Source organism: Mesocricetus auratus, unplaced genomic scaffold (assembly GCF_017639785.1).
Source record: "Mesocricetus auratus isolate SY011 unplaced genomic scaffold, BCM_Maur_2.0 Super-Scaffold_4256, whole genome shotgun sequence".
Lineage (NCBI taxonomy): Eukaryota > Metazoa > Chordata > Mammalia > Rodentia > Cricetidae > Mesocricetus > Mesocricetus auratus.
In genome coordinates, this window is record NW_024429182.1 from 92,333,044 (window position 1) to 92,405,132 (window position 72,089).

The 72,089-nt window shown below is 40.4% G+C and overlaps 1 protein-coding gene across 1 annotated transcript; it reads left to right on the forward strand.

Moving 5' to 3' along the window:
- The first annotated feature begins 8,197 nt into the window (after positions 1-8,197).
- On the forward strand, positions 8,198-42,298 carry LOC110339735 (interferon-induced very large GTPase 1-like). The gene is given in 9 exon segments (XM_040756882.1): positions 8,198-8,299; positions 11,769-11,841; positions 28,803-28,917; positions 34,992-37,402; positions 37,405-38,138; positions 38,140-40,132; positions 40,135-41,469; positions 41,472-41,534; positions 41,537-42,298. Coding segments are annotated over 7 exon segments (7,299 nt in total). The 5' UTR covers positions 8,198-8,299; positions 11,769-11,841; positions 28,803-28,900; the 3' UTR covers positions 42,283-42,298.
- The last annotated feature ends 29,791 nt before the right edge of the window (positions 42,299-72,089 follow it).

Below are 72,089 nucleotides of genomic sequence, written 5' to 3' on the forward strand. Positions count from 1 at the left end.
TTGTAGGCTGGCACTCCCCTGATCCATGTCTAAAATCCATATTTGAGTGAGTACATACCATATTTGTCTTTTTGTGACTGGGTTACCTCACTCAGGATGGTAGCTTCTAGTGCTGTCCATTTGCTGGCAAATTTCAAGATTCCATTTTTTTTCCCACTGAATAGTACTCCATTGTATAAATGTACCATTTTCTCTATCCACTCTTCAGTTGAGGACCATTTTGGTTGCTTCCAGGTTCTGGCTATTACAAATAATGCTTCTGTGAATACAGTTGAACAGACATCCTTGTTGTATGAATGTGTATCTTTTGGGTATATGCCTAAGAATGGAATTATTGGGTCTTGTGGTAGGCTGATTCCCATTTTCCTGAGAAACCTCCATACTGATTTCCAAAGTGGCTGTACGAGTCAGCATTCCCACCAGCAGTGGAGGAGTGTTCCTTTTTCTCCATATCCTCTCCAGCATAAACTGTCCTTGCAGTTTTTGATTTTAGACATTCTGACAGGAATGAGATGGTATCTCAGAGTTGTTTTGATTTGCATTTCCCAGATGACTAGGGATGTTGAGCACTTTCTCAAGTGTCTCTCAGCCATTTTAGTCTCCTCTATTGAGATTTCTCTATTTAGTTCTGTACCCCCTTTTTTGATTGGATCCTTTGGTGTTTTGGAGACTTGCTTCTTGAGTTCTTTGTAGATTTTACTTTTTAATTTAAATTAGAAACAATCTTGTTTTGCATGTCAATACCAGTTCCATCTCCCTCCTGGCCTCCCCTGACACCCATAATCCCCTATCTCATCTCCTTTCTACTCCCCAGGGAGGGGGGGGCCTTCCATGGAGGGGGATCTTCAAAGACTGTCACATCACTTGGAGCAGGACCTAGGGCCTAGGCCCTTCCCTGTGTGTCTAGGCTGAGAGAATATCCCTCTATGTGGAATGGACTCCTGAAGTCCATTTGTATACTAGGGATAAATACTGATCCACAGCCAGAGGCCCCACAGACTACCCAGTCCTCCTAAATGACACCTACGTTCAGAGGGTCTGGGTCAGTCCTATGGTTTTTTTCCCAGCTGGTAAACACCTTCAGCAAAGTGGAAGGATACAAGATTAGCTAAAAAAAATCAGTATCCCTACTATATACAGACAATAACTGAGCTGAGAAAGAAATTAGAGAAGCATCACCCTTTACAATAGCCACAAACAACATAAAATACCTAGTGGTAACACTAACCAAACAAGTAAAAGACCTGTATAGCAAGAACTTTAACTTTGAGTCTTTAAAGAAAGAAATTAAAGAAGATACAAGAATATGGACAGATCTCCCATGATCTTGGATAGGTAGGATCAACAAAGTAAAAATGGCAATCTTGCTAAAGGCAATCTACAGATTCAATGCAATCCCCATCAAAATCCTGGCACAATTCTTCACAGATATCTTGAAAAATAATAATCAACTTTATATAGAAAAACAAAAGACCCAGGGTAGCCAGAACAACAAAGGAACTTCCAGAGGAGACATCGCCTGATGTTGTTTTTTTTTTCTCCTCAGTTTTTTCTTTTTATAATTTCCCCCCTCAGCTTGCTCCTTTTCATTATAAATCTTCATTAGAGTTACAAATAATAATTATACAACAGAGCCTATACTACAATGTTATGAGATTTCTTCTGACAATGGAATTCATCCAACACTTTTCATTTTAGCTTCAGGCAGACTTCTTAGGACAAGGGCAAAAAGTCAGCCACTTCCTTAACCAAAGCAATCTCCAAGCAACATACCAAAAGTCTTCTCCTATGAAACATCTTGGGTGAGCCCCTTACTATTCAAATAACTCTTAGCACCACTGTCTTTCATATTCCTCCTAGTATGACCCATTAAGTAGTACTTGAAGCATTCCTCTGCTTTCTAAACCCAAAGTACCAAAGCCCAAATTCCACCAAACAAACAAACACATGGCCAAGGTTATCACAGCAATACCTTACTCCTGTCGAACTTCTGTCTTAGTTTGGATTTTTATTGATGTGAAGAGACACAATGATCATGGAAACTCTTATCAACAGAGCATTTAATTGGGGTGGCTCATTTACAGTTCACAGATTTAGTCCATTATCATCATGATGGAGAGCATGGCAGCATGCCAGGAAGACATGATGCTGGAGATGAGAGTTCTACATCTTGTAGGTAAAGGGAAGTCAACTGAAACACTGGGAAGTATCCTGAGCATAGGAAACCTCAACATTCACCCTCAGAGTGACACACTTTCTCCACTCCAACAAAGGCACACCTTCTAATAACACCACTCTTTATGAGATTATGGGGGCCAATTACATTCTAACTAATACAGGAGAAAAAATAAATAAACAGCCTTACCAAGCTATGCACCCTATTGACTGTAGTAAAACTAGCTTGGCCAGATATGCTCTCTGGTTCAAAGGTAGCACTAATGATTTGACAATAACCACCCACTCAACAATATAGTACCCATAACCTGGTATTGTTAATTGGGCATAAAATATTTGCTTCACTCAGTAATGGACTATGGCCAGGAATTGTGATTCAAATAAATTGTTTCTTCCCTGTGTTGCTTTTGGTCACTGTTTGATCACAAGCCATAGGGAAGGAATTAATACTATTATTTTGTTTAAAATACACAGTAAAAAATTTAAAAAACATGTTTCCTGTCCTCTTATATTCAGAGTATTATATTATTTGTATATCTCTCAACTGTATATCTCTCAACTGTATATCTCTCAACTCTCAGCAGAGAAGGTTCTGGTTGATGGAGAGTAATTTAGAGACTGAGACCCACTCAACATGCAGTAAATGAAAGAATGAAGAGTGCTCATATCCAAATGGTACATCCATATTATACCTCCTATCCACAAGGCTTAGGAGTCATTGTTGAAAAGGTGGCAGAGATATTGCAAGAGCCACAGAAGTAGTTGTCTGCAGGGACACAGTATTTCTTGATACAACATTGCATTTGCCCACATGAAATTGAAAGGGCAGGAAATACATGTGCCAACCCTTGACAAGATCAAGTCAACCAAACTATCAGCCTGTATGGATGAGGAGCTCATGAAGTCCTATCTCCTTGTGAGAAGCTATTAGCAGTTGATAGCTGCTCTGCCTAGGGGAGTCACTTTTTCTCAGGGATGTGGGGTCTAAGAGGCTACCCATACTCCTACATCAATAATTAATACAAATACCAAACTAAATGGATTCAGTGTGTATTAAAAATTAAGTTAAACTAGGCTTTGGTGGCACATGCCTTTAATCCCAACACTCAGGAAGCAGAGGCAGGTAGATCAAGGCCAGCCTTATCAACAGAGAGAGTTCCAGGACAGGCTCCAAAGCAATACAGAAAAACTCTGTCTCAAAAAACAAAAAAAATAAGTTAATACATGAAGGTTGGAGGAAAAATTAGTAGGGGGTTGAAGAATTGGAGAGGAGAAAATGGTGGAGTAGCGTTAATCAAAACACATTATGTACCTCTATGAATATCAACAATTATGTGATTTTATGATTAATTGGTTTTCTTTCATAGGTGTAAGGTCTATCGATTCAGTTCATTATCTAATCACTTGAAGAGCTGGAGTTTGAGTTATTTTATTTTCAATTTTTTATATAGCCTCAATATGAATCAACTATCTGAGTATAGCAAACAAAGTCTTTTTTCCCATTCTGTGGGTTGTCTTTCATTATTGTGTTTATTTTCTTTGCAAGGTAAAATCTTTTTTAATGTATATTATCTCATTTGTCTGTTTTTCAAATTATTTCCTGAGTTACTCCAAGTATTTTTCAAAAGATTCTTTCTTTGGACATTACCTACACTTATACTTATTTGCATCTATATGTGTATATTTTATAGGCCAGGATCTACATATGAGGAAGATCATATAGTTTTCTCTTTCTGGATTTGTCCTACCTCACTTAATATAATATTTTCCATGTTCATCTACCTCAGACACTGGAATAGGCAGATGAGTTAGTGTGGGAACTTTGTTCAGACAGAAGAGACAGGCAATTCATGATCATGTGCCCTCAGGTGTGACAGATGCAAAGAGGAGTGTTCAGAGAGCCTTAAGGGCTTTCTGAGAAATGATTTGGTTTCTGTTTCTTGGCAAAACCAAGTTTCATAGCAGGGTCTGACCCAGGTGATACATGGGCCATCACGCTTGAATATTGCTATAAGCATTGAGGTTTTGGAGACTGTGTCTTGGAGACCTAATGTCTGTATGTTCTCACCCTAGTGCTAAACCTGGGTGTGAGCCAGATACTAAGCACTCTTGAAGAGATTTGGGGAGCTTCTATATCCTCCATGTTTTAAATTTATTTAAATTAGAAACAAGCTTGTTTTACATGACAATCCCAGGTCCCTCTCCCTTCCCTCTTCACCTAGTCCCTACTAGCCCCCTATCTTATCCTTTTTCTGCTCCCCAGGGAGGGTAAGGCCTTCCATAGGGGATCTTCAAAGTCTGTTGTGTCATTTGGGACAGGACCTAGGCCCTCCACCATGTGTCTAGACTGAGGAAGTATCCCTCTATGTGGAAAGGGCCCTCAAATTCCATTCATGTGCTAGGGATAATGACTGATCTACCACTATAGGCCCCATAGATTTCCAATGCCTCCTCACTGACACCCGCATTCAGAGGGTCTGGATCAATCCTATGCTGGTTTCCAAGCTATTAGTCTGGGGTCCATGAGCTCCCACTTGTTTCTGTGGGTTTCACTAGCCTGGTCTTGACCCCTTTGCTCAACTTTACTCACTCCTCTGTCTCTGCAACTGGATTCCAGGAGTTCAGTTCAGTGTATGGCTGTGGGTGGCTGCTTCTGATGCTTTCAGCTACTGGATGAAGGGTCTAGGATGGCATATAAGGTAATTATCAATCTCATTATCAGAGAAGGACATTTAAAGCAGCATCTCCACTATTGCTTAGATTGTTAGTTGGTTTCATCATTGTAGATCTCTGGACATTTCCCTAATGCCGGATTTCTCATTAAAACTATAATTGCTCCATCTATTGTGGTACCACACATCCTGATCTCCACTATTCTTCCATGACTCAACCTTCTTGCTCCCTCTTGTCCTTCTCTTCTCCCCTTCTCTTTCTCCTGGCTCCCTCTCACATCCCCCATTCTCCCAATTTGCTCAGCAGATCTTTTCCCTTTCCCCTTTTCCGGGAGACCATGTATGTCTCTCTTAGGGTCCTCCTTGTTTCCTAGCTTCTCTGGCAATGTGAATTGTAGGCTGGAAATCCTTTGCTCTGTGTCTAAAATCCATATATGAGTGAGTACATACCATGTTTGTCTTTTTGTGACTGAGTTACCTCACTCAGGATGGTTTCTTCTATGCCATACATTGGCCTTCAAATTTCAAGATTCCATTGTTTTTTTCTGCTAAGTAGTACCCCATTGTGCAAATGTACCACATTTTCTCTATCCATTTTTCAGTTGAGAGACATCTAGGTTGCTTCCAGGTTCTGGCTATTACAAATAATGCTGCTATGAACATAGATGAACAGATGTCCTTATTGTATAAATATGCATCTTTTGGGTATATGCCTAAGAGTGGAATTGCTGGATGTTGTGGTAGACTGATTCCCATTTTCCTGAGGAATCTCCTTACTGATTAACAAAATAGATGTACAAGTTGGCATTCCCACCAACAGTGGAGGAATGTTCGCCTTTCTGCACCTCCTTTCCAGCATAAACTGTCATTGTGTTTTTATTTTAACAATTCTGAAAAGAGTAAGATGTTATTGCAGAGCTGTTTTCATTTGCCTTTCCCTGATGGTTAAGGATATTGAAAACTATTGAAAATTTTCTATTTAGTTCTGTATCCCACTTTTTACTAGGATTATTTCAAGTTTGGAAACTAGCTTCTTGAGTTCTTTGTAAATTTTGGAGGTCAGCCCTCTGTCAGATGTGGGTTAGTGAATATCTTTTCCCATTCTGTGAACTGCCTTTTGTGTTGTTGACTGTGTCCTTTGCCTTACAGAAGCTTCTTAGTTTCAGGAGTTCCTATTTATTAATTGTCTATCTCAGTGTCTGGCTTCTGGTGTCATGTTCCAGAAGTGGTCTCCTGTACCAATTTGTTTGAAAGTACCTCCTACTTTCTCTTCTAGAGTTTCAGTGTGGCTGGATTTATGTTGAGGTCTCTGATCCACTTGGAATTAAATTCGGTGCATGATGATAGATATGGATCTTTCTGCAGTCTTCTACATGCCAGCATCCAGTTATGCCAGCACTATTTGTTGAAGATGCTTTCTTTTTTCCATTGTATAGTTTCAGCTTCTTTGTCAAAAATCAGGTATACATAGGTGTGTGGGTTAATACTAGGGTTGTCAACTTGATTCCATTGGTCTACCTGTCTATTTTTACGCCAATACCAAGTTGTTTTCAGGATTATAGCTTTATAATAGAGCTTGAAGTTAGGGATGGTGATGCTTCTGGAAGTTGCTTTAGTGTAAACACATGTTTTGGCTATCCTGGATCTTTTGTTTTTCCATATAAAGTTGATTTTTGCTCTTTCAAGGTCTGTGGAGAAATGTGCCAGTAGTTTGATGGGGATTTCATTGAATCTGTAGATTTCTTTTGGCAAGATTGCCATTTTTACTATGTTGATCCTACCTATCCCAGAGCATGGGATATCTTTCCATTTTCTGGTATTTTCTTTAATTTCTTTGTTTAAACTATCAAAGTTCTTACTATATAGGTCTTCTACTTGTTTGGTTAGTGTTACCCCAAGGTATTTTATATTGTTTCTGGATATTATAAAGGATGATGTTACTCTGATTTCTTTTTCAACCCATTTATCTTCTGTAAACAGTAGGGATACTGATTGGTTGTTGTTGGTTTTTTTTTTTGAGTTAATCTTGTATCCTGTCACTTTGCTGAAGATGTTTATCATCTGTGGGAGTTCCCTGGTAGAGTTTTTCAGGTCACTTATGTAAACTATCATATCATCTCTAAATGGTGAAAGTTTGACTTCTTCTTTTCCAATTTGTGTCACCTTGATCTCTTGTGTTTTCTTATTGCTCTAGATAGAATTTCAAGTATGGTATTGAAGAGATATGTAGAGTGTAATGTGTGTGTGAGAGAGACTTAATTCCAGGATTAGTTCATGCTGGCCTTTATTTCTAGCCTCCAAAGTACAAAGATTATAGGCCTGAGCCACAACACTCCAAAAAGACAGGTTTTCAGAGCCATTCTGGTAAAAAATGCCTACATTTTTTTCTAAAAAACCATCTCAAAATATAGGCATTTTTATCTTCCTCATTTGTTCTAACATTCCCAAACATAACTGTTACCATTAGAACACACACTTGAGAAAGCCAGACAAGCTCACTTCCTGTCTGACTGTCACAGAATTTTCAAATATCCACAGAGCTCATGTGCATTCTCTGTAACTGTTAGGTGGTCAGTCAGACATTGGCAGGCTGAGATGTCATTTAGGATGGACTCCACTGCTGTGATCAGCTATGTACCCTCCCATGTCCCTGACAGCACTGATGTAAAGAATTAGTATCACACCTGCCCCTCCTTAGAATTGAAATGTGCTAAAGGAGGGAGGAAGCCCCACATACTTGCCTCCCCTTAGCTCTAGAACATCATGACAGAGGGGACAGGTGAGGAGGCAAGGCTTTTCGAAGCCCAAAACAACAGGAAACTTCCTTCTGATAGAGTGTGGCTAGGAAAGCATGGTTTCTTACTGAAGCTGGAGCTAACCAATTCAGGCTAATTTAGCTAGCAACCTTTCTCCCGTCTGTCTCCTGAGTGCTGGTATCAGATACACCCACTGTGCCTACATGACCTTATGTTGGTTCTGGAGGTGTGTACTCTGGTCCTAATCCTTGCATAGTTAGCACTTTATCCACTGAGTCATTCCCCCAGCACCTGCTTAATTTTCTGATGTCCGATTCAAAAAGCATGAATTTCTTTTCTCATTTAGTGCCCTCTTCCTTGCAGCTATTAATAATATCTCTAGCTCGCATGCCCTTGTTGCTTTTTCTCTCAAATCACAATAAAACTGGATTCTTAATCTCTTTTCGCAAGATTACTTACTTATAACCTAGACTCCACATTCCTTTGTGACAAGACTAATGATATAAAGAGGAGTGACATGAAACTCCTCCCAGGAAGAACTTGGAGGCGTGCCCTGCTGAAAGTAAATTCATCCCCTGCCCTCAGATAAGGCACCCTGTCTGTACTGTCAATGACAGACTACGGTCTTGTCTCCTCCAGAAAGGATCACACTCTCCCTGCATGTCTCTGGAGCAGAACCTGACCTCAAGGAGACAAGTAAGTGGAAGAGTGGGTGGAAAGAGGGGTGGAGAGATAAATACAAAATAAAATAAACAGAATAGACGATGCAAAATAGAAATTTATAGAAAACTCAAGAGAGCCATTGGAGACACAATGATTATGACATACTGACAACAGAAACATAAGTTGGCACTGAATCTAAAGTTCTCATTGCCAACTGTTCCAATGAAAATATGAAATGAAGACTACCCTGACAAAAACAGGCTTTACTGCCCCATCTTCAAGAGTTAGTCACATGGAAGACTTTTTATGTAACCCCAGGATAAACAAGAAAACCTCTCACTGAGGAGTATTCCTCTTCAAGCAGACTTTCTTGTTTTCTTACAAGGCTTAGTCAGACCTAAGACCTTTTCCCCTTGAAGTTGTATTTTCTCTTCAGACAAACACATTGCAATTTTGCAAGTGACAAGGCAAGCTGAAGTGAAGGGTGGTGACACACATGCCTCTCTTTATACCTTAACACATCAATAAAAGTTGGGGGAAATAACTTGAGATAGAAGGCAAAGCAATAGTTTCTACTCCTTCTGTCAAGGTTTGATAAAGCAGACACACAGTGAAACCTAGCCATTTGGAGGAGGGGGAAGGGGAGAACTATCCCAATGACTTCTCATTTTCAGAAAGCTTGTAAATATTAATGCGACAATGTTAAGTACAAATTTCTGAACATTCTTAATTTTTTTACACTAGCAATAAATCTAAAATTATGGGAGAATAATAGAAACATATGATAATCCAAAAATAGCTTGATTATTTTTATGAGCAAATAAATCCAAGACTGCAAGTAAAGAGAGAGGCCTTTTTGTAAAATTTATTGCAGACAATATGAATGGAACATTTGCAACAGGAAAACTATTCCATATGTAAGGCCTATAATATAAACATCGCAAAAGCCGTGAAGAAAAGGATAATTTTCTTAAGTTTTTGGTATTTTGTTATTATTGTGTGGGTTTTTGCATGATGGGGAAAGAGCCACAACACACAAGTGAAAGTCAGAGGACCTCTCTGTAGACTATCTTCTCTCCTTTGTCATTCATATGGGTTTCAGGGATTAAATCAGGTTGTCAGGTTTATGGGGCAAATACTCACTAAACCATATGGCTGGCCCAGAACAGAATCTTTCTTATATGGGAGAATGGATGTGACTAGGAAGAGGTCACTATGAGCCATCAGCTACTTAGAGATTGCTTTCCCTGAATTGACCTAGGAGAGGGAAAGAAGAGTTAGATAACCTTTCTTTGTAGAGAGTCATATAGAGTTCAGGAACTATGATGCAAGAAAAACTTAAAGTTTTCATGTACTATATGTCTCTTAACAAATCATCATGAGTAAATTACACTGATATTTTCTGAGGCAATGAACTAGAATTTTAATGGGCTATGTCTGGCCTGACTTCAGTTAAAGAGGGTAGAGCAGACACAGATCTCATCTTACTCTTACATAATTCTTTGTCTAGTATTTTATGTTTTTAATTCACTTAGGAAGGAAGTTCATTCAGTCTAGAGTAAAACTTTACACTAAGAATCTTATAGCTTTTAGGATGAAAGCCATGGATACAATAGTCCCAATTACCTTGGCTTGGTATCCAGTTAAAGAAATGTAAAATGGTAAAAATGATACAGGATATTTATTCTACTCGGCCATACTGGGATGAACACATACAGGGGAACCACTGGTCTCCAAATCTACCATTAGAGTATTGGTATGGGAGATTTAGATTCAAAGAGAGAGAGAAATGTATGCATAATTGAGCAGTCCTGGTCTGGTTGTGGTTCTATACATCTGGACCCAAAATTGTCTCAGTTATTAGAAGGTGGTCACTCCTTCAAGATGGTCCTATAATTGTTAAATTGTTCGTCTAATCACCTGTCACAGAAGGCAGAGCCCAACCCTCATGAAAAAAAATCTCATCTAAGAGATATTTAGTTTATCCCTCTGACTTTTCCTCCTCTGGGTGTCAATGTCCCTCAAGAGGAAATGTTGAGAACAATACCTTGTCTCTTTGTCTTCAGTCCCAATACAGACAGTCAATGAAAGCAGAGATATCAGAATTTCATCCTGCTTCAGAGACTCTGGGCAAAACTAGAGACAATGTTCTCTTAACAAGAACTGTTTTTACATCCACCAGCGCCACCAACTGGGACACAAGTGTTCAACACATGAGCCCATTAAGGACATTTCAGATTCAAGCACACTATAGGCATCATGACTTCCACCATCTTAGTTACTAAATATAAATAGAGCTTCAATGACATCTGTATGCAGATGTTTCTGTGAACATAAGTTTTCAGCTTCTTTGTGAAAATAGCAAGGGATATGGTTGCTTCATTCTATGATAAATGTTTAGTCTTGAAAAATCCAAACAGTCTTCATAAATGGTGTTAGCCTATTTGAATTCACATGACTTGCTCCGCTTCCACTCAACACAAGCATTTAGTATTCTCACAAACACAGATGTTGTTCATTGTAATAATGGCAATGTTTCATAATTGCTTTCACTTGCATTTCCAAAATGACATCACATAAAAGATTTTTTCCTACACCTATACACAATCTGTAATCTTCTTTGTGAATAGCTTGCTAAATTATTTGACCCAGTCTTTAACTGTGTTGTTTAATTTCATGATATTGGTTGTTGAAGGCTGTGTTCTGAATGACACTACTTATTAGATATTTTATATTTTCTCCCCACGACTATGGATCAGCTTCCTGTTGTCTTCATTTCGCCTTTTGCAGAACAGGGATTTTTTTTCATTGAATGATGGCATTAGTCAGTTTTCTGACACTGTGACTAAATATCTGAGAAAATCCACTTAAAGGAGGAAAATTTGATGTTGAAAAATAGTATCTGAGAATCGAGTCTATGAGCCGCTGGCTCCATTGTTATGGGTCTGTGATGTGGCACATCATCACAGTGTTAATGTGGGACAGACAAACGGTAATCACCTCCATGTGAAAAAAAAGACAGGCAGACAATAGACAAACAGAATAAAACAAAAGAAAAAGAACGAGAACTGGAACAACAAGATTAAACAGAACTCACCATTCAGAGGCTTTCTTATTAATGACCACTGTCTTCCACAACCTAAGATTCGCATCATCTCCTAGTAGGAGCACCATTTAGAAGTAAATTGTAACATAAACCAATCTATGCTTTATTCCATTTGTTTTGTATCTAAAATGTTATAGTCATACCAGGATTTCTTCTATTTTACTTTTGAAGAGACTGGGGTTTTATGCTTTATATTTAATCCATTTTCCATTTAAACTTTGGCTTCATTTTGTTTTTATAAATATTTGTTAGATTTTTAGAGAATTTCACATAATATATTTTGATCCTATTTATCTACTTCCAACACTCTTCCTGCCACATCTCCCTACCCTACTGACCAGGCTTTGTGTCTGTCATCTTTTTTTAACTTATTTGTATCTTTTCCAAACCCACCAGGTCCAACCTGTGTTGCCCTTATATTCTTGGAGGTTTATTTAGCTGTTCACTGCAGCCTGAACAACCTGACAAGGTAAACACCTTTTTAAGAAAACTAAATCTCAGTCTCCCAGCAGCTATCAAACACCAATAGCACCTCAGCTAGGAATGGGACTTCGTGCCTACTTCTGTTCTCCACGATGGGATTTTGTAGGAACTGGAGTTGTACAAATTTAGTACACTTGTCACAACTATGTTAATTTACATATTTGCCTTCCATGTTCTGTTGAGAAAACACTATTTCTTTGCAATTATCCAAAATGTCTGGCTCTTACAATCTTTTTGCCAAATGTCTTACAAGAATCTTAGAGCCATGAAAAGTGGAGGTATGAGATAGATGCCTCAATTAGGGCTGAGAATTTCACTGTCTCTTATTTTCTGAGTCTTCACAGTTGTAAGTCTCCTTTTAAATTGCCTCTTACTGAAAAAGGATCATCTCTGATGAGACTTGATGGTGCACTAACCTATGGATTTATGAGAAGCCACCAAGTGCCAGTTCATTACTATGTACATTTAGTAGAATAGTAAGTGTAAGTTCTCCTCTAAAACATTTGAACTGTCTAGCCATAACTTCTAGAAATGGTAAGAGGTGTGGGTATCATCTTGAACAGGCCTTAAATCTAAAAGGAAAGTGATTAACCACTCCTGTTATATTCATGTCATTAACGCACCACAAGATATGACCTGCTAGGATGACAGATAGGCCACTAATGTGAGTTACAAGGTTCTCAGATGGGGAAGATTATTCTTTGTATGTGTGGAACAGACAAAGTACTGACTGAGTGTTGAAGGAACAGATGAAGTCCTGAGTGAATGTGCATTGTTGACATGGCTCTACTGTGTGTCAAGGACCTCAATACCCCACATCCACCAAAGTGTTTGTCTTTACCAGCAGTGGCTCTGAGGGTTATGGCAAAGCCTTCCTCTGGTCTGAGTACAAATGTTGACAGTGCATACAAAAACTATCAACTTGATCATCCTCCTTCTGGATGACTAAAGCATGAGACTGCTCCCATACAAAGTCCTCCTGCCAAAATTAGCTACACCTGCCTCCTCCTTCAGAAGTATATATATACAATGAGTTTCTAGGCTGCACTTGGTGCCTTCCATCAGAGTGAGCATACCCTACCCAATCTCAGCTTTTCTGCATGTGTGTCTGTCCTTTCTTTTTTCTGTGGTCAGTTTATTTGGGTCAGTACTGAAGCCACGCAGAGCACAGAGTCAAGCAGCTTGATTAGCACCTTCCAGCACTGTGAAAGCCAGTAGGGATGAAGCTCCCAAGCAAGTACCAGTATGATCTAGCCATGTTCTCAGACTCCAGTATGCAGTGTCTTCAGCAATAAGGTCTTACTATTAAGTTCTAGATTGAAAACAGGAGAATTGACCATAATTTGTAATGTTTGCTGGTCTTTAAGACCACACTAGCTAACAACTTCAGAAAGGGTAATGCATTTTTTCACTGTTCATTTTTCTATCAGCCTGTGTTGTCTAGTAGGAGAATAATCACCTATTTATAGGGTGACTCAATTTTAACTCTTTTAAATATATATGTATATATACATTCTAGAAAGCATCTACAGTAGTAGGCCTCTTAATGGCATTTTTGAATGGTCTTCAATGTTAGTTATCCCTCCACATATTCCCTTCTCTATCCTGCCCTTTCATCTCCTGTCATACATCACACACACACACACACACAGAGAGAGAGAGAGAGAGAGAGAGAGAGAGACAGACAGACAGACACACACACAAACATTCACTCCATTACTATCTTTGAACCATTTTAAATCAATGTATTGCATGTTTCCTCCATTTAAACATCAGCTATGACCTCTTATTAATTCTCTAAAATTCACACATATACATTGTAAATGATAATTTCATAAAAGAGATTTCAATTCAACTATATCTTTTAATTAAGTAATATTTTGAAAGCCTTCATGCTATGGGCCCAAGGAGTCTGTCCTCTTTATAAAATAGGTATTAGAAAAGTTATTAATGCCATAAGCAGATAAGCAGACAGCAGCATGTCAAGAAGTCTAAAGAAATGTCAGGGCCACAAGGCAAAGCAAAGGTCCCTTCTCATACATTTTAGTGAAAGAGTTAGGTTCCATGCCAATGACTGAATGGCAGTCCATAGTAGATGCTTGCAGTCAAACTAAATCTGATTTCTAGTGTCAGGGAAAGAAGGGAGTCTGTCAGGCTGAGACCTAAATGCAAAATCTGCTGTAAGGGTGGAAAGAGCAAAACTTTAAAGAAACAAGTTCATGAAAAAGCTTTAAAAATAGTGTAGTCATATCAAAATATATTCACTCATCATATCCCTTTGCCACCTCGTCTCCTTTGTTATCCACAAAATTTTGTTAATATGTATTATTTTTAGTTATGTGTATGAATGTTTTGCTGCATGTGTACAGCAGCCTGTACAACTAGTGCTTGTGGATGCCCAAAGTAGGAGGAGGATTGTTCTTCTCCTTCCCTTGGCCCCCAGACTACCCAGCCCATCTATGGTCTTAGGACCCAGGTGAGAACAGAAACTAGGATATCCATGGCTGTGAGTACATAGGAGCAAAGAAAAGCTTGGAAGTCTACATCCAGGGTAGCTTGCTTATTGGTGTGACAGGCTAGTTTATATATAGCTTGAAGATAAGGAAACAGGCAAAATAAACCTGATTTGATTTGCATATATGGGTCAGACTGAAGGCAAGCAGGCATTTCAAATACCAAAGAATCCCTGTGCAGGGGGAAATGTACAGAGGTAGCAGACATCACAGCAGTAAAGATATTACGGCCATTAGTTTATCAGCTGACAGGCTCCAGGAAAATAAAATGTTGGCACCAGCTTTTGCTGAGGTGGGAGCTGGAAAACACCTGTTAGCTTTTAAAATGACATGACCTTTTGTCCATATGAAGTAGATCCTGGTTTTTTAAATCCAAGTGGGGAATGAATACCCGAATCCTACTATAAACCTTGAGAGATTTCCATGTGCAGTCATACTCCATGTACTCAATTCATTCTGGAATTCCACAAAATATCTTGTACAATGGGAATTACAGATGATTGTATGCTGCCATGTGGGTGCTGGGAACTGAATCCACATCTGCTGCAAGAACAGCAAGTGATCTTAATCTCTATGCCCCTCCACACGGTTTTATTTCCACATTGGCATCACGTAAATTATGTATTTATATATAAATGTGAAACAGGAAACAATGCTACCTGAAAAGGAGGTCCAAGATACTTTATTGAATATAGAAATCATTTACTGGGAAGTGCTCTATGGTCTCCACAGCGTCCAGGATCCAAAAGAGTAATTTACTTTCTCTTCCCCTTTTTATCTCTCACCTGTCCCACGTACCTCTGTCCACGCCCCTCTCCCCTACAATTTCCCCTTTAGTCTAAATAAAAGATTTAGACTTGATACAATGCTCAAACATATACAGCATACATACATAAAAGATGATAAGCAAGTTATAATCTAATTATATTCTATACTAAGCATATCTATCCCATTTAAATCCTAAACTTATCTAAAAGAGATGCCCATGTCTGAACCTCTCCTTCCAATCCCAACCCTAAATAATTGAAAACTAACACTAACAGTAGGAAAAGTGGGTGTAGTATTCTCAAGATTACTTCCTGCTGAAATGGGACAATGACAATCTCATGGGATCCTGTAGGAAAAAAATGTTAATGTAAATGTAACAAGAGTCTCATAAGCATTCAGCCTATGAAGGTGGGAGATGCTTGACTGAAGTTCTTGATTGAAGTTCTGATGTTGATTGAAGCCCTTGTCTGAGGCTCTGGCAAGATTGTATAAGGTGCACCATATCAATTCATAGGTACAGAGTTTATAGAATGATGTAGTCCCATGTTTATTTTAACGACATGCTTGGATTTAAAGGAGGAGAGCCAATCCAACTCCAAATTCAGCTTCAGTTAAATGAATTGGGACTAAAAGAGTATTAAGAAGCAAGGAGAAATGGATAAGAACAAGATGGAGAGAGTTAGACATTGATACCACACAGTGGATTATTGTTTGTTTGATGATCCTTTGGGTAGCTCTCCTCTCTTCTTCAGGTATCCATAAGTCCAGTATTTTTCACTGTTTGGAGATGGATGTCCCTGTGAAGACAAAATCAAAACACTTCTCTTCCCTTTTAGGAGGTCTTCTTACTCATAGTAGAATATGACCTTGTGGATGAACTGTCATCTTTCCTCTTCTGGAGATTTCTCCTGTTCAGATAGGATCTTGATTAATTTTGATGGAATCCAAAGCTTCTCTTCTCCTGTGGAAACAAGATGAAACCCCTTCCCCATGTAACACACATCCTGTTTTCCAAACTGAGGTCATAACATCCTTGAAATACACCGGTTGGTTTAGTTCAGAAGTGTTTTCTGTAGTCCAGGGTCTTTCTGCAGCTGTTTGTCCTTTCTCGTTACCATTAAGAAAGTTCAGCTTTAATAAAGCATTATGCAATCTGTGTTTGGGGATCTTTGTTGCCCCTGGCTGTTTATGAAGCATGTCTTTTAGGGTGTGGTTAGATCTCTAAACCACTGCTTGTCCTGTAGGGTTGTAAGGTATATCACTTACATGTTTTATGTTATAATATTTGAAAAACTGATTTATAACCTGCCTTACCTGACTTGTTTGTATCAATGTAGAATATAAGAACTCCAGAGGTTGGCGTTTTTCTTACAATACATGGAAGAATCCAAATTGTTTTCTTTATGAATTTGATTCTCTCTGTTTTGGGATAATTGTTACTAATTGTTCCCAAAAAGTTATTGCAAGCCCTTTGTCAATATTCATTATCCTTCCATAAGGAGAAAATTTCCTCATTTCTTAAAGGTACAATAATCTCTGCAGGGTCCTTTCCAGTTAGTTGACAAAGCCTTAACTTACCTTTTAATATCAAATCAAAGATCTATTCTACATATGTCTTCAGTTTTTTATTCTGTTTATGTGGTAGAAACACCCATTCTAGAATGATTTCTTCACTCTGCATTAATATTCAAGAGGAGTATTCTCTAGATGGTAAAATAACCAGAATGCAGTTCAGTTTTGGATCCATATGGTCCACATGTACTTCTAAAATTCTTTCTACCCATTCTTATTGTTTTTCAGCCTCAGCTGATAATATTCATGGATTATTTAAGTCCTAATCTCCTTTTAGGGCCATTTTCAGGTGTTTTAAATCATGCACTTCAACTCTAATAATTGTAGTTGAGAGAAATTTCTTCAAGTAGTTTTTGAAGATCATTAAGAGTCTGGTAACAATCTCTTCTGATTTGTACATTTTGTGGTCCAGTTTTCTGTAGGATTATTTTATAGCCTAAATAATTAATAGAATCTCCTCTTTGAATTCTTTCTGGGACAATCTGTAATCCCTAGCAAGGTAAAGTTTCCTTTACTGCCTCAAACATCTTTTACAACGTGCCTTTTTTTGAATCAGTCAACAGTATATCATCCATATAATAGCAGATTATGCATTGTGGAAATCGTTTAGGAATTATTTCCAAGGGTTTTTACACAAGATACTGGCACAAAGTCAGACTATTTAGCATTCCTTGTAGTTACACCTTCCATTGAATTTCTGTACTGGTTGAGAATTGTCATAGGTAGGCACTGTGAAGGCAAATTTTTCCCTATCTTTTTCTTGTAAAGGTATAATGAAGAAGCAATCATATAGATCTATAACTATAATTGGCAATCCTTTAGGTATAGAGAAGGTAATGGCATCCCAGGCTGTAGAGAGCCCATAGGCTGAATAACTTTTTTTGATGGTTCTCAGATCAGTAAGCATCCTCCATTTACCAGACTTCTTTTTGATCACAGACATAGGGGAATTCCATATACTAGTTGATTCTTCAACATGACCAGCATTCAGCTGTTCCTGAACTAGCTTTTCTAAAGCTTCTAGCTTCTCAGAGGTCATAGATCATTGCCCTACACAGATAGGTTCATCTGTAAGCCATTTTAAGGGTAGTGCTTTTGGTTCCTCTGTAGGTGTGTCACTAGCATCCTGTATGTTCAGCATCTGCTTACTGTAGTAATTTACAATATTCTTTCTACCACTAACAGCTTGTTTATGATTCATATCTGACACAGGAGGATTGTTAATCTGGGTATTCCATTGTTGTAATAAATCAGGACCCCAGATATTTATAGCAATATCTACACCCTATGGCCTCAGTCTTCTTCTCTGTCCTTCTGGCCCTATTCACTCAACCCATCTTGTACTTTATTTTACTTGAGCTAGGGTTCCAGTACCTAACAACTGAAAATTTACTGCTTGTAGGGGCCATCTGGATGGCCAATTTTCTTGAGTAATAATAGTGATGTCATCCCTGTATCCACCAAGTCTTCCAAAATAATGTTATTTGTCTTCACTTTTAATTTTGGTCTCTTATCATTTATAGAAGTCTGCCAAAATGCACATTTTTTGTTTCCTCCATTATTGACTGATTCATGCTCAATAACTAATCTACCATCCACAGTACTATTAGTCTTTACAATAGGCATTGGATCTTCTAAATGTCCTGAGAGAAACCATCCTCCACAGTGACTGTCAATGACCAGGCCACTTTCAATATAGGGGCCTTGCAGAGACTCCTTGAGGAGTTTCCCCATTGTAAAGGGCTACCTTGTTTATCTGTAGTCGACCTACATTCATTGGTCCATTGTTGGCCTTTGCCACATCTATTATATAATCCTGAAGGCTGAGACCTTCTGTTTGAATCATTGCTAGGAGGAGTGTTATTTCTAGGAATGCTTTGCCTACAGTTCCTACTCAGGTGTCCTGTTCTATCACAGTTAAGCATCTGGTGTTATGATGTCTTTTTAAACTTCAGAAGATTGCTTCTCCCACCCAAGATTGTATCTCCTCATGGTTATGACATTTGTCATCTTAGTGCCTCTTTAGACCTTTAGAAATTGCGTCTAGCCTACCAAGGTTCCTGTATCTTGAACATTATACTCAATATTAGCTGTATACAAGACCCATTCGTCCAATGGTGCTGATCTGATTTTTAATGGCCAAAGTACCTGTTTGCATTGTGGATTTGCATTCTCATAAGCTAGAGATTCTATAAGGAGCCACCTAGAATCTGAATCAGTTACCCATAATTCTACTGCTCTGGATAAATTTTGTTAATCCATAACCTGTAATTTGTTTGGGCTGAAAAGAGGAATGTTACCTGAGTTAGCATCCTTGGCCAGCAGATGGCACAGGTGTACCGCCAAACACAACTCCTCAGTGGAAGATCAATGTTCTCCAAAAGGAATCTGAAAATTTCTAACAGCAGCTTGTAGAGAAATTAGCGAACAAGGGCAGGTCTAGCAATGTGCAAGGTTTTGTACTAGCAAGGGAGGCAGCCAGGGTGTGCACTCAGGCTCGCAATCTGGGGGGGCAGGCGAATCCGGAGGGAAAGGGGCACGGGAAACAGCTGAGGCCTGTGGCAGAAGCACCATACAGGTACAGGGCACAGAGCCCAGGGGAGCTGCTTGTCCTGGGGCCATTTGCAGGACAGAGGCAGTTAGGCAGCAGGCTGTGATGTGATCCTGGGGGGCAGATGAGTCGGGGAGGGGCTGGCACAGCAGAAGGGGAGCAGGCTGTAGAGGGTAAGCAGGGCAGCTTTTGAGAAGCCCACAGCAAGACTCACGGTAGACCCTCCGAGCCAGGTGCCTATTTCTGGGTCATGGCTCTCTGGCGTGGTAAGCGCTGTCCTGCTTCTGCAGATGGGGCAGCTTTAGGGATGTTGCTGCCTTTTGGGACACTGAACATGGGGGGGGGCTGGGATCCCCAGGTGCCCTGTGAGCACTTACCTCGGGGGCTGGGTGAACTTAAATTCCACAATACACTGACACCAGCTGAAACGGAAAACAATGCTACCTGAAAAGGAGGTCTAAGATATTTATTAAATATAGAAATCACTTACTGAGAAGCACTCTATGGTCCCTGTAGGGGCCAGGATCTCTTCCCTCTTTTATCTCTCGCCTGTCCCAGGTATTGTGGGCTCTCCCCTACATAACTTATCTCCTTTATCTATGTAAAATCTTGACCCCAATAAAGAAAGAAAAAATATGTTTTTTCTTTGATTGGCTCATTGTGTTGAATATGATGATTTCCTTCTTTATTCATTTTCCAAAAAACAATATTATTTTTCTTTATAACTGAATAAAACCCTATTGTGTGTATGTCATATTTTCATTATCCATTCATTTTTTTCTGAATAAGATGTTTTTTCTTGATTTCATTCTCCTCAAGTTCATTATTAGTATTAGTTTTTAATGTTCATATAGGGCCTAATATGCTGCTGAAAGTATTCGTCAATTCTAAAAGTTTCTGGGTGGAGGCTTTAGAGTTTATGGAGTACAGGATCATATCATCAGCAGGTAATGGAACATGAATTTCTTCCTTTCTTTTTATGCACTTTATTACTTTCTCTTGCCTTATTATTCTAATATTCCAAAGACTACATCCATAAAGGTGTAGAAAAATGGACACACTTGTCTCAATCCTGATTTTAAAGCATTGGGCTTGCATTTCTAAAATTAGTTCCTTCCATTTTAAAGATTATCCATATGACTTTAGTTTAAGTATTTACAATATTCAAGAATGACTAGGTTGTAGAGTTACATTATTATTTCTCTCCACTGTAAAAGAGGTGTAGCCCAATAACTCAAACATCAGTCTATGTGTTCAAGTCAACATGCATGATATACAGTAAACCATGAGAGTAATATACTAGTGGCATAAACAACCACAGTGGATATGTAGGACCAGTAAGGAAATTTCAAGTTAAAAAAATTCACCCCTTCAATTCCAATAATTTCTGGAGAATAAAGAAATAAGATTGCACTGTACTTGAATGTTTAATAAATAAATGTACATAAATATGGTTGTTAAAAATGATAATTTACCATTCTGCCCCATAACAGTAATTCTACCTGAAGAGATGAGGAGAGGCAAGTATTAAGAGAAATAAAGCAGTGAGTTTTTCAACCATAGAACAGCAGGCACAGAAGTTACACAAAAAAAATACCTTGGGAGTAGCCTCTAGACTGAGATTCATTTTTTTGTCATAGGTTGAATAAAGGTCATTTATTCCACCCGACACAAAAAGAAGATATATCTGGGAAGCTTAAAATTAAGAGATATTGTATGTTTGTGGTTGTGACATTAATCAACATTTTTGTGCAACTGGAATGGGACTACCTTGATATTTGTGCATACTATCTCACTAAAAGTTTTCACTTTTCATTGACAAATAATGCTAACTAACAGACTCAAAGATCACTTTTACCCATCACTTTACTGAAGTTAAAATTTCTGTGAATGATTTAAAGAGAAGAAATTAGACAGCACTGTATGCTCAAATATTCAGATACTAGTTGTGAAGTATATGAGCAGAAAAGAGTAGCAGTTAGTATTGGATCAATGCTGGAGGAAAACACCAAGGAAGGAAAAGTAAATGGAAATAAAGTGAAAGAGTAGGAATAATGCAGGTTTCAGCGAAGTTAAGAATGGAAAGAAAAGGTGGTAAGGAAATGCAACTGACAAACCAAAAATTAAGGCGTGGTAATTTCAAACCTACATGAACACTTGTGTTATAGAAGAGCCTATTACCAAAAAGTGGGGTACGGGTGATAGACAGAGGAAAGTTAAAGGGCAGGACAGAGCTAATCCAAAAAATATTAAAACTAGCTACTAAATAAGGGAAATATAAAAGTTGGAGACATTGAGTATATGTGCAGAGATTGATACTGTGCAGTCATTTATCTGGACATAAATGTACAAGATATCTTCAGAAGGTCACTTGCCTAAACAGTAAGTGTAGAGTCTGTCTCATTACCATTACTTATGTGTGCATGGGTACGGAGTCTGTCTGTAATCTGTCTTGCTTTTCTTTCTTTGGCTCTTTGATTTCCTGCTTAGTTAATTTGTATTGCAGTAACAAAACACAAAGGCCAAGGAAACGTGTCCCTCCCTCCTCTACTCTTTATCTGACACTGAAAGTGCAATGAAAACTTTGTGTGGACTCTGTCTTTTTTCATTACTATAAATGTTAAAATTACCATGCAAAGTAATGGGCTTTACTGTTTCTCATATAGTGTCAGTATGCTGTGTTCTGATCCTCACCTTCACCCTTGCTTCCAACCCTCTACACATGCACTACTCTGTACTTGAGAGTGGAAAATTCCCTGCTTGAGGCTGAATCTTCGGACACTGGACTCTCTCCTTCAAATGAATTCTAAAGTGTTTCCATTCTGTCCTCTGCTACTGAAATCAGTGTTTCCTTTCCTCAGTCATATCATAGGATAACTGCTCTCCAGCTTTCCATAGTGTGTTTCTGCAGATTCTAGCATTACATGACTCACTGTTTTTTGCTATCAGGCCAAAATTATGTGACATTTTAGGTTAAAAATTTAAAGACAGGGGTCTATGTTATTTTTTTTACTGTATGTGGCTTTATATGTGTATTTCCACTACCAATAATGAAAAAGATGTTCTATTATTTCTCGATAGCATTTGCCTTTTATCTTTTGTCAATGATTCCCAGATTCTATTTCTGTGATTATCTTTCTGGACCTTAGTGTTTGCCATTCATCCTTTAAAATTCTATGAATACTAAATATCATTGATTGCTATTTCCTTTTATTAAGTATTAAAGTATTAGTTCTGTTTTTCTTTCAGTGTTGTATTGGTATTTGTGTGTATTTCTTCTTTCATGTGAACATCAAAGTCAATTTGTAGATATTTTAAAAAATGACTTGAGGGGGTTTGTTGAAATTTTTTGATTCTATATGAATCAAACTGTGGATACTTTGTGTGATAGCTATTCTTTTTTAATTAAGCTATAAATAAGCTTGTTTTACATGTCAATCCCAGTTTCCTTTCCCTCCCCTCCTCCTCTGCCCCCCACCGAACCCCAATCCCATCCCCTTTGTACTCCACAGGGAGGATGAGGCCTTCCATTGGGAATCTTCAAAGTCTTTGATATCATTTGGAGCAGGGCCTAGACCCTTCCCCCCCACCCTTGTGTCTATACTGAGAGAGTATTCCTCTATGTGGAGTGGGCTCCCAAAGTCCATTTGTGTACTAGAGATAAGTACTAATCTATTACCACAGGCCCCATAGATTGCTCAGACCTCCAAACTGACATCCACATTCAGGGGGTCTGGATCAGTCCTACGCTGGTTTCCCAGCTATCAGTTTTGGATGTGATAGTTAATTCTAATCTGTCAATTCAACTGAATCAAATGATTCCTACCTTAGTGGTAGTCTGTGAAACTGTTTCAGACAGGACTGACATGCTGAACAGTGACTGCAAAGAGACAACCCTGAATAGGGCTGGGCTTCTCAGTGTGGTAAACTTGACAAGTGAGGAGATGAAATAGAATGAAGGTAGCAGATAAGTTGGCAAGTCCGTATCTCTTATGAGTGACTACTTTCATTACTGCCTGTAGACAACAGATTCCAGTATATTCAGACTTTCAGAATGTACTCAATGCCAGAAACAGCCCAGAGGACTTGCAGGCTTTCAGCACTGATTTGGCTTCCATACTCCTAGATCAGACACTAGGGTCTCTGTCTCTCTAATAAGCAGATGACCAAGGTTGAACTACCCAGCTACTGTCACATAAGCCAGTCTAACAACTCCTTCTTATAATATGCATATACATGCACTGTTGGAGTCTGAGAACCAGGATGCAGCCATATCTGAGTGGGATGTGCTGCTCTTCGATGACATGCAATATCTGTGTCTGAGTTGCAGCTGAGGGTCATGTCAAGGTCTGTGGCCCCAATGCATCCAGGGTCTGTACTGCAGAGATAAATGGCACACTTAATGAGGGTATAGGCAACTATTTATTGTGGCAAGTACTTACAAGAGAAAACTGGCAGCCAAGGTGAATCAACAGCTTTCCACTACAGGACCGGAAGCCTGAAAGAGAGCATGCATCTCTCCTGCACTGCCTTTTATTACCACATCCGTATGCGCCTCTAGCCACACCCAAAGTGGGCCTGGTTAGTGGCATAGTCACCTAATATGTCTTCCTACAATTCCCCTTTTAGTCTAAAGAAGATATTTAAGCTTAAAACAAAACTAACTTGTGTCAATGAACAAAATATCTCAAACATATATAAAGCATAAATACATAGACAAGAAACAAATTATAATCTACCCATATCTTATCCTAAGCATGTCTATCCCATCTAAACCTAAGCTTATCTGAAAGAGATACCCAGGTCTGAACACCTCCTTCCAATCCCAACCCTAAAAGAATAGAAAATTAACACTAACAGGTGTAAACTATGCTGCAATATCAACAGTAGGTAAAGGGGGCATGGAATTCTCAAAACTATTTCCTGCTGAACTGGGACAATGACAATCTCATGGGGACATGTGGGACGAAAAATGGTAGTGTAACAAGAATCTTGAGTAGGTTAAACAGTCTCTGTTTGTCAGGAGATGCTTTATTGAAGTTCTTGACTGGAGTTCTAGTGTTGATTGAAGCTCTTGTCTGAAGCTCTGGCCAGATTGTAAAAGGTGCACAATTTCAGTCCCTTGGTCTGGAGTTGTGTTGAGTGATGTAGTTCCAAGCTGGTTTCAGAATTGTACTTCTCAGGTGGAGTTGATGATGTGGGGCAGTTCAGATGTATCAAGTCCAATCAGGTGGAGTCAATGAAGTGGTGCCCCATTTTCTTTCCGAAGCGGTTGAAGATGGCTGTTAAGAAACTCCTTGTTCTCTGGAAAACGCAAACTTTAATGTTAACCAAGAAATTTTCAACTTTTATATGTATGCAAACTGGAGAAGGCAACAATAAGGAAGATAGTAAACATGAAGGAGATTAGACTCTCAGAAAAGGAACCGAGTATCCACATGACAGTCCCTAATTTTGTTTTCTTCTGTCTTATATCAATGGCTCTTTGATATAATACAGAAATTCTGAATTTTATTTTAACAATACGCTTGGATTTAGAGTAGAAGAGTCAATCCAACTTCAAATCCAGCTTCAGTTAAATGAATGGGGACTAAAGCATGACAAAGAGAAATGGGTATTATAAAAAACAAGATAGAGAGGTTTCGACTTTGATACCACACAGTGCACTATTATTTGTTTGATGGTCCCCAGGATAGCTATCCATTCTTCTTCAGGTATCCATACAACCAGTATTTTTTCACTGTTTGGAGCTGAGTTTTCCTGTGAAGACAAAACACAAAACACTTCTCTTTCCTTTTCTGAGGTCTCCTTACACATAGTAGAATATGACCTTGTAGATGAGCTGTCATCTTTCCTCCTCTTGAGGTCTCTTTTATTTAGATCGAATCTTGACTAATTTTGATGGAATCCAAAGTGTTTCTTCTCCTGTGGAAACAAAGGCAAAACCCCTTCCCCAATGTAGCACATATCCTGGATTCCAGACTGAGGTCATAACATCCTTGAAATACCCCGCTTGGTTCAGTTCAGAAGTTTTCTCTGTAGTCCAGTGTCTTTCTGCAGTAGTTTGTCCTTTTTCATCAGCATTAAGAAAGTTCAATCTTAGTAAGGCATTATGTTATCTGTGCGTGGGGGGGGGTCTTTTCCCCCCTGGCGGTTTATGAAGCATTTCCTTTAAGATTTGGTTAGATCTCTCAACCACTGCTTCTCCCTTGGCATTGTAAGGTATACCAGTTACCATGTTTTATATTATAATATTTGAAAAACTGTTCTAATTTGCTTGAGACATATGCTGAAGCATTGTCAGTTTTTATTTGTACAGGTATACCCATAACCGCCATCACCTCTAAGAGGTGTGTGATAACAGAATCAGCCTTTTCAGAGCTGAGGGCAGTAGCCCATTGGAAGCCTGAGAACGTGTCTGTTATGGTGTACATATTTCAAACTGCCAAATTCTGGAAAGTGAAAAACGTCTATCTGTCAAATTTCATTTCTGCAAATACCTTCGGGATTATTGCCTGCTGGTCATGGAGTTTGATTGTAGAATGAACAGGTGGGACAGTTTCTTACTATTTCCTTGGCTTGTTGCCAAGTGATAGAAAAATCCTTCTTTAAACCTTTGCAGGTAACAGGAAGTTTCTTATGAAATTCTGAAGCTTCCAACATGCTTCCTATTAATAAGTGATCAATCTCATCATTGCTCTGTGCTAGAGGACCTGGCAGACCTGTATGGGATCTGATGTGATATATATATATGATGAGTTCTATCTGATGGTTTCCTGTAATTGTAAAAGTCTTTAAGTACCATGACAATGGTGTACAACTCTGCCTTTTGTACAGAGTTGTAAGGGCTTTGAACTACTTTACTTATATTTCCTGATTTATAACCTGCCTTACCTGATTCGTTTGCATCAGTGTAGAATGTAAGAATTCCAGAAATAGGCGTTTTTCTCACAATACACGGAAGAATCCAAATTGTTTTCTTTATGAATTTTATTCTCTCTGTTTGGGATAATTGCTACTAATCATTCCCAAAAAGTTACTGCAAGCCATTTGCCAATATTCATTATCCTACCATAAGGAGGAAATTTCCTCATTAGTTAAAGGTACAATAATTTCTGCTGGGTCTCTTCCAGTCAGTTGACAAAGCCTTAACTTACCTTTTAATATCAAACCAGAGATCTTTTCTATATACGTTTTCAGTTTTTTTTATTCTGTTTATGTGGCAGAAATACCCATCCTAGTATTATATCTTCCCTCTGCATTAACATTCCTGAGGGGAATTCTAGATGGTGCAGTCCAGTTTGGGATCCACATGGTCCACACGCACTTCTAATATTCTCTTTTCTACCAATTCTAATTCTTTTTCAGCCTCAGCCTCAGCTGATAGTATTTGTGGACTATTTAGGTCTTTGTCTCCTTTTAGGGCCATTTTCAGGTCCTGCATTGCCACCAATGGCCACATAGAGGACCAGGGTTGGGGCTGCAACCCGAGGCCTTGACAGTTCCTGGAGGTCACAGGACTGCCAAAAAATTCCCAACTGAGTGTCCATTCCGTCCACCCTGAGACAGGATGTAATCTGGACCCAGACTGCTGCTGAAGACCATGTCTGGATCCATGGTTCAGTCACAGCTAGGGTCTATGTTGGTGTCTGTTGTGAGTATTACCTCAGGAGGCTTTTGGAACCATGTAAGATTAAATCAGAGGGCAGTGCTGAGCCAGCCACACCCTTCACTACCCTGGGAAAGCTGACCTTGCCTGCTGCTGGTTCTGCCCTTCACCACAGACAAGGATGAACCTACCCTGAGGATATGCATATAGGGAAGGTGACTCTACACCACATCCAAGGTGGGTGTCTCCAGTGGCTCAATCTGACCTGCCTAGCTAACACCCACTAACACCCAGGCCCACAAGTAGGCCTTAGTTTAAGCCAACCTGACATCTTTGCCCTTCTGATGGGTATAAGATGGAATCTCAAAGTAGTTTTGATTTGCCTTTCACTGATGGGTAAGAATGCTGAACATTTCATTAATTGTTTCTCAGTTGGTGAGATTCTTATGTTCAGATTTGCTGTTTAGAACTTTATCCAAGTTTTAATTTGATTTTTATATCAAGTTTCTTGAATTCTTTATATACTTTGGATACTAGCTCTCTGTCAGATATGGAGCTGGTGAAAATCTTTTCCCATTCTTTTGGCTGTTCTTTTATCCTAGTGACTGTGTCCTTGGCCTTACAGAAAATTTCAGTTTCATCAGGTCTCATTTATTGATTGTTTATCTTAGTGCTTGTGCTATCAGTATTCTGTTCTCAAAGTTGAATCCTGTGCCAATGAGTTCAAGGATATTCCCCACTTTCTCTTCTGTCAGGTTCAGTGTATCTGGTTTTATTATGTTGAATCTTTGATCCACTTTAACTTGCGATCTTGCAGGGTAATAGATGTGGATCTCTTTGCAGTCTTCTACATGCAGACATTCAGTTAGACCAGCACCATTTGTGGAAGATGCATTCTTTTTTACATTGTGTATTTATGGTTTCATTATCAAAATTCAGGTATCCTTAGGTATGCAGTTTTATGGCTGTATCTTCAATTTAATTACATTAGTCAATGTGTCTGGTTTTATGTGAATACCATGTAGTTTTTATTACTATAGCTCTGTAATAGAGCTGGAAATCAGGAATGGTGATGCCTCCAGAAGTTCTTTTATTGTCCAGGATTGCTTTTGCTGCCCTGGATTTATTTTTCCATGAGGTTGAGTATTGTGGTTTCAAGGTGTGTAATGAATTGCATTAGAATTTCAATGGGAAGTAAATTGAATCTGTAGATTGCTTTCGGTAAGATGGCTGTTTTTACTATGGTAATCTTACCAATCTATGAGCATGGGAGATCTTTCCATCTTCTGATATCTTTCTCAATTTCTTTCTTCAAAGACTTTAAGCTTTATCATCAAGTTTTTTACTTGGTTGTTTACAGTTACCTCAAGATATTTTATATAGTTTGTGGCATTTGAAAAGGGTGTTGTTTTCCTAATTTCTTTCTCTATGACCTGTCCTGTTTGATTGGTCAACTCGTTGCTATGGTATATAGGCCCTCCCAGGGCAGTTGTCATGCTCTGCATTCCAATGTTACCATTTAGCACATCCAGAGCCTGCCAGCTAACTTCTGATTGGTTCCTTGTCACATGGAGGGTAACTGGCTTCCTAGTGACTAGAGGACTGGGCAAGAGTGGGAACTCAACACATGTTCCTGAGTCAGAGGCCATGGTCTTACTGGGTCTTCTCTGAAGCCTGTCATGGCTGCCAAAGCAGGGGACTGGGTGAGGGTCTGGTCCCTTCAAGATGACAGGGTTTTTTAATTTCTGAATTGCTCTGAGTTTCTCTGCATTTAATTTGATGTTGGCTACCTGCTTGCTGCATGTTGCCTTTATTATGTTTATTTATGTCTCTTGTATTCCTGATGTTTCCAAGACTTTTGCCATGAAGAGGTGTTGGATTTTGTCAAAGGCTTTTCAGCACATATTAAGACAATCATGTGTTTTTTCTTTCAGTTTGTTAAGATCGTGCATTCCTTTGGCTGATTTTCATATGGTTTCACCAACCATCCATGCATCTCTGGGATGAAGCGACTTGATATGTATGATCTTTGATGTCATCTTGGGTTAGGTTTGTGAATATTTTATTGAGTATTTTTACATTTATATTAATAAAGTAAACTGTTTTATAATTTTCTTTCTCTGCTGAATCTTTGCGTGGTTTGTATGGTTTGTGTGTCAGGATGACTGGTCTCAGAAAATGAATTTGGACATGTTCCTTCTGTTTCTACTTATGGAATAATTTCAGGAGTATTTGTGTTAGCTCTTCTTTGAAGGCCTAGTAGAATTCTGCACTAAAGCCATCTGGCCCTGGGCTTTTTTGGGGGGGATTAATTACTGTTTCTATTTCCTTAGGAATTAAAGATCTATTTAAATTGTTAATCTCTCCTTAATTTAACTATGGTAATTGGTATCAATTGAAAAAGTTTTCCATTTCTTTTAGATTTTCTGATTTTTTTGAGTATAGGTTTTTAAAGTACAACTTAAGGAGTCTTTGGATTTCCTCCATGTCTGTTCCTATTTGTCCCTTTTCATTTCTGATTTTGATAATTGGATATTCTCTCTTTTAGTGAGTTTTGACAAGGATTATTATATCTTGTTGATTTTCTCAATGAACCAACTCTGTTTTATTAATTTGGGAGGGGGTATTGATCACTTTGTTTCTATTTTATTGATTTTAGCCCTCAGTTTGATTATTTTATTGCATCTACTTCTCTTGAATGCACTTGCTTCATTTTTTACCTAAGCTTTCAGTTGTGCTGCTATGTTGGAGCAGATCTCTCCAATCTCTTTCATTGTGTCTCAGAAGTTTGTGTACATTATGCATTCATTTTCATTTAATTCTAGGAAGTCTTTAATTTCTTTATTTCTGCATTTACCCAACTGCATTACCAGTTATTCAGTAGAAAGTTGTTGAGTTCCCATGAGTTTATAGACTTCCTATTGTTTCTGTTGTTGTTGAAATTGAGCTTTAATCTGTGCAGGTCTAATAGGATGTAGGAGGAGGGTGTCACAATTCTCTTGTGTCTGTTAAAACTTACTTTGTGACTGAGTATGACTCAATTTTGGAGAAAATTGCTGGAAAGTTGTTTAGGTGAAATGTTCTATACATATCTGGTAGATCCATTTGGTTCATCATTTCTGTTAGAACCAGTAATTCTTGGTCTAGTTTTTTTCTGGATGATCTGTACATTGATAAGAGTCGGGTACTGAAGTCTCCAAATATATATTACCTCTCATGAGCAAAATATTTAAACTCAAATCCAACAGCATATGAAAAATTATATGACATGGTCAACTGAGATTTATTCTGTGTATGACAGTATGGCTTAATTAAGGAGTTTCAGAGTGCAATAATATAACAACTTGTCTTTAGAAAATTATTGTGAGATATTAGAATAAAATGTGACTGTGGAATGAAATATGGCTATTATTCTAAGAATCTGCCTGAGGAAAAAATGGAAAAGTATTGTAATAATTTCCTTGACAAGGGAAAGTTCAAGATGGGTTAATATTGTAAAGTTCCTAGTAATAGCTTTGTGAAAGTCTACAATGAAAAAGAGCAAGGTGGTGAAAAACCAATATAAAATGTGCATCTTGATATTTATATCAAGAAATTTAACATTGATCCTAGGCTTCTGCTAACAGAGATAAGAAATTTAAAGAACACTCTATCTGAAATAGAATAAAGAGGTGGGTAATCTCAGGGCAAGACAACCATCACCTGAGCTTCCAGCTTGTGGGAAGAAAGGGCCTTAGGAAATATTCTGCTCATAAAAAGCAGTAACAATTCAAAGCTTTCACAAATGTAATTCAAGGGTGCCAATATTTCTTCCAAGTTGGTAGTCAAATATGGCAATATTACCCACATACTTCAGGCTTTCCAGTCATGAGGATACGAGAGTAAAGGGATTGTAGATTAATTCTCCATGAATCAGGAGAACCAGGGAAGCTAAGCATTGAAGCAGGGGAGTCCCTGAACAAGAGACCCTGAAAGGCCATCTTTCAAATCTGTGAAAGAGAATCCTAGATGCTGAAGGAGATCTCAAGATATGGGAAATGCAAGGGCTATAAGATATCGGCCCAAAAAAAATCCATACAGGGAATAACCAGGCAAAGGAAGAGAAGTGTGTTGTAGTCAACAAAACTGGAATAATAGAGCCATTTACAGCCTTTGACATAAGACAGAGAGTCATTATGGGATTTGGAGTTTGTGCTGTTTTATTATAGTGTTGCTCCTGTGTATGTCCTCTGAAATGGTAATTTATATTCTCTGCAATTGTATATTGAAAATATGTAATTTTCATTATTGATTTTATGGGGAATTACAATTCAGAAATTGTCCTCAGTCTCAGAAGAGACTGGATTTTAAACTGTGTTGAGACTGAAAGAATATGAGGACTTTTCAAATTGGACTATATACACTTTGCATTATTCAATAGCCATGGATTTTTTGGGAGTATTAGGTGGTGGCTTGAATGAGAATAGTCATAGTCTCATTTATATGAATTCTTAGTACCCAGTTGGTGGAACTCCTTTTGAAGGATTAGGAGGTGTGCCCATGTTGAAGGAGGTATGTCACCAGAGGCTGGCTTTGAGGTTTCAAAAGATTCAAGACATTCCCAATATCTATCTATCTATCTATCTATCTATCTATCTATCTATCTATCTATCTTTCTGTCTGTCTGTCTTGCTAATCTCTCCTTACATTTCCCTCCCTTCTCTCCCTGTCTGTCTTTCTCTGTGTCTCCATGTCTGATTGTGTCTCTGTCTGTCTGTGACTCTCTCTGTCTCTGACTTCCTCTTGCTCTCTCTCTCTCTCTCTCTCTCTCTCTCTCTCTCTCTGTCTCTCTTTCTCTCTCTCTCTCTCTCTCTCTCTCTCACACACACACACACACACACACACCTACACACAGAGAGATACACACAAACTCAATTTCTGTCTGTATTGAACTTGTGTTTCAAACTGTGAGCTCTCATTTACTGCTCCGGTAACATTCCTGCCTGGCCCCTGCCATCCCCCCGACACTATGGTCATAGATTCTAACTATTTGACATCATAAGACTGAAATTAAACTGATTCTTTTATAAGTTCCCTTAGTCATAATGTATGATCACAATATAAAGGACTCTATGATAGCATCCTGGTAAAAAAATTAAAAAATAGACATGAGTGACATACATAAACAAATCAATACTACATTATTTAAGATGTATTCAAGGAATTTTCACTGGAAACAGTTTTCATTGAAAAAATACAGAAAAGTTAAGCATTTGGAAATCACTCTTACTTTAAGATAAAAAATTGGGTGCCACCTAACTATGTATTCAAATTTAACCATGAATTTAATGGTTATTTTTTTATATATTTTTTTCCATTTTAAATTTAGATAAGAAACAAGGTTGCTTCACAAGTCAGTTCCAAGTCCCTCTCCCTTTCCCGCCCCTCCTCCCGTGCCCTCCCCCATCCCCCCTTATACCCTCATTCACCCAGGGAGGGTGAGGCCCTCCATGGGGGTGTCCATAGTCTGTCATTTCATATAGGGCAGGGCCTAGACCCTTCCCCAAGAGTTCAGGGTGAGAGTGCACCTCACATTGTTCTATGGGAGTCCAGAGTCCGTGTGTATACTTGGGATGGGTACTGATCTGCTGCCCAAGGCTCAATAGATTACCTAGGCCTCTTCACTGACACCCAGATTCAGGGGTCTTGATCAGTCCCATGCTGGATTCCCAGGCTGATGCCTGGCATTCAAGAGTTAACCTTTGTCTGGTCAGCTGTTTCTGGGGGTTAAACCAGCCCAGTCTTAATCCCTTTGATCATCAGTCCTCCCTCTCTGTTACTGGCTTTCTTGAGTTCAGCTCAGTACTTAACCAGCCACTAAATGAAGTTTCTGTTTCCCAGACTCTCTGGCCATAGGATTGTAGGCTGGCACTCCCCAGATCTATGTCTAAAATCCATATATGAGAGAGTACATGCCATGTTTCTCTTTTTGTGACTGGGTTACCTCACTCAGGATGGTTTCTTCTAGTGTCATCCATTTGCCTGTGAATCTCAGGATTCCATTATTTTTTTCTGCTGAATAGTACTCCATTATGTAGATGTACCACATTTTCTCTATCCACTCTTCGGGTGAGGGACATCTAGGTTGCTTCCAAGTTCTGGCTATTACAAATAAAGCTGCTACGAACATAGTGGAACAGACATCTTTGTTGTATGAATGGGCATCTTTTGGATATATGCCTAAGAGTGGAGTTGCTGGGTCTTGTGGTAGGTTTATTCCCATTTTTCTGAGGAATCTCCATACTGATTTCCAAAGTGGCTGAACCAGTTGGCACTCCCACCAGCAATGGAGGAGTGTCCCCCTTTCACCACATCCTCTCCAGCATAAATTGTCATTGGTGTTTTTGATTTTAGCCATTCTGACAGGAGTGAGATGGTATCTCAGAGTTGTTTTGATTTGCATTTCCCGGATGGCTAAGGATGTTGAGCACTTTCTCAAGAGCCTCTCAGACATTTTAGACTCCTCTATTGAAAACTCTCTATTTAGTTCTGCAGCCCACTTTTTAATTGGGTCCTTTGCTGTTTTGGAGACTTGCTTCTTGAGTTCTTTGTAAATTTTGGAGATCAACCCTCTGTAAGATGTGGGATTAGTGAATATTTTTTCCCATTCTGTGGGCTGCCTTTTTGTTTGCTGACTGTGTCCTTTGCCTTACAGAAGCTTCTCAGTTTCAGTAGGTCCCATTTATTAATTGTTGATCTCACTGTCTGTGCTAGTGGTGTTATGTTCAGGAAGCTGTTTCCTGTACCAATTCGTTCAAGGGTACCACCCACTTTCTCTTCTAAGAGGTTCAGTGTGGCTGGATTTATGTTGAGGTCTTTGATCCATTTGGACTTAAGTTTTGTGCATGGCGATAAACATGGATCGATCCGCATTCTTCTACATGCCAGTCTCTAATTATGCCAGCACCATTTGTTGAAGATGCTTTCTTTATTCCATTGTATATTTTTAGCTTCTTTGTCAAAGATCAGATGTTCGTACGTGTGTGGGTTAATACCCAGATTTTCAATTCGATTCCATTGGTCTACCTGTCTATTTTTGTGCCAATACCAAGCTGTTTTCAGGACTATAACTCTGTAATAGAGCTTGAGGTCAGGGATGGTGATGCCTCCGGACGTTGCCTTGTTGAACAGGGTTGTTTTGGCTATCCTGGGCCTTTTGTTTTTCCATACAAAATTGATTATTGTTCTTTCAAGGTCTGTGAAGAATTGTGCTGGGATTTTAATGGGGGATTGCATTGAATCTGTAGATTGCTTTTGGCAGGATTGCCATTTTTACTACATTGATCCTACCTATCCAAGAGCATGGGAGATCTTTCCATTTTCTGAGGGCTTCTTTAATTTCTTTCTTTAAAGATTCAAAGTTCTTAAGATACAGGTCTTTCACTTGTTTGGTTAGGGTTACCCCAAGGCATTTTATGTTGTTTGTGGCAATTGTAAAGGGTGATGCTTCTCTGATTTAATGGTTCTTATGTTCAGTCAATGTAGGAGGAAATGCTTAAAATTAATTTATTACATTGAAGCTCTTAATCATTGCTAGACACATAAATTATATGCAGCAAATAGAATAGGATATAACAAAGATTTTAAACAACTGTAAATAATATAATTAGATGAAAGCATGTAACTTGTTGTCTTCCTTGCAGGCCGCCTGGGCCCTGCCACAGTTGCAGTCCCCAAATAACACACAAGACACTATATTAATTATGAAGCTGTTGGCCATTTGCTTGTTTTTTACTGGCTAGCTCTGACTTATGTATTTAACCCATAATTGTTAGTCTGAGTATTTCTCTTACCATAGAAAAGGGTCCAGACCTCTTACTACTCTGGCAGAGCCAACATTGTGTCTGCCTGTGTCCCTCTTTCCCAGAATCCTCCTCGACTCCTAGTCCCACCTATCTTGCTTCCATATTGGCCAACAGTGCTTTATTCAAACCAATCAGACACATTTTTACAGAATGACATCTCCCAATAAAGGCATGGAAAACTTTGCAGACTAGCTTCCTAAGAACCCTCACACATTAAATAATGTGGAAAAGAATTCTTACAGCTGATACACAGACTAAATATAAATCTGATCTTCACAGAGCTATGGCAACAACAAAGAACATCCCTGATGAGTCTCAATACAGAAGCAGAAGACAGCAAGATCTCCAGGAGGTGCTGACAGAAGTGGGGCTGTCTGTTGACTACTGGCTGCCTAAGCTTCAAGAAGACCTGGGTGTGACCTGTGCCCAGGCTTTACAACACTTAGACGAAAAAGACCTCCAGAAGCTGAAGTCCCAGACACAACACACATGGGAGAAAAAGGCCCTAGAGAAGCTGCTGGACCTCTCACAGCCAAATAGTGTTGCAGAGTTCCAGGAGACTCCAGGACAGATGTTAAAGAACAGGCAGAGGCAGGCAGGACAGGCACTGCAGGAACTTAGGGCCTTGCAGTCACAAGGGAAACACAGACAGGAAGAGGCAGTGAGGAGGAAAGAAGCAGAGCTGAGACAAGCAATGGAGATCCCTGAAGAGTGCTGGCCTGGACCCGAAGTGCCCCTAAAAGACGTCACTGAAACAATGGAGAGACATCTCAGTCACATAGAACAGACACTGGCAAACAGTGAAAACTTCTCAGATAGAGACCTGGTAAGATGGGCATCTGGAGGGCTGGCTCTGCAGGGAATTTATAAGACCTGTCACCAAAAGGACCTGGTAGCAAGGAGAGAAGAACTACTCAGGGTCCCTCAGGAAATCTTTCGCTTTGGATCTGAACAAGGTAAACGGATGGAAACAAAAGAGTTTGCATCTTCCAAAGAAGAATCCCTGTTCACTGAAACTGTGGAGAAACTCGGTTTCAGGTTAATGCTGTCAGCCAAGGGTGGAGGCTGGGGATTTAGTACTGAAGGTGGGATGGACAGTGTCAAACATTCGGAATCCAAAGATACCCACCAATCAGCTTCTAAGCACTCTTATTTCTGTTCATCAATATTTAGCTACAACCCACTAGCCTCCTTCCACTTTCAAATTGATCAGCTCCAGCTCTCCACTGCTGCTCTCAAGGAACTGAAAATCATTGAAGAGCAGCTGGAACACACTGATGGACCAGACAGATTCCTTGTAGTGAGGAACAGGACTGAAAACTTCTTCAGCAGATTTGGTTCTCATGCTAATGAAGGCCCTCTGCACCTTGGGGGAATCTACAGCTGGAAGGCCGTTTCAGAGGGTTTCAAAAGTGACCATCTGGATCATGTAAAGCAACAAACAGCAGAAGCTTTGAATGCTTACATAAGGGGTAGCTACAGTGGTTTTGGGATTGAAGTTGGGGGAGAGATGACAATATCAGACTCACATTCAGTAAGATCCTACACAAAGGCAGCTGATCAACAGCTCCAAATCAAAGTCCAATTATCTGTGGCCCAGTTAGGTGGACCGCCAGAAGCTAATGGAATTGCTCAGTGGACAACTGGCCTTATTGCAAGCAACAAAACCTGGTCTGTCATTGACTGAGAACTTCAGCTGGTGCCCATTTGGGACATCATCTTATCTAACCACCTAAATGATTTTAAGAACCCCTTTCTGGTGGCTAGCTGCCTGGCACACAACTACTCTGCTCTGACAGGCCTTGTTGCCAACATCCAGGATACAGAGAAGTTGCTGAGTTCCATAAAGGAAGCAAGAAGTTTCCTGGGTGGTATGAAATCCTGGGAAGTCTCTAACCCTGAAGAACAACTTAATAATCTGATGGATTTCATGCAAGTACTGGCTGACAAAACAAAAGGGTATGATATTTGGATTAATACATGCCTCACAAATTTGAATCTACAGAATTTTCTCATAAGAACTGTCAACTTTTGCAAAAACACTTCCATTATGAATACTCATTTTATTAAACTTCAGTTACGCTGCCTTCTAGAACCTCATGTTTACAAAGTGAAAAACTTTCCTCAGGTGAAGTCAATCATGCAGTGGATCTCCCAGACAGAGTCAGAAGAAGAACAAATCTTAATCACTGAATCTTCTGAATTCCTTAAAAATTTAAAAGAATTCCAAAAATCTCTCACAGAAGCAAACAAATCTGAGTCCCCAGAAACACTGGAAGAGGCTCAGAGAAAGGCTACACAGAATATCACCACAGCTCTGAACTCCTTATTGAATTACCTTAGAAAAGCAGAGCAGCCAGACATGCAGCTGCTACTACTCTCCATCGCAGCTGGTGCAGGTTATCAGCTGGAAAGCAGGATTTTCCAGCCTCTCCTTGGGTGTGCTGAGTTAACCTACCTTCTGGATGAAATACAAACTGTCCAACACAGATATCAGGAACTCAAAACTATCTGCACTGACAGGGCACAGGCATTCCTGGTGCTCAAAGCTCTGACACCCACAGTTGGGGGCTCAGCCATTTCTCCAGAAGAAAAAGCACAATGCTTGGCATTAACAAGGCAGCACATGGAGCATTTACTGTCTACTAAAGTTGCACATGTCCTCACAAAATTTACAACAGATAATGATTGGGGAGTCTAGAGAATAACTTGAGATTACTCATTGATGAGAAATATGTAGACACTGTATATTCTTTACAGATGGATGAAGTGAAAAAACAATTGCAAAGTTTCCTGAATAAAAAGAAAGAAACTTATGAAAAACACGATGATGATAACAATGAAAAAGAGGTGATAGTAAAAGGACCTTTCCTAGACTTACTCCAGCGTCTAGGACTACAGCATCATTACCCAAAAAGGATGGGCAGAGATGACTTCCATTTTATCTACAAGACTTCTGTGTACAACACACAGCCAATATCTGAACAGGAACTTCCCTTCTATTTCCTACAAAAGCTTCTTGTACTAGATTGTGGGTTCAGACATCTGGTCTTCAAAAAAGCTGGAAATGCAAAAACCCAAGACTTTGTAGATCCCTCCAACCAAGAAAATGATGTTATTGATCCATATGAAGAGTTTTTTGATGACAGAGTGGAAGTCAGTAATTCCTCAGCCACTGAGTACCAGGATCACATTCACCCAATGGACATCCAGATGGCCATTTTTCATTGTGCAGATGATCTTGCCAGGCAATATATTTTGTCCAAACTTTCCATTTGTCAATTTGCACTGCCCCTTGTGGTACCAAATCCCAATACTTCTCAGATGGAATTCTCTCTCTGGTCTCTCAGACAAGTTAGGAAAAGTTGGCAAGACTCAAGTAAATCACCACAGGACAAAAGCTACAGTCACAAGAAACAGCAGATGTGCGTGCTGTGTCTCTAGTTCCATTGTGTCCTTCATTAGAGTTGGAAATAGCCTTTCTGCTTCCAAATCTCAGATCATGAACTCTCTTCTCAGCAGACATAAACATGATGTGTTTTTTCACAGACACTGCAGAGGAAGCAGCAAACACTGTCTCCTGATGGAGGGAGTGGTGGAGATCTGCTGGTTCTGTCCTGGAGGCCAAAGTGAGGACATGTTTGACAAGTGTGTGGCCTTCACCAGTCTTCATGGAGATGCCAAAGAACATAGGCAACAACTCAGCTTCCTGCAGGATGTCTCTTCTCTCATCGTGATCCTCATGTCAGCTTCTGATAAAAATAAAGAAAACCAGAATCTTGTCAGACACCTGTGGCAGTCATCGAAATGTCTGATCTGTTTAATTGATGACAAAGAAAAAATTGTGAGTAATAACTCTGGCAAAAGGGTGAGAATTGGCATTAGGAATAGAAATGAAGCAGAATTAACAGAAGAAATCATGACTACCATCAAGCATTTGCTCGAGATCTCTGGCACTGCTCTCAGTATAGAAGACTGTTCACAGGTGGCTCGAAAACAAGGAATAATGATTGATGAAGATCAAATAAAATTTATGGAAGCCAAAGAAAAAGCCCAGACAAACATGGAACTCCTGAATCAATCTAAGTTATCTCAGTTAAAAGAAAAGTTGTTGCCTCTTCAGGGACAACTGTGGCACCTTTGGTGTAAGAAGGACAAAGAACTCTATCATCTGCAAGAAAAAGGGCATAGGAGCATAGAACAACACAAGAGTGACATTGAGACAGAAAAACAAAAAATACGATGGCAGCAATTTGAAAAGACCTCTCCTATCAATGATTTAATGCAGTCAGTCCTACAGAGCCTTATAGAAGACTCAGAAAATGATCTCAAACTGTACTTCTTATACTGGTTAAGTGTGGGTTTGGAAAACCTAACCTCAGGAGACTTAGAAAAACTACATGTGAAAAAACAATTTTTGTGGTCAGTGGTTCAGGAAGAAAAGCAAAAGGCAGAGAAGAGCAGCTCCCTGACACTCTGGCAGAAACAGATAGAAGCCATATCTACTGAGATTCTTGACTGCACTTTAGGAATTGAGCACCTTCTCCGAGAAGTTGGCCAGATCTATGAAGCTCTGGAAGAAATTTCCTCCTCTAGGGACAGCCTTTTCCTCTGCCTCCCCCAAATAGCTGCAGATCTGTTGGTAGCTGGTGTTCCCATTGAGCTCATGGATGGGGATGCTTCATATGTGCCTGTAAAGTGGATGGCAGCTGTTTTTGACAAGGTCTCAGAGAAACTTGGAGATAAAAGGCTGTTTGTTCTCTCTATCCTTGGCCTGCAAAGCTCAGGGAAGTCTACCCTACTGAATGCCCTGTTTGGGTTAGAGTTCACAGTTAGTGCAGGCAGATGTACCAAGGGGGCCTACATGCAGTTCCTAAAGGTGGATGATAAATTCACAGAAGAACTTGGCTTTGAATTTATGCTTGCTGTTGACACAGAAGGACTTCGAGCTCCAGAACTCAACAATAAATCCCAGAATTGGGACAATGAGTTGGCAACATTTGTCATTGGCCTAGGAAACCTGACTCTGATCAATATTTTTGGGGAGAATCCATCAGAGATGCAAGATATCCTACAAATAGTTGTCCAGGCCTTTTTGAGAATGAAACAAGTGAAAATCTCCCCCAGTTGCATCTTTGTCCATCAGAATGTAGGCGAAGTAACAGCAAAAGACCAAACTATGGAAGGACGAAGGAGACTAGAACAGAGACTGGATGAAATGACAGCATTAGCTGCTGAACAGGAAGAGTGCACAAACATAACCCGATTCAGTGATGTCATTAAATTTGATGCCAATAGTCATGTCTACTACTTTGCCCACCTCTGGGATGGCAATCCACCAATGGCTCCTCCCAATCCTTGCTATAGTCATAATGTCCAGGAGTTGAAGACTGGGATTCTTAGGAATGCCCAGCAGGAATCAAGGGAAAAATCATGAAGATCTCAGATATAAAATTGCGAATTCAAGATTTGTGGAAAGCCCTGGTCAGTGAGAACTTCATTTTCAGTTTCAGGAACACCCAAGAGGTCATAGCCATGAGTAAACTGGAAACCATGTATAACCACTGGACTTGGGAGCTGAGGAGTCATGTGCTGGAATTACAGAATCAGCTGAACAATCAGATTCAGAATGGGAAAATCCTTACACTCACAACTAATGCCCTGGAAGGTCCACTTAACAGAAAATATGAAACCATCAAGCAAGAATTTGACAAGTATTTTGAACAAGACCCAGATAGTGAAACATTGATTCAATGGAAAGCAAATTTTGAACATAAGCTACTGATTCTTAAAGATGCACTTATTTCAGACACCAGAAGTAAAGGCAATGAACTCATTAGTCTTAAACAAAGCCAAGAAAGACTAGAAAAACAAAAGTCACAATATGAAAATGAGTTGTTAGAGAGGAGCCGAAAGTTGGCTTTAAGTGTGAAAGGTAAAGAGTTAAGTGATGAAGAGTTGCGTGAGAAATTCAATCAAGTTTGGACAAATTGGATCTACAATGTGTCTTCTACTGCACCTCCTGTCACAGAACCTAACATAGATGGGGATGCTGAAAGCATTTTTCTAAATCATTTCGCAAAGGACAAAAATATTGCAGAAAGACTAAAAATAAAGAATGGAGAAACATTTTGCATCAATTATGACAAGCATGTTCAAATGAAAAAAAGATATCATATAATTCCAAGGAGTTTAGAACCTTGTCATAAAGAGTCCATTGATGAAACTGTTAATACCACTCTTTTAATATTTGATGAAACAATAAAAAACATTTGGAAGCAAAAGCGTGATTACAGTCAGAGTGACTTTCATACAATCCTGAGGATAATAGAAAATGAACTGAAATCTGTTCCCCCTGAGAAAGACTACACGTTTACCAGAGACTACACCATTGACTTATCATTATACTTATTCCAAAGAGCATCCAAGAGATTCAAGGAAATGCACAAGGCTTTCAAGAGAGCAAATGATCCTGTGAACTATCTGGAGAGCAAGAAAGATGATTTCTTCTTGAGTTTTAAGATCTCCTGCCAAGGTGCCACCTCCATCACATCCTTTGTTGACTTCCTGTGGCTCAAGCTCACTCCTGCTATCTATGACACCGTATGGGACAAAATGGGTCCTAAAGTAGCTGGGGACATGCGAGCTACCTGCCCTGCATTCAATGGAAACAGGGCTAACTTGGAGAGATGTATTCTCATTTCTCTGGCAGAAAAAGAAAACTTTGATAACTATTGGCAATATATTCATCAGCCACAATCCTTTTCAGGGATTACATTAGTGAACAGATTAGAACATACTGTTCAGAAAATGAAGGTGAAAAAAGAAAAACTTTTTAAAAATAATTTTAGGTGACATCAAGAATGCCATCCTCACTGCCATCTATAAGACCACAGAAGTAGCTAACAGTGAAAGCAGCACTGCTTCTGGATGGTTGGATTTGTTCTGTGATCACCTAGGGAGCAACCTGATCTTTCCAAGAAGAGACCTGATAAGCATCGAGCACCAGGAGATTAAGGATAGTGATTTTCTCAAAGAAGCCATGAGTGCAGCTTTGGATCCTGCAATGAGGAAAGTAGAAGAGGACTGCTCAGAGAGTCCCATAGATGAAATGGTTCCTGACATTGAGAAAATTCTCTCTGAGCATTTCTGTGGCTGCTGGAAACAGTGTCCTTTTTGTAAAGCAATTTGTACAAACACCATTCCCCAGCATGAAAGAGACCACAGTGTGCCTTTCCACCGCCCTCAGGCTGTCAATGGTTGGCATTATCATAAAACAGACTACTTTATCACTAATATCTGTACTACTTCTGTAGCAAGTGATCGTTCATTTATTTTAAGTGATAACCGTACATTCCCATACAAGAAATATCGAGAAGCAGGAGGTGATTATGCCACATGGAGCATCACTCCAGACTTATCTACCCAGCCGTATTGGAAATGGTTTATCTGTCACTTCAGATCGAAGCTTGAAGAGAAATATGGAAGAAAATTTACAAATTTAGGTGCTATTCCAGATTCTTGGAACAAAATCACAATGCAAGAGTTACTTGATGATTTGAAAAAATAATGACTGACAAAATATAGCACTAGCACTGCCACACAAATTTCACATTAACATAGGAAACATAATATCAATTTAGATAGCACCTTCAAGACTCTACCTTATAACCCAGCCGTAAAACTGGGCACCCAGCATTGGACCAAACCAAGCCCTCTGAATGTGGGTGCCAGCTAGGAGGCCTGGGCGGTCTGTAGGGCCTCTAAAAGTGGAGCCAGTGTTTATCCCTAGTGCACAAATGTGTCCGCGCTACCGTCTCGCCAGCAAGAACGACACAGGACACTCGGATCCTTCTGCAGTAATGCTTTAATACATCTTGAGAGATAGATGATCAGCTTCTGAAAGGGAGACCCCAAACTAAGAAACCCAGCCCCTTATATAAGCCTAGGAGCTCCGAGTGAGACGTGTAGAGCCGAGATTGGTGGTTTGCTCATCACCCCAGATGACGGGTGAGGCACAGCTTAAACGGTAAACTCCAACTGACAGCGGATGTCAGCGCCATCTTCTAATGGCGATAGCGATAGTGAGGGTGGCTCCTCACATCTCCCCCTATTCATTTATTTTTGAAGCCATAGGACACCCACAACTTTGGAGTGGAGATAGAGGTCAAATCCCCATGTGCAAATTTGGAACATGTACAAAGCTCCTCTCCAGGGTCTTATCCCCAGAGGGAGCCCTGACCAGTCCCAATGTTGTTTTTCTGGGGGAAGGAGATCATGACATAGAACCTTCATGCAAGATGACTTATCTCCCAGGAGAAAGTCGTTATACCGCAGACCTCTCCTGTGCAGTGCTTAGCCTTGCAACTCCTTGGGCTGCTGAAGCCTACCCACTCTATCCCGTGCAATGAGACTAGCCTCGTGGGGTGCAAGAGCCGGGAGGCCAGCGACCTATTGCTTTAACATGGTTAACCAAATGTCAGGGGAGGCTCCGTGTTCTAAGGCAGCAAGTGCTTGTGCCACCATCACTTTGTCTCTTTTGTTTGGGCTCTGAGCTTACACACCATCCAAAGCATCAACACTATTCCACAGCAGAGAACTAGGCTAAATGATTCCACCCCCACCCATTCCTTAAAATAAGAAAATGCAGATGAAATCCAGGAGGAGAGGCCTTCCATCAGAGAAAGATCCAGACGCGTCGAATTCACTTGCAGGATCGCCACTCTCAACTCACGGAGTGTCTGCTCAAACTCAAAAGTCCAATTCTGTAATAAATGTTGAGACAGAGCTTTTGACAGGTTAGCTGCTCTTGTAAAATTCTCATATTGTACTGAAGTGAACACAAAGGCCAGGCAACTTTTGTTCACATCCCAATTGGGCCATCTGCCACAATATATCCAATTGTTCCTGAACCAAATTAATCTGTTGGTTTACCAACATCAGGCCTCCTTGTATCTGAGAATTGGCAGTGGCCTGTTTATCTAGGGCCATGGTCACAGTGGCTGATAGTTCATTAATGGTTTGAGTTGTCTGCACAGTGGCGGAAAGTGCAAGGGCCGAGGCGGTAACCGAAGCAGTAACCGCGGCGGCAGCTATCAGGCCCACAATAATAGCAGAGATCCCAAAAATCTCGCTTTTCCCTAAACAAACTCAAACTACTTGGCACCTCAACAGGAAATGGAACAAATCGAGGCATGCGCATTACCAAAGCAAAAGGGTGCTTAATAGCATCCCAGCATAATGCATAAAAACAATTCTAAGCAGAGCAATTTTATTTCTTTCTGATTCTTACCTAAGGTATCATTACTCACAACCCAAATAAAGGGCAGCCAAACACAAATTGGAGCAGCTGAATAATTAGTTCTCTTAAAAGGGGTATACTTAACATTGGAGGAGGACCAATCAGATGATCCAGAGCTCTGTCCCTCACTCAGACTGTTGCCTAATGCCCCTTTCCAATCAAAAGTAATCTGTCCCTTCTCACTATATCCTCCAGCAATCATTGCCATAGGAGAAAGATCAGTACAGCTTCCATTAATTCAAAAGGATTAGCATTAGATCTTTCTGGATCCATATGAATAAAATTATCCTTTAATGAAGAAATCACAGTAAAGCACAAGCTTCCTACCAATGACAAGGTTCTCTCATCCTGAAAACTCTGTATCTGAGGATCTAAAGGCAAAAAGGCAAGCCCCAACTCTCTATTAGTTGTGAAAAATCTAGGGAACTCCTGGGCATTATGCATCACTGGCATCGGTAGGGGAAGGTAGACATGATGGCCCACCGTAACTCTCCCATCATACTAGGAACCATCATCCCGAGTAGGAGAGTCTTCATCACCCACTTGGCCTCCATCCTTCTTATTCTGGAGTTGTGAAGGAGCTCTTCGAGTGAGTCTTTCAGGGATCCACAGGGGGTTTTCTTCCTCCTGTGGAAAAACACACACAGCTCCCCTGGATCTTATAAGAATAGGATCCGGGCCTTTCCAGAGATCAGTCAAGACATCTTTCCATTTTACCATTTCTTTTGGCCTATCAGGCTCTAAACTGTGGCGATCGGCCGCAGTGTGGCCTTGGGCATCAGAGTTCAAGAAATTAAGGGTAAAAAGTGCCATGGACACAGCAACTCTTGGTACCGAGGGTAGAACATCCTCAATACTCCCCTTTTGTTTAATCAGATATGATTTGAGTGTACGATGGGCACGTTCCACAATGCCCTGTCCTTGAGGGTTATAAGGTAGGCCAGTTAGATGGGTAACATCCATTTGCCGACAAAACTGTCGGAATTTTTGAGAGGTATATGCTGGTCCATTGTCTGTTTTTAAAATTCTGGGTTTTCCCCAAGCACTCCAGGCCTCAAGGCAATGTTGAATCACATATGAGGCCTTTTCCCCTGTTAGGGGTGTGGCAAACATTACGCCAGAACAGGTGTCAACAGAAACATGAACATATTGAAGCCTTCCAAAAGAGGGAATATGAGTAACATCCATCTGCCACATCTGCAATGGTCTAATGCCACGTGGGTTTATTCCCACGTGGGGAGCAGGTAAGAATTCGCAGCAATTCTGGCATTGAGTAACAATTTCCCTAGCCTCTTTCCTGGATAGAGCAAAACGACGGCGCAAGGTCTCAGCCGTCACATGAAAGCGCTGATGGAATTCTTTTGCTGCTTGTGCGTGGGTAGACAAGGCAGCGGCCACCAGCTTTGTAGCCTTGTCCGCTAAGTCATTCCCTAAGGACATGGGACCTGGGAGTCCAGAATGTGCTCGGACATGGGTAATGAAAACAGGAAATCTCCTATTTAACAAGGCAGCTTGTATCTTCTGAAAGATGTTAGCAACTCTGCTGGAGGATCTTATTATTCCAGCTATCTCAAGGAGATTAACTGCATTAACCACATAAGAGGAATCTGATACAATATTGAGGGGTCCTGGAAAAGCCTCAAGAACCTCCAGTACTATCAGACATTCTACAACTTGAGGTGAAGTTTCATTATATTGTTTAGATATAACCCTATCCTTGACCACATAAGCTCCCATACCAGTTTTTGATCCATCAGTGTACACCACAGTCCCATCTGGGAGTGGGTCTTTAGCTGTCACTTGTGGAAACACTATAGCCTGGTTTAGGGCAAACTGTAAAATTGGATGCTTTGGAAAATGATTATCAATTTGTCCTGAAAAGGAAGTAACTAAAACTGCCCAATCACTAGATGTGGCTGCCAAGGTCTGAACTTGTGCAGCAGTATAAGGCACAATCAAGGAATCAGGATCCCTGCCAAAATGCGTAACAGCTGCTTTTATTCCGCGAAGCGCAGAGCTGTGCAACAGCATCAGGGTACCAGTCAATAATCTTAGCAGGGGAAGCATTTGGATGAATCCAAAGTAATGGTCCATGTTGCCACAGGACTGCAGTTGGCAATTGAGCTGTCTTAAAAACACACAGATTAAAAGGTAGTGACTCCTCAATACGTTGTAATTGTGCTTCCTGTAAGGCCTCTTCCACCATCTGTAAGGCTCGGTGGGCGGCAGGGGTAAATTTTCTGGGTGAGGAGATATGAGGCTCACCCTCCAGGAGATCGAAGAGGGGTTTTAGATCAGCAGATGGAATTTTTAAAAAGGGCCTCAACCAATTTATATCTCCCAGAAGTTTCTGAAAATCATTTAATGTTTGTAAGTGGTCTTTGCGAATTTCTATTTTCTGAGGAACTATATTTTTGGGAGTAATCATTGAGCCCAAAAAGAGGCCTGTATCTGCAATTTGAACCTTTTCTGAGGCAATCTCTAATCCCCACTGTTTTAATTCAGCCACCAGCATGGGAAAAGCCTTTTGTAAAACATCTAACTCTTTGTGACAAATAAGAATATCGTCCATATAATGGATCATGATTAAAGATGTAAATTGCTTCCTAATTGGCTCCAAAGCCTCCTGCACATACAGCTGACATATTGTTGGGCTATTGGCCATGCCTTGCGGCAGTACCTTCCACTGAAATCTCTTGTCTGGTTCCATATGATTAAGAGAAGGGATAGTGAAGGCAAACCTTGGTCTATCCCGTGGGTAAAGTGGAATAGAGAAGAAACAATCCTTAATATCTATAATAATAAGCTTCCAATCTTGAGGAAGTGCAGAAAGCAAAGGAAGTCCTCTTTGAACAGGGCCAAAAAGATGCATCTGATTGTTAATGGCCCGCAGGTCATGGAGTAATCTCCACTTCCCAGATTTCTTCTTAATAACAAAAATTGGTGTATTCCATGGGGAGGTAGAAGGCTCTAGATGCCCCAGCCGTTCCTGTTCTTGCACTAATCTTGTGACAGCCTCTAATTTTTCAGAGGATAGAGGCCATTGAGAGACCCATAACGGCTCCTCTGTTTTCCACGGTATGGGTCGTGAAGCCTCAACGGCCCCTAAATAAAACCCAGTCCTTTTCTACCCCGATTTCCATGTTGCGTAATGGGTTTTATTCTGCCTTGTTCTTGCCTACCCAAGCCTCTACCCTTTGTATACCCCATCTTTGCCATAATGGCTGATGCCTGGGGGAGTATTCATTAGTTAGGGTCATGCCCATGGCTTGTAACACATCCCGTCCCCATAAATTTACAGGGAGTGGCAACACATAGGGGGTAAAACATCCCTGTTTGCCCTCAGCGTTCCGCCAGGTTAAGGCTGAGGCACTGATGGCAGGAGAGGACTGGTATCCAAGACCTTGTAGAGAATGAGATGAAACAACAGTGGGCCAAGACTTCGGCCACCAATGGAGTGAAATAATGCTTTTGTCTGCTCCCGTATCCATTATCCCTTCAAATTCTTTTCCATTAATTAACAATTTTATTGTAGGTCTCTCATTTAGGGGTATAGCCAGATAGGCTGAATCACTTCCAGAAGATCCCATAGCCCTTTTTTGTAAAGTGTAGGTTTCTCCATCCCCGAGGGAGGGCAGCAACACCAGTTGTGCAATTCTATCTCCCTGCTTTATAGAAAATACACCCCGAGGGCTAGAACAGAGAACTTGAATCTCCTCTTTATGATACGGGTCAACAATCCCAGGATATATAATGAGTCCCTGTAAAGTTAAGGAGCCACGGCCCAGAATAAGCCCAATGGTGGCAGGGGGCAAAGGTCCAGGGGAATGGACTGGGACCGGTTGAACATTCATTTGGGGCATGAGTAAGAAGTCGGAGGCGGCACGCAAGTCCATTCCGGGGGTTCCTCGGAAGCCTCTACTTCCTCTTGATTGCTTTTCTGAAATCGGTTCCCATATTTCTGAGGGCCCTGGGACCATGGGCCCCGTGACCCGTTTTTGATTGGGGTACCTTGGGTTCTTCAATAGGGGGCAGAAGCCTCCCTTTCATATCCCGGACTGACCTGCATTCACTAGCCCTATGATAACCTTTACCACAACGATGGCAAAGCTCCAGTTCTCTTGTTCTTTCAGGGGCTTGACAATCTTTCTTAAGGTGCCCCATTTTCCCACAATTAAAACAAGCTTTTCGACTAGATAAATCTCTACGCCTGTGCGTTTGTAAAATGGCGGCAGCTAGTCCTGCATTGGTTAGGGGTCCCCCAGCTCCCTGCACACTCTGAGCCAATCTTGTAAACCTTTGCTTTTGCGAGGGCGATAGCCGCTCGACATTCCTGGGTTGCTTGTTCATAGACAAGTTGCTCAATCAGGGGCATAGCTTGTTCTGAATCACCAAAGATGCGACCGGCGGCCTCGGTCATTCTGGCCACAAAGTCTGAAAATGGCTCTTGGGGTCCTTGGACAATCTTTGTAAGGTGTCCACTGGATTCTCCCCTTTTGTGAGGGCCTTCCATGCTTTAATAGCGGCGGCCGACACCTGACCATAGACGCCCCAGATGTAGTTGGTTTGATTAAGGGCATGTTGACCCTGACCTGTCAGCATTTCAAATGTCCACTGCCTCTGATTCTCATCTTCAGCTGTGGCATTAACTCTAGCTTGCGCCTGGGCTGCATCATACCAGAGAGCCTTCCATTCCATGTATTGTCCCATGTTGGGAAGCACTGCTTTCACTGTCGTCTGCCAGTCAGTGGGAGTCATGGCAAAATTAGCAAGCCTTTCCACCTGTATTGTGGTAAAGTTAGCATTGACCCCATAATTACGAACGGATTCGGCCAATTCTTTGATTTGATTGTAATCTACGGGGGTATGTACTCTTCCGCCTTCCGCATTCTCGAATACTGGAAAAGCCATTTGTATTTTTCTCCGTTCCTCTAAAGGTAAAAAGGAGTCAGTACCAGTATTCAGCCGAAGCTCATACTGCGGAGGCGCCGAGGGGCGTGAGCCCGCCGGATTTATAGGCGGTGGCCTCACATTCATTTTTGTTTTCAGCGGCCGGTGTCTATCAGGGTGATATCTTTCTTCCTCATACCGTGCCACCTCCTCCTCTAGACCACCTTCTTCGCTAGAATCCAGAGTGTCAGAATCGGAATTATCTAGCTCCAAGGCTTCTAGCTCTACCGTAGGGTATAGGCTAGATTCTGGCTTTTTCTTTTTCTTAGATTTGTTAGGGGGTGAATGATCACTCCCTTCTTTCTCTCCCCTTTCTTAACTTCTTGGGGAGGGCCTTTTTCTTAGACATGTCTTTCCTTTTGCGAGCTCCCATTCTCTCACTCCGTTCAGTTTCTGACATGCTATCCTGAACTTCCTCTAAGGTTCCCTGACTTTCTACTATAGCAGGGTGACAGGCCTCATCCTCCAAGCAGTTTTTAACTAGCTTCCAAATGGCTTTGGTACCTAAGTGGAGATCTCCTTCTGCATGCTTCCTGTCTAGTTCTTTACCTAGCTTGTTCCATGAGGCCACAGTGAGGGACCCGGAACAAGCATACCATGGTGCCACTCTATCTACCTCCTTCACAAAATTTTGAAGTGTTCGTGGTGCAATTTTGAGATCTCTTTGTTTTAGCACAGTCTGTAGGGCAGTAACCACTGACTGTGACAATCCCATCGCGCTAGTGGCTTATCTAAAAAACGGCGCTCGCCTCCTTTACCAGACTGACAGCACCGTTCTGTCAGTACCAGCCACGATGAAGAAGAAGGACAAACAGGACTAGCACCAAAGCCTCCACTGACCCGTCCCACGGTGATGACAAACTAAGGCCAAAGTCGAGAAAAGGGGTGTTCAGGATAAAGCATACCTCTCTGAACTTACGTCCCTGCAGTTCTGAATCCGCCCCGTCTTCCGAGGGGTCTCCCGCGGCACCGGCGATGTTGAAGAGTTCCCGGGTTTCGGCACCAGATGTCCCGCGCTACCGTCTCGCCAGCAAGAACGACGCAGGACACTCGGATCCTTCTGCAGTAAAGCTTTAATACATCTTGAGAGATAGATGATCAGCTTCTGAAAGGGAGACCCCAAGCTAAGAAACCCAGCCCCTTATATAAGCCTAGGAGCTCCGAGTGAGACGTGTAGAGCCGAGATTGGTGGTTTGCTCATCACCCCAGATGACGGGTGAGGCACAGCTTAAACGGTAAACTCCAACTGACAGCGGATGTCAGCGCCATCTTCTAATGGCGATAGCGATAGTGAGGGCGGCTCCTCACACAAATGGACTTTGGGAGCCCATTCCCTATGAAGGGATACTATTGCAGCCCAGATATAAGAAAGAGGGCTTGGGTCTTCCCAAAATGATGTGACAGACTTTGATGATCCCAAGTGGAATGCCTCATTATATTTGGGGAGTGGGTGGGATTGTGTTGGGGGGTCCATGGGCGTAATGGGAGGATGGGAGGGCCAGGGAATGGGGGGATTAATATGAAAATAAGACTGTCTCTAAAATAAAAATAATGTTTCTATTTAAGACATTCAAGCAGAGTGGAAGCACCATTCCTTATTACAAGCTCTGTTCTCAGCACTCCTAGAGAGCAATGCATCAAACTTAGGACTCCATATCAATATCATCCTGTAGTTAAACTGCAGATCTATACACCAAGGATGCTAAATAGGTCCCCCTGGGTAGCATATAATTAAAAATATAGAAATAAAAATATAGAACCTTTTAAGAAAAAGGTTCTGCCTTATAAATGAAAACAGTAAAAATAAATTAGTTAACAATACAATATTTGAAAATTTTCCTCTAAAAAGACTTTCTCTTAACTTCATCTGCTTAAACACAATATACTAAATATGTGAATGTAGGATAAAATCAGTATCCATTCTAAGGCATATTTCATAATTTATATTATGTGTTTAAATATTTAGTGACTCAGGAAAACTTGTCTTATTAGAAGGAAATTTCTGGCTATTGCTGATTCCTTTACAACTGAGTGGCAAATTCAACCAACATATACATCTGTGGAAATGCTACAATTTTCCTTAAATTAGTTTAAATGGATGTTTTCACCCACTCTAGTTATGAGAAAACATTGCTGATTTTCATTGCATTAATCTCTATTGCTTATTGAGGACACCAAAGTAGAGAATTTAAGTAGCCTCTGTTCTGGAAAAAAAAGATTTGGTCAAGATATTTTTCAAGGAAATAAAAATGTATAAATAAATAAATAAATATTGTTATTCAAATTATATTATTACTCTTTTGCTCAGTATATCTTGGTATTTTTCTGTTAATCATTGAAAAACAAATACAAATCACAAATATTACTATTCAAACCTCATGTCAAATACCTACAAACTCTGCAACTTGTAACAATGGAATGCCTTGCAAGGTACACTGTTTTAATAGTATTACAAATGTTGTAGGATTAACCAAACACCTTCTGATTAGATTTAAGACCAATTCCATGAGTAAATCCACTTCTGACACTGCTATGAAAAGGTCCTTAATCTGATATTAGATCAGTCTTAGGCCTAGGGGAATACCTAGAAACATTATTTTGGAAAAGTAACATAGCAGTACAATGATTGATATACGCATAGATCAGTGATTTGCTCAACCTGCAGCAGAGAAGCTCCTTATAGTAGATGGGAACTAACACAGAGACCCACAAACAGACAATGTGTTGGGAGTGAGAGAACTTAGAGCACTCAGTTCTAAATGTTATATGTTCACCAAATGGTATGTGTTCTCACTGAGACTCAGAGGTATGCTGAAGAGGAGGCTGAGAGATTGTAAGAGCCAGGTAGGTGCATAACTCCAAGGAAGTATTTGAGAAACATAACAGGACTGATGTGGTTGTAAAGTCACAGAGACTGTGGCAGTACACAAAGGGTACAGGTTCAAGCCTGACAGGGTCCCAGCACTGAGAGGGGAAAGTGAACACAGTATCCCAAGCTATCTGCAATTGATATGTGTTGACCAAGGAAAATCGCTTTTCTCCAATGGAGTTCCACTCAGAATGTTATCTACACTTCAGGAAGGTTCCATACCCAGGAGCATTTGACTAACATAAATTGAACTCAATGATATTTATGTGTAATTTTTGTCTCATTTTGTTTTGTTTAGGCAGTTTTTTTGTTTTATTGGGTTTTTGCTTGTTTATTTTGATTTTATTTTGTGGTAGGGATTTGGAGGGGTATTGTAAGGTATTATTTTTGTTTGTTGGAAAAAATGAAGAAGAGAAAAACAATCAAAATATAGTATTTGAAATTTTTCAATAAAATAAAATGAGCATAAAATTAAAATCCCATGTTGTATATATATATATACAAGAAGGAATTATTTCTAGAATTACATTTTAGTGATCACATAACAAAGGACTATGATGTTTAACAATGATTGCCAATTTGACAGGGTCTAGAATCACCCAAGAGGCAAGACCCCAGGTCACCAGATTTTATATTAGATGAGTCTATGCCTAGGAGAGATGAGAGATGATAAGGATTAGATTAATGGAGGTAGGAAGACCTTTAAACAAGGTAAGAAGTATTTAAATGGGAAGCCCCATTTCCTGAGCTGCAGTGCTAGACTGTATAAAAAGAGAAAGTTACCTGAGCACGGAGCGTTCACAGCTCTGCACTTGTTGACTGGAGTTGTAGAAAGACTATCTGGCTGGAACTCTCTTCTTCTCCTTCTTCTCCTCCTTCTCTTCCTCCTCCTCTTTCTCCTCTTCCTCCTCCTCCTTCTTCTCCTCCTCCTCTCCTTTCTTTCTTCTTTCTTTTTATTGTGTTTTAAAGCTCTTATTTAGACAACTGGTGTTGGGAAGATTGTAATTCTAGGTGCAGATGTCTGGTCTTTGTTGGATTTGTTTTCTTTATATTTGTGTGTGTGTGTGTGTGTGTGTGTGTGTGTGTGTACTTCTTGATCACAGGTTTCCCTCCCTCCTCTACTCCCAGTCTCCCCTCTCCATCCTCTCCCTCCCCTTTCCTCATCCACTGCTCCTTCATTTCTATGCAAGAGAGGGAGGGCCTCACACGGATATCAACCACCCATCGTATATCAAGTTGCAGTGAAATTAGTCACCCCCTCTTCTATTAGAGCTGGTAAGGCAACCTGGTAGGTGTGAAGGCTCTCAAAAGCAAGCAACACAGTCAGAGAGCCCCTGATCCCACTGTTCAGAGTCCCACAAAAAGACAAAACTACACACCCACAGCGTATTGCCAAGGATCTATATCAGTCCCATGCAGGCTCCCTGGTTATAGGTTGTCTCTCTAAGCCCCTACAATCCCAGGTGGGTTAATTCTGCGAGTTTTCTTGTGGTATCTTGGACCCATCTGTCTCCTACAATCATTACCCTCATCTTCTATAGGATTCCCCTAACTCCACCTAATGTTTGGCTGTGGATCTCTGCATCTGCTTCAATGAGATGCTGGATGAAGCCTCACTGATGACCATTGGGCTAGGCACCAATCTATGAGTATATCGGAATATCATTAGAAATTATTTCATTGACTTTTTTGCCAGCCATGTTTGGATCTATCAGAAATTCCTCTTTGTGCCTACAAGCCAAAGTGTATGTCCTGCTTTCTCCCAAACTGGATTTAGAATAGCAGGTCATGCCAGTAAATACTGTTCACCTAACAAAAACTAGGGATATATGGGAGGAATGAATATCAATTTAGGCATTGTCTCTATCAGGTTGACCTGTGGCTGTGTGTCTATCAGGAATTTTCTTAAATAATGACTGATATAGTAGGAAACATCCCACTATTGTTAATGCCACTGAACCTGTGAACCCAGGTTGTATAAGAAAATAAACTGAGCAGTAATGAGGACCAAACCAATAAAAAGCACTCCTCCATGGTTCTGCTTCAGTTCCTGCCTCTAGGCTCCTGCTTTAGTTTGTTCAGTGATGGTCTGTGTTCAGAAATAATCTGGCTACTCTCTACTTGGATTCATTTAGTGTTTTATCACAGTAATAGAGAACCAAGCTAAGACATAACTTTTATGCCAATGTCCGTGATCCATGCATGATGGCCTTTTATGCAGGGGTGAGGTAATGCTCTAATCCCAGTCTTCTACATATAGCTATACAAATCAGCTGCACCAATTGCTAAAGACTCTCCCTTTGTTCAGTGTCTTATTTAGGGTTTCTATTGATTCAAAGAGACATCATGACCAAAAATCAATTTGGAGAGGAAAGGGTTTATTTGGCTTACTTCTATATCACTGTTCATCAACAAAGGAAGCTATGGCAGAAACTCAAACCAGGACAGGAACCTGGAGGCAGGAGCTGATGCAGAGGCCATGAAGAGGTGCTGTTTTAACATATCACTTTGGGGTAGCAGTTTAGAAAAAAAATTTAACACTAACCAGTTAGTGATTTATTCAATTTGGTTTGTGTCTAAAATATTATAATCATACCAATACTTGATCTAGGATGTCTCCTATTTTTCTTTTGAAGCAACTGTATGTGTATGCTTTATTTTTAAGTCCATATTCCATTTGAACTTTTGTTTGTTTCATTTTGGTTTTGTACATATTTTTTAGATTTCTTCAAAATTTCATATAATGTATGTTGATCATATTTATCTACTCCTACCAATATTTCCTGTTACACATCCCTTCCATATTGACTGACCCATGTGTCTTCTTTTTAAAATTTGTTTTTTTTTCAGAGCTCATAAAGTGCTCTCTGTGCTGCCTGTATACTCATAGGTGTGTGGCCACCCATTGCACCATGGTCTGCCTACCAAGGTCCATATCATTAGAGAAAACTAGTTCTCACTCCCCCAGCATTTTATAATTTAGTAATCAATGGGGGAGGGCTCAGCCCAGGAAGGATGGTATCATCACAGGGCTACAACCCTGGGTTCTATAATTAGGTGGGCTGAGCAAGCCATAGGAAGCAATACAGTAATTAACTCCCCTCCATGGTCACTGCACCAGATCCTGGCTCCAAGATCCTGGTCTGTTTGAGTTCCTGTCCTGATTTCCTTCAGTAATTAATAGTAATGCTAAAGTGTAAGCCCAATTAAACCCTTTCCTCAAGACCTTGTTTTTGGTCATGGTGTTTAATCAAACCAATAGAAACCTTAATTTAAAAAACCACCTAAAAGTGGGCATCTGCAACATTACAATCCATTTCTGGGACAACCCTGAAGAATACCATAGAAGTGAACACTTCACAGAGAGCAGGTGGTACACATAGTCGTACATTTTGTTTGGAAGGAGAAATGGCTAGATTTACAATTGTTCACTGATTAATGAGTAGCAGGTAATGAATTTCGAGGATGGTCAGGGACTTGAAAGTAACATGATTGGGAAACATGAGAGAAAGACTTGTGGGGAAGAAGTAGTGGATAAATCTATCCAAATGGGCAAAGGACATAAAGGTACTTGTGTCCCATGCGAATGCTCATCAAAAAGCGACTGCAGTTCAGGAGGAATTTAATAAGGAATTAGATAGGATGACCCAGTCTGTGAGGAGTCTGCCTCTTTCCCAGGCATTCTTGCATTCCCATTGAGCCCATGACCAAGTGGCCATAACAGAGGAGATGGAATCTATTCATGAGCTCAGCAACAAGGATTGCCACTCATCAAGACTGACCTGACTACAACTGCTGCTGAGTGCCAGATCTGACAACACCAGAGACAAACACGAAGCACTAGATATTGCACCATTCCTATGGGTGAACAGTCAATAATCTGGTGGCAATTTGAAAACATTGGACCACTTTCTCCATGAAAGGACAACCCTTTTTCCTTACTGGAGTTGATACTTGTTCTGGTTATGGATTTGTCTTTCCTGCACATAATGATTCTGTCCAAACCACCATTTGAGAACTTACAGAGTGCCTTATCCACCATCATGGTATTCCACACAGTATTGGTCCTGACCAAAGAACTTACTTCAAAGCCAAAGAAATGTGACAGTGGCCCCACAATCATGGAATCCACTGGTCTTGCCATATTCCCCACTATTCTGAAGCAGCTGGCCTGATAGAAAGATGGAATGGCCTTTTGAAGACACAGATACAATGTCAATTAGGTGGCATCAGTCTAGAGGGCTGTTTCAGGGTTCTCCAAAAGACAGTATATGTTTGAATTAGTGTCCAATATATGGTAAAATTTCTTCCATAGCCTGGATCCCCAGGTCCAGAAATCAAGAAGTAGATAAGGGAATATTTTTATTCACTATCACCCCTATTGACTGACTAGGAAAATTTTTGCTTCCTGTTCCCATGACACTAAGTCCTTTGAGCCTAGAAGTTTTGGTTCCACAGGGAGCCCATGTGAGGAGTCACAACATTCCATTGAACTGGAAGCTCAGACTTCTTCTTGGTAACTTTGGACTTCTGATGCATTTAAACCAATTTACCATAGGGAAATTGGATTGCTTCTTCACAATGGGGGTAAGTGAGATTATGTTGGAGTCCAGGAGATTGTTTACGGCATCTCTTGGTGCTACTACATCCTGTGACTAAAGTCAATGCGAAACTACACCAGCCTAATCCAGGCAGGATGACAAATGGCACAGACCCATCAGGAATTAAGATATTGGTCACTCCTCCAGAAAAAGAGCCAAGACCTCCAAAGGTGCTACCTGAAAGCAGACGAAATACAGAATGGGTAGCAGAAGAAGGTAGTTTCAAATATCAGCTAAGGCTACAGAACCAGTTGAAAAAAACTGAAGATTTGAGTTGACATAAGTGCTTCTGATGTATTTTGTTAATGTGTTTGTACAGATTGTGGTGATTTGAGTGAAAATGGACCCCATATGCCCATAGAGAATAGTACTATTAGGGGCATAGCTGAGTTGGAGTGGGTGTGGCTTTGTTGGAGAGTATGGCTTTGAGGTTTCAGATGCTCAAGCCAGGCCCCCTCCCCTCCCCCCTGCTGCCCACTTATCCAGATGTAGTACTGTCTTCTTTCTATAAGAGTTGTCTGAGAAGCTGGGCATTGGTAGTTCTCGCCTTTTAATCCCAGCACTAGGGAGGCAGAGGCAGGTGGATCTCTGTGAGTTCAAGGCCAGCCTGTTCTACAGAGCCAGTTTCACGACAGCCTCCAAAACAATACAGAGAAACCCTGTCTCGAAAAACCAGAAAAAAAAAGAGTTGTCTGAGTCATGGAGTTTCTTCACAGAAATAGAAACCCTAAAACACAAATATTTGTGTTTTCTTTTTATATCTTTGTCATATGTCATAAAATAAATTAAGTGAATATCAATGATTATCATGTTTCAATTTAATGTACTAAAAGGACATTGCCATCTATTCTAAAATTACAATGTGTTTGCCATTGTCTGAAGGATTTATGTTGGGCTAATTATGACATAGTTAAATATATAATGCACTTGTGAGTGGATATGGAATAGTTTTGTTGCATTTAGGCATTGTTATGACCTGGTTATTGATTTAATTTGGAAATTAATCAATATATAAGGGGAAATGAGTGTGTGTGTCAAATTGTCAAGGGGTGGACTTGTGATGGCTATTCTTGGTTATCAACTTGAGTATATATGAAATTAACTACATTCCAGAAATGGAGTGCACATCTCTGAGAGATTTTCTACTTGGTTTAAAGTGGTTGAAACCACTTCTAAAAAACTAGACTTCTGAGGTAGGAAGACACATGCCTTTAATGTGGACCATACCTTCTGCTGGTAGTCTATGCAAGGACATGGAAAAAGAAAGGGTCACTTCTTCTTTGCCTGATTGCCCTCCACTTGCTATCACATCCATTCCTTCACTACTTAGGGATTCCAGAGCATACAGAATACCAGCTGAGACATCCAGTCTTGTGGAACTGAGCAACTACAAAATTCTTAGAGTTTCTAATCACAACAAGCCATAGTTGGATTGCTCTAAGCCATTACAAAAATACATCATACATACATACATACATACATACATACATACATACAAACATACAGACAGACATACAGACAGACATGGATTATGCTGATTGTATTCTTATACCAGTGTCTACCAATCTTTTCCTCTAAGTACTGCAGGTGGTGCCTTTGCCTCTGTGGACTGCTCTTTCTCCAATTGGTGCAGACTGTGCCTGTGCCTTTTGGGGCACTAATGCTGTCCTGGGGCTGTAGATTCCAGGGTCAAATGGGGAGAGGTGGAATGGCCTGCCTGCTGGAGTCTTGCCTGCTGACCTACTGGTGGGGCTGCAATGAGTGGGGAAGGGACATGGAATGTGACCCCCAGACCTAGGGACTAGGAGACCAATCACTTACTACATTGTCCAATTGGGGCAGGTGTTGTCTGCACCTCTTCGGGCCATTGATGCTGTCATGGAACTTGAAGCTTACCAACTCTGTAGTTTTATCCTATGTTTCTTTCCGTTTATAAACACATCAGAAAGATGTTCTCAGAATCCAAATCAAGGTTAGGTTCTGTGACATGAGGGATGGTTCTTGCCTGTCTCCTGCAGTTGCATTTTGTCCAAAACTTGGTGGACTGTCTTATGCAATTTTTCATCACTCAACTCTTTTCCCCTCACACTTAAAACCAATTATTGTTCTGCCATAATAATTCATTCTCATCATGTATCTTTTGGTTAATTAGCTCTTATTGGCTTTTCTTAATATTTAGAAAATCTTTAGCTTTATTCTGATTTTGTTTTGGTTTTTGGTTGTTGTTTTCCTTTTTAATTAATTTTTATTTAAATTAAAAACAATCCTACTTGACATACCAATCCCAGTTCTCTCTCCCTCTCATCCTCCCATCCCCCCCATCGTCCCATCCCACTCTCCATCCACTCCTCAGGGAGGGTGAGGCCTCCCGTGGGACATCATCAAAGTCTGTCACAAGATTTCGGACAGGACCTAGGGCCTCCCCCATGTGTTTGGGCTGAGAGAGTATCCCTCCATAGGGAATGGGCTCCCAAAGTTCATTAGTGCACTAGGGATAAATACTGGTTCCACTGCCAGAGGCCCCATAATATGCCCAGGCATCACAACTGACACCCACATTCAGGGGGCCTGGTTCTGTTCTCTGCTGGTTCCCCAGCTGTCTGACCAAGATCCATGAGCTCCCACATGCTCAGGTCAGCTGTTTCAGTGGGTTTCCCCAGCATGGACTTGACCCCTTTGCTCAATGCTCCTCCCTCTCTACAACTGAATACCAGGAGTTTGACTGGATGCTTAGCTATGAATCTCTGCTTCTGCTTCCATCAGCTACTGGGTGAAAGCTCTAAGATAGCATTTAAGGTAGTCATTAATCTCATTATAGGGGAAGGGCATTTAAGGTAGCCTCTCCCCCATCGCTTAGATTCTTAATTGGAGTCATCCTTGTGGATCCCTGGAGATTTCCCTAGTGCTAGATTTCTCGTTAAGTCCATAATGGCTCCTTTTTTTCCTTTTTTATTATTTTAATTTTAAATAGCTTGTTTTACATGTCAACCCCAGCTCCCTCTCCTTTCCCTCCTCCCGCACCTCCCCCACCATACCCTCCAATCTCCCACCCTATCGCTATTTCCTTCCACATAGGGGATATCTAGAGTCTGTCATTTCACTCAGGGCAGGGTCCAGGCACTCCCCTAAGAGTCCAGGCTGAGAGAGCATCCCTCTTTGTGTTATGGATACACGAAGTCCATTTGTATGCCAGGGATAAACACTGATCCACTGCCCAGGCCGCATAGGTTGCCCAGGCCTCCTCACTGACTCTCACATTCAGGGGGTCTGGATCAGTCCCATGCTGGCCTCCCAGCAGTCGGTCTGGGGTCCAAGAGCTCTCCCCTGTTCGTATCAGCTGTCTCTGCTGGTTTTGCCAGCCCATTCTTTGCCAATTTGCTCATCACTCCTCTCTCTCTCTCTCTCTCTCTCTCTCTCTCTCTCTCTCTCTCTCTCTCTCTCTCTCTCTCTGTCACTGGGTTCCATGGGTTCAGTTCAGTGTTTAACTGTGGGTGTTTGCCTCTGCTTCCATCAGTCACTGGATGAAGGCTCCAGGATGGTTATGAACATCAAGTTCATTATCAGGAATGGGCATTCGAGGTGGTCTTTCCACTATTGCTTAGCTTGCCAGTTGGTGTCATCCCTTTAGATCACTAGAGGTCACAATGGTGCCTGATCTGTCTTATAACCTATGATTCCCTCTTCCCCCTATTTTACCCCCCACTCAACCTTCCTGTGACCCCATGACCTACTCTCTCTTCCTCTTCTCCCCCTCTCTTCATCCTAGGTCCCACTCACCCCCACCCGTCACCGTGTTCCCCATCCATTCAGAGGATCTTGTCTCAATCCTCTTCTCTTGGGTACTATGCATATCTTTTAGGTTCTTTCCTGTTTCCCAGACTCTATATCATTGGAAGTGCAGACTGGCACTCTCCTGATCCATGTCTAAAGTCCATATATGAGTGAGTACATACCATGTTTGTCTTTTTGTGACTGGGTTACCTCACTCAGGATTGTTTCTTCCACTGCCTATATATTGAACCATTTTTGCTTATGTGTGCCATTTTCACTATATAGTTTCTGCTAACCAAGTAGCACACAGATATTTTCATTTTCTAGTGTCCTTAATTTCTTTCTTTTTAAAAAAATTCATTGTAGAGGTCTTTTGTATCTTTATGTGGGTTTATTATTATCTATTTTATCTTTCTTGCTGTTAGTAGTAAATGAGATGTTTTTGTCCTGGTTATGTTTCTCAGAAGTTCATTACTGGGTTGTGTGTGTGTGTGTGTGTGTGTGTGTGTGTGTGTGTCTGTCTGTCTGTGTGTCTGTGTGTGTGTCTGTCTGTGTGTGTGTCTGTGTTTGATTTTTTTTGACCAGTAGTATTTGGATTTACCTTAGGTCTCTGGGCTTTATAGTTTCTGGTTAGTAACCCAAGCAGTAACATGCATAAGCATGCATCTCATGGAGTGGGCCTTACGTCAAATGGGACATTGATTGGCTACTCCCAAAAGTGCTGTGCCACCATTGCTCTAGCATATCTTGCAGGTCAGACAGATTGTAGATCAATGGTTTTGTGGACAAGGGCTTGGTGTATTCATTTCTCTTTTGGTATCCTGAAGAGTATCTTTCCTTACCCAAGACACTAGAGTATAGGGATGGAGATTCTATGTAAGAACCATCCCATCTCTCCATGTTCAGTAAGTTGTGTGAGTGTTGTCTTTAGCAACCGGTTCACACTGCCTGGTTGAAGTGGGCAACCCATTGTCTTGGCAACAGACTAGGTTTTGGGGAGGTTTTCATGGTACACCTTTGGCCAAGAAGATTGAATGCAACCCTTTCCCTATATTGGAAAGCTCATTTGGTGACAAGAGATGGTCAGGTGAGAGGCCATCTCCCCCATTATTAGGAAACCTCACTAGGAAAATGCTGTGGAAATTCATTTTGCCAATACTTTGGGGTACTGGCTTTAGGGTGTGGCTTCTGTGTGTGGACATGATTTCTTATAAGGAAGAGGAAGGGTTTCTCTTGCTCTCTTGTGTGGTGGTAGGAGATCTGATCATTTCTTCCATTGACCCCAGGTCAGAATGGAAGACCACAGCAGCTCTCTATCTTGTTGTTATTCCTGAGTGTTCCCTAATAAAATTTTGATATCCTTTCATTCGTGCTCTCATGAACTCATATACTTATCACCTATAGGAATGCCTTCATATAATTTAGTAAGTTTCCACTGCATTAGTTTTTCACACCATCACTCAAATGCTCCTAAATTCCACCTGTCTCCCTCTGCCCATATTCCCTCTGCCAACCCTATCTACTCTTCCCCTCCCCAACTCATCCTCCTGTTCCCATCCCCCAGGATGTGCAAGGTTGTACTTCTATCAGCAATGGTGGAGTGTTCTTTATATATTTTGGATATTCACCCTTTATCAGATGTAAACTTGCTTAAAAAGTCTTTTACCACCGGGCGGTGGTGGCCCACGCCTTTAATCCCAGCACTCGGGAGGCAGAGGCCGGGCTGGACCGATAGCCTCCAAAACAAGACAGAGAAACCCTGTCTCGTAAAAACCAAAAAAAAAAGTCTTTTACCATTTGTAGGCTACTATTTTGTCCTGAGGATGGTGTCCTTTGCCTTCCCAAAGTTTCTTAGTTTTGTGAGGTCCCATTTATTAACTGTTGTTCTTAGTATCTGGGCTAATAATGTTCTGTTCAGAAAGTCTTTTCTTGTGTAAACGAGTTCAAGGCTATTTTCCATTTTCTCTTCTATCAGGTTCAGTGTATTTGGTTTTATGTTGAAGTCTATGATCTATTTGGACTGGAGTTTTGTGCAAGGTGATAAATATGGGTCAATTTGCATTCTTATACATGTTGACATACAGTTTGACCAGCATAATTTTTTGAGGGTGCTGCCTTTTTTTCAGCGTATATTTATGACTTCTTTATAACATATCAGGCGTCCATAGGTATGTGGATTTATGTCTGGATCTTCAATTTGATTCCATTGGTAAATGTTTGTTTTTTATGCCTATACCATGCTGTTTTTATTACTATGACTTTTGAATATAACTTGAAATAGTGATTGGTGAACCCTCCAGCAGTTATTTTATTGTTCAAAATTGTTTTAAGCTATATCCTGGACTTTTTCCCATATGAGAATGAAAACTGTTTTTTCAAGGTCTGTGAAGAATTATATTGGAATGTTGGTGAGGGATTTCATTGAATATGTAGATTGCTTTGGGAAGGATGGCCATTTTTACTGTTAATCCTACCAATCCATGATCATGGAAGATCTTTTCTTCATCTAATATCTTCTTTAATTTCTTTCTTCAAAGACCTAGAGTTTTTATCCAAGACTCTCACTCGCTTGGTTAGAGTTAATCCAAGATATTTTATTATTATTTGAGGCTATTGTGGAAGATGTTGTTTCCCTGATTTCTTTCTCAGCCTTTTTTCATTTGTATACAGGAAGGCTACTGACTTTATGAGTCAATTCTGTATTCAGAGACTTTGCTGAAGGAGTTTATCAGTTGTAGGAATTTCCCAGTAAAATATTAAGATCACTTTTATATACTATCATATCATTTGAAAATAAAAGTCTTTGACTTCTTCCATTCCAATTTGTATCCCTTTGATCTCCTTCACTTCTCTTATTTCTCTAGCTAAGAGTCCAAGTACTATATTGACTGGATATGGGGAAAGTATACAGCATTGTCTTGCTACTGATTTTAGTTTAATTACTTTGAGTTTCTCTCCATTTTGGTTGATGTTGACTATAGGATTTCTATAAATTGCCTTTATTATATTGAAGTATGTTTCTTGTATTCCTACTATGATGATTTTAATAGGCATGACCCCTATAGACTCATGTTTTTGAATGTGTGGCCCATAGGTAGTGGTACTATTTGGAGGAGTGGCTTTGTTGGAGTAAGTGTGGCCTTAATGGACGAAGTGTGTCTTTGGGGGGCAGGCCTCAATGTCTTATATGTTCAAGATACTCTCAGTGTGTCACAGTCTCCTTCTGTTGCCTTCAGAATAAGATGTAGAGCTCTCAGATCCTTCCCCAGCACTATGTCTGTCTACTCACCACCATGCCCTGCTATGATGATAATGGACTAATCCTCTGAAACTGTAATGCAGCCACAATTAGATATTTTTCTTTATAAGAGTTTCTGTGGTCATGGTGTCTCTTCACAGCAATGGAAACCCTAACTAAGACATCTGCTCTCTCCAGGACTTTTATGGTGAAAGGGTGCTGGATTTTGTCAAAGAACTTTTCTATATCTATTAAGATGATCATGTGGTTTTATGTATCAATTTGTTTATATGGTCAATTACATTAACTGATTTTCATATACTGAGCCATCTCTGAATCACTGGGATAAAGCCTAATTGGTCATTGTGGATGATCTTTTGGATGTGTTTTAAATTTGGTTTGCAAGTATTTTATTGAGTATTTTGGCATCTATGATCATGAGGCAAATTTGCAATTCACTTTCTTTGTTTGATGTTTATGTGGATTCAGTATCAGGATGACTGTGGCCTCCAAAAAGGAATTGTTCCTTCTATTTCTATTTTGTGAAATAATTTGAGCAGTATTGGCATTAACTCTTCTTTGAAAGTCTGGTAGAATTCTGCACTAAAACTATCTGGACCTGGGCTTAATTTGGTTGGGAAACTTTTAATGATAGCTTCTATTTCACTAGGGGTTGTAAGTCTGTTTAAATTCTTTATTTCATCTAGATTTAACTATGCTACATGGTATCTATTGAGAAAATTATCATTTTCTTTCAGGAGTTAGAATTTGTGGAGCCCATGTTTTTAAAGCAAGCCTTTCTGGTTACCTGGAATTTCTGGGTGTCTGTTGTTATGAAACACTTTTCATTTCTGATTTTGTTTATTTGCATATTCTCTGTCTTTTACTTGATTTAGATAAGGGTTTGTCTATCTTATTGATTTTCTCAAAGAATAAACTCTTTGTTTCATTGATTCTTGTGTTTTTCTCTTTCTTTCTATTTTATTGATTTCAGATCTGAGTTTGATTATTTCTTGTCATCTACACCTCTTGGGTGTGACTACTTTGTTCTTAACATTTAAGTGTACTGTTATTTTCTTATATGGAAGTAACAGACTTTTCTATATAGGCATTTGGCACTATGAACTTGCACCATTTTCATTGTGTTTCATAAGTTCGGGTGTGCTGTGTATTCATTTTCATTGAATTCTAGAAATTATTTAATTTCTGTATTTCTATCTTGATCCATTTTTCATTCAATAGAGAGGTGTTCAACTTCCATCAGCCTGTAAACTTTCTGGTGTCTGATAGGACACAGGGAATTATTTCAATTTTCTTGTATCTGTTGAGACTTGCTTTGTGACTGATTATGTGGTTAATTTTGGAAAAAGTTTCAAAAGAAACTTTGGGAGATGGATAGAAAAAGTTATATTCTTTTGTGTTTGGGTGTAATGTTCTGTAAATACCTTTTAGGTGCATTTGGTTTATAATGTCTGATAGCTCTAGTGTTTCTCTGTTTAGTTTTTTGTCTAGATGGCCTGTCCATTAGTGAGAGTAGAGTACTGAAGTCTCCCGTGTCAGTGTGTAAGGGTCAATATGTGATTTAAGCTGTAACAGTGTTTCATTTATGAATTTGGATGCTGTGGTATTTTGAATATAATTGGCCCCTGCAATCTCATAAGGAGCGGCACTATTAGGAGATTGTGGCTTTGATGGATTCTCTATGCCCTTGTACTGTGTCACTGTAGGAGTAGGCCTCAAGGTTTTCTATGTTCAGGATACTACCCACTGTCTCATTTCCAGATGCCTGCAAAATGTAGAGCTCTCAGCTACTACTCCAGCACCACATCTTCCTGCACTCTGCCGTATGCCCCATCATGATGCTAATGGACTGAACGTCTGAAACTGTAAGCAAGCCACCCCAATTAAATGTTCCCATTATAATGTGGTCAGCTAGGCTGTGGTGGGCTGGGCATTGGTGACCCACGCCTTTAATCCCAGGACTTGGGAAGCAGAGGCAGGCAGATCTCTGTCCAGGCCAGCCTAGTCTACAGAGCAAGTGCCAGGATAGCTCCAAAGCTACACAGAAAAACCCTGAATTTAAAAACAAAAACAAAAAAAGAGTTGCTGTGGTCATGTGTCTTTTCATAGCACTAAAAACACTAGGACTGAAGTCCTTGTGTTTAGGTCATAGATATTAAAAATGGAAATGTCACCTTGGGATGAAGGGAAGAATAAAAGCAATAATAAGCAGATCTTTAAAAATTAACAAGATAGAAAACCAGAATAAACCAGGCAGTTGTGGTGCCGACTTTTAATCCCAGCATGCAGGAGGCAGAGGTAAGCACTCAATTTCCAGGTCGGTCTGGTCTACAAAGTGAGTTCCAGGACATCTAAGGCTATTACATCGAGAAACCTTGTCCCATATAAATAAATAAATAAATGAAAAGAAAAAGCAGAATAAGTTAGTTTGTGTCTCATAGAATTTTGCATTTAAAAATTTATTCACTTAGGAAATAAAATCCTGATATATAATTTCCCTGTCTTTGATGGGATTAATTAACAATGTGTCTTGGACTTTGTTATTGATGAAGAGACACCATGACCATCCAGGTTCTGAGTTGATGTTCTTGGCTCCTGTTACACCAAAGGACTGTGAGGATATCAGGAGTCTGGCCTGCCAACTGAGGCCATGCTGGTGTCAAAGAGCCATGCTGCAGCAGTACCATGCTAATCTGAGTAGCCTCCTCTGCCATCTGGGGTCAAGATGACCCCTCAGACTGCAGCTGCTGCCAAAGTGCTTGTCTGAGTGTTGTCCTATCACAGCAAGGGTCTGTGTTAACATCTATGACCCATATTGCAAGTGAAAACCCAGGGTTGTGGTGTCATTCAGGACAGAGCTGTTGATGAGGGCCTTTTCTGGGACCATGGTCTTGTTGTATCTGAGGTCTGTGTTGATGTGTGTGGCCCATGTTACCATAGGGGGCAATAGGAACCATGCATGATGAAATTCAAGGACCAGTTTGAGCCAACCTAGTCCTTTGTTGGCCCTGGGAAAGAGTTTGAAGATGCCCCTCAACTGAAGAGTGGATATAGAAAATGTAGTACCTTTACACAATGGAGTACTATTCAGCAGAAAAAAAATCAATGCAATCCTGAAATTTGCAGGCAAATGGATGGCACTAGAAGAAACCATCCTGAGTGAGGTAACCCAGTCACAAAAAGAGAAACACAGCATGTACTCTCTTATATATGGATTTTAGACATAGATCTGGGGAGTGCCAGCCTACAATCCCATGGCCAGAGAGTCTGGGAAACAGAACCTTAATTCAGTGGCTGATGGAAGAAGAGGCAGACTCCCATGGCTAAGCACTGAGCTGAACTCAAGAAATCCAGTGACAGAGAGGGAGGACTGATAGCCAAAGGGGTTAAGACTGGGCTGGTTTAACCCCCAGAAACAGCTGATGTGACAAGGGTTAGCTCTTGAATCCCAAGCTGATGCCTGGGAATCCAGCATGTCACTGATCAAGACTCCCTGAATGTGGGTGTCAGTGCGAGGCCTAGCTAATCTATTGAGCCTTGGGTAGTAGATCAGTATTTATCCCATGTATACAAATAGACTTTGGGCTCCCATCCAACAATGAGAGATGCACTCTCACCCTGAACTCTTGGGAGAGGGTCTAGGCTCTGCCCTGGATAAAATGACAGACTATGGACACCCCCATGGAGGGCTTCACCCTCCCTGGGCAAATGAGGGAATATTGAGGGGGGTTGGTGGGAGGGCAGGGGAGGAGGAGAGGGAATGGGAGAGGGACCTGGAATTGACATTGTGAAGCAACCTTGTTTCTAATTTAAATTTAAATTTAAAAATAAAAATAAATAAACAAATCTCTTTTTTGCTAAGTTTCTTCCTGGACCTTCTTTGGAAGCTACACAAACATGGGAGAATTTACCTGACCTCCCTCTGAACGCCACTAGATGCCCCTCTTTTCTATCCCCTGGGATAATACTGTGTTCTGCCTCCTTGCTGGTAGGAAGCTTGGCATTTGGACTAGTTCACTCCTGCCTTCGAAGTTCTGAACAGCCCCTAAAGGATTCTCTAATAATCCCATAATCATGCTTAACAACTGAAATTAATTCCAACCTCAAAACACATGAAAGTGTGAGTATTTCCACTCAGGAAGTGCCTGAGCGCTCACTTTTGCCAGTGGGATTTGATGTTAAACTGTAAACTAGGAAAGTTTGAATAGCATAGCCAATCAGACCTGCTACAAGTTCACAGACAGAAGCCACCTCTAAGAAGAAGATAAAAACATTTGTTCAACAAAAACATTCAATGAAATATCACAAAACGAGTTTTTTTTTCTCATGCAGGGGGTATGTGTGTGATCTTGAGCAAAATTAATGCTGAATTTCTCTGTCTTCTGATTTTTACTTCTTAGAGAAAGTTTAACTTAAAATGTTGGGTTGATGCTGTTTTTCTCCCTATTGCATCCAAACGCACTAAGGAAAACTCTTATAGGAAAAGAAACACACAAATTCGTTCACAGGATCAGTGAACAGTCTGCATGAAGGAATATTGACTGGTCAGAGGATAGTAGACTTGGTTATCTAAGCTATATCAGAGCTTCACATTTTTAATGGATCTCTGGATTGGGTTACTTTGGCTTGTGTTGTGATGATAACTAGAAAAATATAAATGTGTGTTTATATCTGGTCATTCTATTTGGAGCTATTGTTCTGAATTGTCATCATGGTCTAAAGGAAGCTGAGGACCAGGTGAGCAAAAATTCTGTTGTGGTATCTTTATTACCTGAACTTTGCATTGTTTGCATTAGATCAGTTAGGTTTATGGGACACTTGTTAAGGCATAACTTGAACTTCCTGAAATTTTTAACCCTAAGAATCACAACATAAAGCATATGGACATCACAATAAAGGCTTTCATAAAAATTAAACCAGTTTTTTTTCCTTGCTCTGGGGATAAATAAATTCAGTCCCCTCTCACACAAAGAGCCAAACCCTGAGCTGAAGCTGTGAGTTAACAGACTATCAGCCTTGGGAAAGATCCTACTCTCCATGCAGGTCTCTTGGGAGCAGCATGCCACAGGAACTTGGCCTCAAGGAGACAAGTAGGTGAAAAGAATATGGGAAATGGTGTAGACAGAGACCCCACAGACCTAGAGAGAAAAATAGAAAGAGCAGCTGACTAAAATGATCAGAGAGAACAGTCAGAGACACACAGAGACTAAGACATGCTAAAAACACAGATGAAGTTGGCATAATCAATAATGTTAAAAAAAAAAGCTAGGTGTCATGGCACAGGACTTTAATCCCAGCACTTGAGGGGCAGAGACTGGTAGTGTTCTGTGGTTTTAAGGTCAGACTGAATTCCAGGACAGTCAAAGCTACAAGATAAGACCCTATCTCAAAAAAAGTGCAAATCAGAAGAAGCAGGACAAATATTTTTGTTACTTTGGCATTTCAAATAAAAATAAATCCAGAATGAGAAATTTTTTTTCAAAAAAAGTATTACAAGGGGGAGGGGATTGATGGAATAGACAGAACAATACAACTATAAGGGTTAGAACAACTTCAAAGGCTATGAAGAATAAGAATTTTTTCCTAGCAGACAGATCAACACAGCTAGAAAAATGCCTGATAAGGAGCAATGATGTCATCTGGAAATTTTTTTCCAAAGCCAGTAGATTCCGATTCTGAGGAATCCATAAGGGTGCTTTCTACACTGCTTCAGAAAATAGTGGCAAGTCAAACTTCAGGATCCACAGCAAGACACTTAACCAGTGTGGTAAGTCAAACTTCAGGATCCAGAGGAAGACACTTAACCAGTGTTTGGTCAAGATAACAAGCAGTTTGTTTCCACTGATCTTGAAGGATAAATATTTCAGTGAATCTATGAGGCAAAGAATGGGGACTGAAAGATGCTGTAATTGGCCTGTTGTCAGTAATAAGGTGAGGCATAAATCATATCTAAATCATATGAGATTCTGCAGTAGGCACTTTATCAAAACACAAAAGGAGGAATGGATTGTTTCTAACTATAACTATTTTGAAGGAACAAAGGATTCAAATGAGTTATAACATTGTTATTACAAGTCAGGTGAATGGCAAGGGCAATTGTTGTTAGCACAGAAGAGAGCCAATCATTTGACCAGTACGGTCTGTGAAAGATATCACAAAGAGACACTTCCACTGAGATAGTAATATAGAAGCCTAAGCAGAGAGGACATGAAAGTAACCAGGCAATATTGTACAAGATCAACAAACACCATGAAGAGGAAGTAAGATAGCAGAGTGTGGCATGTAAGAAAAGAGTATATTATTATAGCCCCTATAGGTCTGGCTATGGATATGAAAGTCCATCTGCATTAAGGAAAAATATATATATATACATATATATATATACATATGTTTAAAACTGAAATTATTTACATTTTTAGCAAAAACTGGTGTTCAAAGGGAGTTCAGTTAAATTTTCCTATGTCTGTGTAGTTCCCAAAGAAGGTCCAGGAAGAAACTTAGCGAAAAAAGAGATTTGTTTATTTTTATTTTGTATGTATGTGTGAGGGCCTACATGTATGTATGTGCTCCATGTGCATGCCTGGGGCCTGTAGAGTCTAGGAGAGGGCACTGGATCCTCTGAAACTAGAGTTAGAGGTAGCTGTCAGCCTCCTGGTGTGTGTTGGAAACCAAACCCTGTCCTTCTACAAGAGCAGCAAGTAATTTTAATCCCAGTCCCAAGAATTTTGTGGCCCCTTGGCAACATTCTGTAAGGAAATGCAATCACATTTAATGGAAAGAGATTTAGAGACATCACACAAACAATTATACCGATACAGATCTAATTACAGGATATAATTATACAGGAATACAGGATGGCTACAAATTCAATATACATTTCCCAAGACTGTCTATGACTTGCTAGAGGTCTGTAGCCTACCAATTTCAAAATCAGACCATTGGAAATTTGCCTCCTTTATTGTGGCTCCATATCTAGCTGCCTACCAGGGATTCTGTCTAACTCTAATCTCTCAACATTTGGCTCCAGAACAAATTCTTATCCCACTCGAGGTGTGTATTGTTGTTTTTGTGTTGCTACATCAATGGCTCCATATCTAGCTGCCTACCAGGGATTCTGTCTAACTCTAATCTCTCAATATTTGGCTCCAGAATAAATTCTTATCCCACTCGAGGTGTGTATTGTTGTTTTTATGTTGCTACATCAATGGCACCAAAGCCACCCTAAACCAGTGACATCTATGTCTTGTATATTGTTACCTTAAAGAATGAATTTCACAGACAACAGGAACATGAAATTTTAGAAGAGTTATAAATCCCCTCCCCATAGATGAAAACATAACATAAAGGAAACAAGCAGAGCTCCTGTATAGCAAGTGGGCTGCTAGCTTAGGAGAGTTCTATAGAGCTTAATGACAGAAACTGAATAGGAACACAGAGTGGAGCTGGTCAGTGCAGTTAGCCCACCCATGTGGTGTCCTTGAACTAAATTTTTGGTCCTACTTTACTTCATAGCTGCTATGCTCACTATATGTTGCTATATAAAAATAAAAGAAAGGTAACGAAAATTCAATGAGAAGGAAAGACAAAGAAGAGAACAAGTGACTTGCCACAATGCTAGCCTTTATTTGGAGAGAGAAAAAACGAACTGCACACTAGGTTTCTGTAAGAATCAAGACCTGCCATCTACACACAAGCTAGGATAGTTAAAGGATAGACGTGGGACAGGAAAAAGGTTACAAGTTTCCCTTTGGGGCACACAGTTTGGGCATTGCTAGGGGTAACAAGTGAATAGTTAGTTAAAGAATGTTAGGTGGAGCCAGGCGGTGTGGTGCACGCCTTTAATTCCAGCACTCGGGAGGCAGAGGCAGGCGGATCTCCGTGAGTTCGAGGCCAGGCTGGACCGACAGCCTCCAAAACAATACAGAGAAACCCTGCCTCATAAAACCAAAAAAAAAAAAAAAAGGTTAGGTGGTCCATAAACATCTCTCCTAGGTGGCCATGATTTGGGGTCCATGAGGTAGGGAAGGCAAGAATCTAGGGAAACTTTAGGTTGCATTTGATATGATGTGTAGCATGAGAGAGACCTTGTTGGATCCCATGGTGGATGAGAGACAAATAAACCATGTAGCAGAACTTATGTGGGAAGTTTCAGTGGGGAAAGGGAAGGGAGTAGGGAAAGAGAAGGGAGAGAAAGCAAAGAGAATGAGAGAGAGAGAAGAGAAAGAGAAGACAGACCTGTCTGACTCTTCAGAGGAATGGCAGAAAGAGAGAGTGGGAGTAGACGGTATTTGTCTCTTCAAAGAATCTTTTTCTGCTTAAAGAGCCAGGGTACTGCTAGCCATGTGTGCAAAGGTAAAGCACTCTGCCAGGTCCCCAAGGGGCAGGGCCATGGTGTGCCACACGACAGGTCAGGGGAATGAGAGCATCGAGTCCTCAAGACTGTTTCCTGCTGACCTAGGGGGTGTTGACCCTCTTTGGGGTACCTGAGAAAGCTGAGGTGCTGCTAACTACCTGGGGTAGCTGGCTGTTACACTGCTGTCCAGGCTATGAGGGACCATCTGGTGGCTCTGGGACATGGCAAGATGCTGGCAGAGCAGATGACAAGGTTAAGATTAGGGAAAATATT